Raw genomic sequence first — 72089 nt, 5'->3', positions numbered from 1 at the left:
CTAGAGGCCAAAATCTACAGGTAGTCACTTCGCAAAAAACACCTCTGTTTTCTTCCAAAATTTTGGTGGTGTCCACGTTGCGCTTTGGGGCGTTTCCTGTCGCGGGCGCTAGGCCTACCCACGCAAGTGAGGTATCATTTTTATCGGGAGACTTGGGGGAACGCTGGGTAGAAGGAAATTTGTGGCTCCTCCCAGATTCCAGAACTTTCTGCCACAGAAATGTGAGGAACATGTGTTTTTTTAGCCAATTTTTGAGCTTTGCAAAGGATTCTGGGTAACAGAACCTGGTCCGAGCCCCGCCAGTCACCCCTCCTTGGATTCCCCTAGGTCTCTAGTTTTCAGAAATGCACAGGTTTGGTAGGTTTCCCTAGGTGGCGGCTGACCTACAGGCCAAAATCTACAGGTAGGCACTTTGCTAAAAACAGGTCTGTTTTCTGTGATGTGTCCACGTTGCGCTTTGGGGCGTTTCCTGTCGCGGGCGCTAGGCCTACCCACACAAGTGAGGTATCATTTTTATCGGGAGACGTGGGGGAACGCTGGGTGGAAGGAAATTTGTGGCTCCTCTCAGATTCCAGAACTTTCTGCCACAGAAATGTGAGGAACATGTGTTTTTTTAGCCAATTTTTGAGCTTTGCAAAGGATTCTGGGTAACAGAACCTGGTCCGAGCCCCGCCAGTCACCCCTCCTTGGATTCCCCTAGGTCTCTAGTTTTCAGAAATGCACAGGTTTGGTAGGTTTCCCTAGGTGGCGGCTGAGCTAGAGGCCAAAATCTACAGGTAGGCACTTCGCTAAAAACAGGTCTGTTTTCTTCCAAAATTTTGGTTGTGTCCACGTTGCGCTTTGGGGCGTTTCCTGTCGCGGGCGCTAGGCCTACCCACACAAGTGAGGTATCATTTTTATCGGGAGACGTGGGGGAACGCTGGGTGGCAGGAAATTTGTGGCTCCTCTCAGATTCCAGAACTTTCTGCCAAAGAAATGTGAGGAACATGTGTTTTTTTAGCCAATTTTTGAGTTTTGCAAAGGATTCTGGGTAACAGAACCTGGTCCGAGCCCCGCCAGTCACCCCTCCTTGGATTCCCCTAGGTCTCTAGTTTTCAGAAATGTACAGGTTTGGTAGGTTTCCCTAGGTGCCGGCTGAGCTAGAGGCCAAAATCTACAGGTAGTCACTTCGCAAAAAACACCTCTGTTTTCTTCCAAAATTTTGGTGGTGTCCACGTTGCGCTTTGGGGCGTTTCCTGTCGCGGGCGCTAGGCCTACCCACGCAAGTGAGGTATCATTTTTATCGGGATACTTGGGGGAACGCTGGGTAGAAGGAAATTTGTGGCTCCTCCCAGATTCCAGAACTTTCTGCCACAGAAATGTGAGGAACATGTGTTTTTTTAGCCAATTTTTGAGCTTTGCAAAGGATTCTGGGTAACAGAACCTGGTCCGAGCCCCGCCAGTCACCCCTCCTTGGATTCCCCTAGGTCTCTAGTTTTCAGAAATGCACAGGTTTGGTAGGTTTCCCTAGGTGGCGGCTGAGCTACAGGCCAAAATCTACAGGTAGGCACTTCGCTAAAAACAGGTCTGTTTTCTTCCAAAATTTTGGTGGTGTCCACGTTGCGCTTTGGGGCGTTTCCTGTCGCGGGCGCTAGGCCTACCCACACAAGTGAGGTATCATTTTTATCGGGAGACGTGGGGGAACGCTGGGTGGAAGGAAATTTGTGGCTCCTCTCAGATTCCAGAACTTTCTGCCAAAGAAATGTGAGGAACATGTGTTTTTTTAGCCAATTTTATTTTTGAGCTTTGCAAAGGATTCTGGGTAACAGAACCTGGTCCGAGCCCCGCCAGTCACCCCTCCTTGGATTCCCCTAGGTCTCTAGTTTTCAGAAATGTACAGGTTTGGTAGGTTTCCCTAGGTGCCGGCTGAGCTAGAGGCCAAAATCTACAGGTAGTCACTTCGCAAAAAACACCTCTGTTTTCTTCCAAAATTTTGGTGGTGTCCACGTTGCGCTTTGGGGCGTTTCCTGTCGCGGGCGCTAGGCCTACCCATGCAAGTGAGGTATCATTTTTATCGGGAGACTTGGGGGAACGCTGGGTAGAAGGAAATTTGTGGCTCCTCCCAGATTCCAGAACTTTCTGCCACAGAAATGTGAGGAACATGTGTTTTTTTAGCCAATTTTTGAGCTTTGCAAAGGATTCTGGGTAACAGAACCTGGTCCGAGCCACGCCAGTCACCCCTCCTTGGATTCCCCTAGGTCTCTAGTTTTCAGAAATGCACAGGTTTAGTAGGTTTCCCTAGGTGGCGGCTGAGCTACAGGCCAAAATCTACAGGTAGGCACTTTGCTAAAAACAGGTCTGTTTTCTGTGATGTGTCCACGTTGCGCTTTGGGGCGTTTCCTGTCGCGGGCGCTAGGCCTACCCACACAAGTGAGGTATCATTTTTATCGGGAGACGTGGGGGAACGCTGGGTGGAAGGAAATTTGTGGCTCCTCTCAGATTCCAGAACTTTCTGCCACAGAAATGTGAGGAACATGTGTTTTTTTAGCCAATTTTTGAGCTTTGCAAAGGATTCTGGGTAACAGAACCTGGTCCGAGCCCCGCCAGTCACCCCTCCTTGGATTCCCCTAGGTCTCTAGTTTTCAGAAATGCACAGGTTTGGTAGGTTTCCCTAGGTGGCGGCTGAGCTACAGGCCAAAATCTTCAGGTAGGCACTTCGCTAAAAACAGGTCTGTTTTCTTCCAAAATTTTGGTGGTGTCCACGTTGCGCTTTGGGGCGTTTCCTGTCGCGGGCGCTAGGCCTACCCACGCAAGTGAGGTATCATTTTTATCGGGAGACTTGGGGGAACGCTGGGTGGAAGGAAATTTGTGGCTCCTCCCAGATTCCAGAACTTTCTGCCACAGAAATGTGAGGAACATGTGTTTTTTTAGCCAATTTTTGAGCTTTGCAAAGGATTCTGGGTAACAGAACCTGGTCCGAGCCCCGCCAGTCACCCCTCCTTGGATTCCCCTAGGTCTCTAGTTTTCAGAAATGCACAGGTTTGGTAGGTTTCCCTAGGTGGCGGCTGAGCTACAGGCCAAAATCTACAGGTAGGCACTTCGCTAAAAACAGGTCTGTTTTCTTCCAAAATTTTGGTGGTGTCCACGTTGCGCTTTGGGGCGTTTCCTGTCGCGGGCGCTAGGCCTACCCACGCAAGTGAGGTATCATTTTTATCGGGAGACTTGGGGGAACGCTGGGTGGAAGGAAATTTGTGGCTCCTCCCAGATTCCAGAACTTTCTGCCAAAGAAATGTGAGGAACATGTGTTTTTTTAGCCAATTTTTGAGCTTTGCAAAGGATTCTGGGTAACAGAACCTGGTCCGAGCCCCGCCAGTCACCCCTCCTTGGATTCCCCTAGGTCTCTAGTTTTCAGAAATGCACAGGTTTGGTAGGTTTCCCTAGGTGGCGGCTGAGCTAGAGGCCAAAATCTACAGGTAGGCACTTTGCTAAAAACAGGTCTGTTTTCTGTGATGTGTCCACGTTGCGCTTTGGGGCGTTTCCTGTCGCGGGCGCTAGGCCTACCCACGCAAGTGAGGTATCATTTTTATCGGGAGACTTGGGGGAACGCTGGGTGGAAGGAAATTTGTGGCTCCTCTCAGATTCCAGAACTTTCTGTCACTCAAATGTGAGGAAAATGCGTTTTTTTAGCCAAAATATGAGGTTTGCAAAGGATTCTGGGTAACAGAACCTGGTCCGAGCCCCGCCAGTCACCCCTCCTTGGATTCCCCTAGGTCTCTAGTTTTCAGAAATGCACAGGTTTGGTAGGTTTCCCTAGGTGGCGGCTAAGCTAGAGGCCAAAATCTACAGGTAGGCACTTTGCTAAAAACAGGTCTTTTTTCTGTGATGTGTCCACGTTGCGCTTTGGGGCGTTTCCTGTCGCGGGCGCTAGGCCTACCCACACAAGTGAGGTATCATTTTTATCGGGAGACGTGGGGGAACGCTGGGTGGAAGGAAATTTGTGGCTCCTCTCGGATTCCAGAACTTTCTGCCACAGAAATGTGAGGAACATGTGTTTTTTTAGCCAATTTTTGAGCTTTGCAAAGGATTCTGGGTAACAGAACCTGGTCCGAGCCCCGCCAGTCACCCCTCCTTGGATTCCCCTAGGTCTCTAGTTTTCAGAAATGTACAGGTTTGGTAGGTTTCCCTAGGTGCCGGCTGAGCTAGAGGCCAAAATCTACAGGTAGTCACTTCGCAAAAAACACCTCTGTTTTCTTCCAAAATTTTGGTGGTGTCCACGTTGCGCTTTGGGGCGTTTCCTGTCGCGGGCGCTAGGCCTACCCACGCAAGTGAGGTATCATTTTTATCGGGAGACTTGGGGGAACGCTGGGTGGAAGGAAATTTGTGGCTCCTCCCAGATTCCAGAACTTTCTGCCACAGAAATGTGAGGAACATGTGTTTTTTTAGCCAATTTTTGAGCTTTGCAAAGGATTCTGGGTAACAGAACCTGGTCCGAGCCCCGCCAGTCACCCCTCCTTGGATTCCCCTAGGTCTCTAGTTTTCAGAAATGTACAGGTTTGGTAGGTTTCCCTAGGTGGCGGCTGAGCTAGAGGCCAAAATCTACAGGTAGTCACTTCGCAAAAAACACCTCTGTTTTCTTCCAAAATTTTGGTGGTGTCCACGTTGCGATTTGGGGCGTTTCCTGTCGCGGGCGCTAGGCCTACCCACACAAGTGAGGTATCATTTTTATCGGGAGACGTGGGGGAACGCTGGGTGGAAGGAAATTTGAGGCTCCTCTCAGATTCCAGAACTTTCTGCCACAGAAATGTGAGGAACATGTGTTTTTTTAGCCAAATTTTGAGGTTTGCAAAGGATTCTGGGTAACAGAACCTGGTCCGAGCCACACAAATCACCCCATCTTGGATTCCCCTAGGTCTCTAGTTTTCAGAAATGCACAGGTTTGGTAGGTTTCCCTAGGTGGCGGCTGAGCTAGAGGCCAAAATCTACAGGTAGGCACTTTGCTAAAAACAGGTCTGTTTTCTGTGATGTGTCCACATTGCGCTTTGGGGTGTTTCCTGTCGCGGGCGCTAGGCCTACCCACACAAGTGAGGTATCATTTTTATCGGGAGACGTGGGGGAACGCTGGGTGGAAGGAAATTTGTGGCTCCTCTCAGATTCCAGAACTTTCTGCCACAGAAATGTGAGGAACATGTGTTTTTTTAGCCAAATTTTGAGGTTTGCAAAGGATTCTGGGTAACAGAACCTGGTCCGATCCACACAAATCACCCCATCTTGGATTCCCCTAGGTCTCTAGTTTTCAGAAATGCACAGGTTTGGTAGGTTTCCCTAGGTGGCGGCTGAGCTAGAGGCCAAAATCTACAGGTAGGCACTTTGCTAAAAACAGGTCTGTTTTCTGTGATGTGTCCACGTTGCGCTTTGGTGCGTTTCCTGTCGCGGGCGCTAGGCCTACCCACACAAGTGAGGTATCATTTTTATCGGGAGACTTGGGGGAACATAGAATAGCAAAACAAGTGTTATTGCCCCTTGTCTTTCTCTACATTTTTCCCTTCCAAATGTAAGACAGTGTGTAAAAAAGACTTCTATTTGAGAAATGCCCTGTAATTCACATGCTAGTATGGGCACCCCGGAATTCAGAGATGTGCAAATAACCACTGCTTCTCAACACCTTATCTTGTGCCCATTTTGGAAATACAAAGGTTTTCTTGATAGCTATTTTTTACTCTTTATATTTCAGCAAATGAATTGCTGTATACCCGGCATAGAATGAAAACCCACTGCAGGGTGCAGGTCATTTATTGGCTCTGGGTACCTAGAGTTCTTGATGAACCTACAAGCCCTATATATCCCCGCAACCAGAAGAGTCCAGCAGACGTAACGGTATATTGCTTTCGAAAATCTGACATTGCAGGAAAAAGTTACAGAGTAAAACTTAGAGAAAAATTGATGTTTTTTTCACCTCAATTTCAATATTTTTCGTTTTCAGTTGCTATTTTCTGTAGGAAACCCTTGTAGGATCTACACAAATTACCCCTTGCTGAATTCAGAATTTTGTCTACTTTTCAGAAATGTTGCGGTTTATGGGATCCAGCGTTGGTTTCATGCCCATTTCTGTCACTGACTGGAAGGAGGCTGAAAGCACAAAAAATCGTAAAAATGGGGTATGTCCCAGTAAAATGCCAAAATTGGGTTGAAAAATTGGGTTTTCTGATTCAAGTCTGCCTGTTCCTGAAAGCTGGGAAGCTGGTGATTTTATCACCGCAAACCCTTTGTTGATGCCCTTTTCAGGGAAAAAACCACAAGCCTTCTTCTGCAGCCCATTTTTCCATTTTTTTTTAAAAAAATGAAATTTTCACTGTTTTTTGGCTAATTTCTTGGCCTCCTTCTGGGGAACCCACAAAGTCTGGGTACCTCTAGAATCCCTAGGATGTTGGAAAAAAAGGACGCAAATTTGGCATGGGTAGCTTATGTGAACAAAAAGTTATGAGGGCCTAAGCGCGAACTGCTCCAAATAGCCAAAAAAAGGCTCGGCACAGGAGGGGGAAAAGGCCTGGCAGCGAAGGGGTTAACAGATCTGACAGCATCTGATTTCATACCATATCTAGACTTATTCCTGCACATCCTCAATTTTAACCTTTTGGTGACATCATGACTAGTCCCAGTGGTGTCTCCCGCTCCAGAACCTCCCTTTCCTGTCTAGTGGACCTGGAGTGGGACCCACCTGCTTCCCCTCCAAGGGTATGCTTGTGCAGGGAGCCCACCTGCCTGCCAGGATACCTTCCTTGGGAACCCCTACACCCATCATTATGCCCCGAAGGGCCAGTGCTAGCTTTGCAGACATTGTGCCTGTGCGGGTGGTTGGCCAGAATGACCATATGCCAGTGATCACTCTTAACCCGCTGTGCCCCTGCATCCTCCTGTCGACTCCCTACTAGTAAAGAAAATGTATGCCTTATATGGACCTGACTGTCCCACCAATCATTACCTTACCCGTCACAGGGGAGCATAGTTTATCTACTATCTGGACTCCCCTGATCAATCACACTACTGCAGTCAGTGAATAAACCAGTCCAGTAGGTTCTCTAAGAACATTTTGTTACCTATCTTTGAGAAATGAACTCCATCCTGCATGGACAATAACCTGGCTGGCCTGACCATCTTACCAACCTTATTATTTATTCATTTCACTGAAGCATTTAGAACTCTGACCGAGTTACCACCCCTCCAGTGCAGCCTTGTGTTGATGTTAGACCTTTTAAGCACAGTCTTAGAAAATGTCTTTTGCCACCCAACCAATCTCAGAGATCAACAGCTCAAAGAGACCCCTCCTGCCAATGTGTACCAAATCGTTGCCACTGAGATGCATTATATTGACCCCAGGTTGTGTGTACCCGCTAGGTAACATTGTGTTCAGCAAAGTTCTCAATTGGGAGATAGAAATCGACTCATGGTCTCACAGCCTCTTTTGTGGGTGGGACCTTACGCTCATCAAGGACACAAGACCCAGAGGCACTTTAAGTGCTTCTGGTGCTGTGACCTCACCAGCATCTAAATGCTGCCTGCCTTACTGCAGTGTGGCAGCACATCACGCCGCTCACCCTTAGCTCTGGGCCTTGCAAGAACCACCATAGGTACAGCTACCCTGAGTTGGGGGAGCCTTTGCCATTTGTGATAATATTTATTCAAGATTAGAGATTAAAGGTTATAGGGTAAACCATAAAGGAGGGTCAGAATTAAAGCTTGTCTTGCAAAGATAGATTAACTTGGGTGATTCACCATGAAAGAATGTAAAAGAACCTCTTTGCTTAAGTCTTTCTAGATATAGTAATGAGTAATATGTGTTTTTTGTTTCAAGTGTCTTTTCAGAGACCAGTGAGTATCCACATAGTGTACCAACATTTGTAACGTAAACCTACCCAAAAGAGAAAACAGGAACCATGTATTTAGAAAATTATTTAGGGTGAAACAGAACATGGATTGCTATATACTTACCTCCAGCAATGTTTGTGACTTAATTAATCAAAAGTTCTTATTTCAGGCTAAAATCACTTTAAAACAAATTAACAATAATTTACAAGGGGGAGGAGCCAAGATGGCGACCCGGATGGACGGCTAGAGCGAGCGCTCCATCCCGGACCTGCTACAAACATCCTGCAGGACGCCCCCGTGGTGACGAGAGCGGCCTCTGGTTGACTGCCGAGTCTTGGCAGAGCCTGGAGCCGCCGAGGTGGGAACCACCAACCCGTGCCCTCCCTTCAGAATGGGAGCTGGAGAGCGGGGCGCCCGCCATCTTGGGGCCAAGGAAGCTGTAAACGTCGCCAGGGGCTCCGGGGCGCGGGTGCTTGGCCCGCGGGCCGGAGAGTCGCCGCGGGGCTTCCCGAGCCCGAGAAGTATCGAAGAGCACGACGCGCCGGAGCCGAGGGGTGCTCCCCCACCAGGAGCCTTCGTGGTGGTGGGAACCACCAATCCGTGCCCTCCTTCCGGATTGGGGATTGGAGCGCGGGGCGCCCACCATTTCGGGGCCAAGGAAGCTGCAGATGGCGCCCGGAGCTCTGGGGCGCGGGAGGCCGTCCTGTAGGCCGGGAAACACTGAAGAACGCGACGCTCCGTAATCGGGGGGTGCTCCCCATCCGGGGCCCCGCCGGGCGGCCGCCAGAGAAGACGCGGCCGGCGTGGGTGCCTGGGTGAAACGGGGGTGGTCGCCCAGAGACCCGCTCCCCTCCATGCTGCTGGATCGCACCGCGTAGCGGCGGAAGGAGGGAGCACGGAAAGTCTGTTGTGGCCCACCAACCACGGAGAAAATAGCGGGGTCGGGCCCGCGCTTCCCCTGTCCCTCCTCCTCCCCCCGCTCCCGCACTCAGCCGTCGGAGCACCCCCCCTGGCGCCGGCCTCGCCCCGGACAGGGGCTTGAACTGAGGGCCCAAAGGGATCGGACCTGGACACAGGAGGAACAAAGGCCAGCATAGTTAGCCCCCAGCCAGACTGTACCAGACACTTTTCTCCAGCATCGGGGACCGCTGGGCTCAGGTGGCCCCTCAACACCCCGAAAGCAAGCAGGGGTAAGGCGAAGGACACCAGGTTCGCGAACCAGGACCAACTAAAATTCGCCCCCTGGCGCGGGACGGGGCGACAGGGGACCTTAAACTGAGTCAGTGAAGAGGGACAAAAAAAAAAAAAAAAAGGGGGGAACCCGCCACAATACAACACTCAGGAGTGCCTCATTGCAACCCACAAGATCCCCCACTGAATGAATACAATGGCGGGCAGGCTGAAATCAGCTAAGAATCAAGACCGAACCACGCATGGCCCGGCATCCACCGACCAACAGACAAACCCGACCTTACAAACACTGGAGAGTACACTTGCGTCACAATCCGCGCAACTGGCGAAGGTACTACAAGCGATAATGGACACTAAAACCTCCCTGGAAAATAGAATAGACGAAGGTATCGCAAGACTTGAACCTACTCCGTGTGGATCATCGCAAGCTATCGGAAAGAGTCAAAACGGTGGAGGAGGGGCTGACCGGGTTATCCCCCACGGCCCAGGATAACCAAAAACAGATCCAATGCATAGAATTCCGGGCAGGCCTCCGCTCCCTGGACAACCACCCAGACCATTGATTGCCAGATTCCTAAACTTCTGGGATCTAGATGCAATCCTACAACAGTTGCGCAACAAAGGCCCATTCAACTATGAGGAATCAATCATTAACGCATACCCAGACTTCACTCAAGAGGTGCAAAGAAAACGTAACTCATATGTTAGGGTCAAACAACACCTGTGTGAACTCAACATTAAATACGCACTACTTTTTCCCGCCAAGCTGAGAGTGATATCAGAAGATCGTACTCACATATTTAACTCCCCGGAAGACTTCTGGACATGGTTACACGCCAAAGGCCTTGCGCGCATGTCCGATGAAGCGGAAGGAGGAGAAGAGTGGTCGACCTCGGCATTAAGGAAACGCTCCAGAAGGCGCACTAAGGTCCAGCCGTCTGCTCAACAGGTAGCTGAAGAAAGAGCAAAAGTGCTGAAAGAAACCCCCCTGCTAACACAAAACAACTTCGATGTAATCAGGGAGCTACCAGAGATTAACTCGGACTCGGACATGACCAGCTCCGTCTCTACTATAATGGACGAAGCAAAAGGCCCGAGGGTCTCCCCCAGAGCAGCGGATGATCTCTGACCACGACCAACAACACTATTTCCGTTCTGTTGCTCAGGGGAGAAATGGCGGGACGTCCCGGAGGTCCCTGGAGCGACGTGGGTCCCTGGAGAATGAGCATCCTTCAAAATGTGTATCTTTTGCATAAAGTCGTCCTTAACTGGCGGGGCAGTGACGTGGGTGCTGGCGGGCGTGGGGGGGTGCCGGGGGGTGCACACACTCCGGGGGCGTCCACTAGCATTTGCAGACGTAGTCTGCGGTCTGATGTGAGCCCCACAAATGAGCCACATTAGACCGTCATGATAACACCACCATGGATATCCAGAAGGATACAGGTTTCTTTACATATATACGAGTTAAGTAGTTTTACATTAGTAGATATGAGTGAGAGGGGATTAGTTGGGGGGAGGGCAGTAGTAAATTAATAAAAACACACACTATAGATCCATCACAAATATGCAATCACTGCTGGGACAGGCAAATACATTTAATAGCATTATCAGAGGGGCAGCACATCAGAAGACCAGTGAGCAAGATTGAGGCATACGAACAGGCCCACCCCATACTCTCCCATGGCACCACAAACTAAACGCAATAGTAATCAATACGACATAATGACATGGAATGTGAGGGGTATGGGCACAATAAATAAAAGATCTCGTATTCACGCATGCCTCAAGCGACTGGGAACACACATACCTATCCTCCAAGAGACACACTTATTGGAACCAGATCTGCAGGAATTATGCGCAAAGTGGGGCGGACAACTGGTAGGCACAACATACTCTGCGTTCGCACGGGGGTATTGATATGGATTGCAGGAGGAGGCTGGGGCAGGAGCCGACAGGAGATTCCAACTTGGCGTTTACAAGTGGACATGCTTCAGGACCCGGCATTTGTGGACACGTTAAACACCACATTACGACAGTACTGGGAAATAAATGATCTAACTGCAAATTCACGTGCTGTGGAATGGGACGCCCATAAAGCGGTGGTCAGAGGGCAATGCATCACTACAAGCTGGGGAGTAAGGTGCACACTACATACAGAAATCGTTAAAATGGAAAAGGAACTAAGATCAGCGGAAACAGCAATCGCACGGGGGGAAACCCCTTACACAACACTAAAAGCAGCCCGCATAAAATATACTGAAGCAGACAGTAGACTTCGGTGCCACGACTATAACTATTACTTAACGCGTTTGCAAACGGAGGGCGACAGGTCGGGTAAAATGCTGGCCTAGTTACTGCGAGAGGACAGACAGCACTCTCCCATTGGTGCCATCCGGGTTGATGCTCACACCACGGTCACCACACAGGTAGAGATAAATGAAAAGTTCAGAGTCTATTATAAGAATTTATACACCAAGAGCACCTCGTGCACCGCTACACAATTTGAGTCTTTCATAGGGGGCTCCCCCTTACCGCAATTATCCCAAGTAGACAGGGACATACTAGAAGCCCCTCTCACGGCAGGGGAAATAGACTTAGCATTAACACAGATGCCCAGGAATAAATGCCCAGGAATAGACGGCCTCCCAATAGAGTATTACTCTGCATTCTCGCCCCGCTTGAAACCCCATCTACTGAAGGTGTTCGAGGAAGCCTGGGCCACTGAATTGTTGCCCTCATCCCAGACAGAGACCATGATAGTGGTACTCCCCAAACCGGGTCGCGACCCCACGGACGTCAAATCTTATAGACCACTCTCACTCTCGAATTTAGACTGTCAGATATTGGGTAAAATATTGGCCAACAGACTCGCTCCCATCATTCATACCCTAATTCACGAAGACCAAAATGGCTTCATCCCGAAAGAGAAACACTTTTTTAAATATCCGAAATGGTGCTGTCACTAGATATCGAAAAGGCGTTTGACACGCTGGAGTGGGATTTCCTTTTGACTACAATGAGGCAGATGGGAATAGGTCCTAACTATGGGGGTCATTCTAACTTCGGCGGGCGGCGGAGTTCCCCCGCCAGAATACCGCTGCGCGGTCAAATGACCGCCTTGGTAATTCTGGCTTTCCCATTGGGCGGGCGGGTGACCGCCAAAAGGCCGCCCCCCCGCCCAGCGGGAAAGCACCAGTAACGAGGATGCCGGCTCCGAATGGAGCCGGCGGAGTTGCTGGTGTGCGACGGGTGCAGTTGCACCCGTCGCGATTTTCAGTGTCTGCCACGCAGACACTGAAAATCAATGTGTGGCCCTGTTAGGGGGCCCCTGCAGTGCCCATGCCCCCAGGGGCCCCACGACACCCGCTCCCGCCAGCCAGGTTCTGGCGGTGAAAACCGCCAGAACCAGGCTGCCGGGAAGGGGGTCGGAATCCCCATGGCGACGCTGCTTGCAGCGCCGCCGTGGAGGATTCCCTGGGGCAGCGGGAAGCCGGCGGGAAACCGCCGGCTTCCCTTTTCTGACCGCGGTTTTACCGCCGCGGTCAGAATGCCCCCGGAAGCACCCCCAGCCTGTTGGCGGTGCTTCCGTTGCCCTCCACCCTGGCCGTCATAGACCGCCAGGGTCGGAATGAGGGCCTATGTGCGTTGGGTCCGTACACTATACTCAAAACCACAAGCCAGAGTGAAAACGGGTATAGTGATCTCTGACAGTTTCCCAGTATCAAGGGGTACGAGACAGGGCTGTCCCCTCTCCCCACTATTGTTTGCGATTGCAATGGAGCCACTAGCAACTAAAGTGCGCTCCAAGGCAGACAAATGGGGAATAATCAGGAACGGAGCACATCAGGTAATCTCGCTATATGCAGATGATGCTCTTATATACACTCGGAAAGGCACGGAGTCGTTACCCTCCATAATGACACTCCTAGCGGAGTTCGGTAGGATATCTGGCCTAGCAGTAAATTGGGACAAATCGTGTGTGTTTCCATGGACTAGATGGCCACCAGGAAGGCAGGAGGCGGCACCACGCGGGCGTCTGAAATGGTGCTTTGAAACATTTAAATATTTGGGGGTTCACATATACCACAGCACAGAAGACCTCAGAGACGGTAATCTGGGGAGAGCACTAGCCTCCATGAAAGGTTCTTTACGCTTCTGGAACAAACTACCACTCTCCCCACCGGGCAGGTTAGCGATCGCAAATATGCTGATTTTGCCCAGGCTACTATATTATTTCGCGGCTCTGCCAATTATCCTCCCACGTAGCTTTTTTAGTAATCTGAACACAATGCTGCTACAGCTCATATGGGGGGCTGGCAGAGCACGGGTGGCACTATCCACACTACAGCGACCGGTGGACTCGGGTGGACTGGGAGCCCCCAACTTCGAGCTTTATTATGCAGCGGCACAATTACAGTGGCTGCAGCTTTGGTTCCACAGACCGATGTCAGCTGAGTCTGTATGGATGCAGACTCAGATAAAAAGGAGCCCACCTGTTAACATGGCTGTCAAACAAATACCCCAAAAGTGAATCTATCAACCCATTACTAGATGTGCCACATGCATGTTGGGGGAGGTATGTCCAGAAGAGACACGGAACAGTCCCATACACCCCGTATGTTCCGCTGGAGTGTCTCCTTGAGCAGCAGAGGATTGCGCCGCACTCGTCTCTAGTGTGGTCAGAGGCGGGAATACGGCTGGTGGGTGACTGTTTTGAAGATGGCAAACTAATGCCATTTGAGGCCATCCAGGCCCTCACAGATGTGAACCCTGGTCAATTCTTATCGTATCACGCCATATGCCACATAATTAAGAAAGCATGGGGAATGGGAGCCCTAAAACCACAGACGTCCCCCATAACACACCACATATTACAGGACGACGCCCAAACTAAAGCAATCTCTAGCCTATACAAAATACTTAGTAAACCTTCAGAACCCTACTTAGAAAGAGCTAGGGAGAGGTGGAACACCGTCCTCCCCGTCCCGATCCCCCAAGAAGACTGGCCAAAAGTATTGTCACACGCCCGGGGGGTATCAAGGAACCCCAGATTCCGCTACACCCAGTTCAACTTTATACACCAAAAGTATCTGTAACCGGCTAGGCTGAAACGTATGTTCCCCGACACAGTACCAACATGCCCTAGATGCACGGAATCAGCTGCCCACTTCTATCATATGGTCTGGGAATGCCCCCGGGTGCAAATAGAATGGAAGAGGGTGGTGAAGGAGCCATCAGATTGGACGGGACCCCAGATCATGTTTATTGGGAGTGAGGACAAGGGCAAAAAAACACAGACATTTCCTCAAATTTGTAGACCTAGTTTACGTGATGTATAAAAGGCTGATAGCAATGCACTGGAAAGCACCCAATGCCCCGGACCAGAAATCCTGTCACGCCCTCACACTGCGGTGGGCCCGCACAGAGCATCAGGTGCTTATAAAAAAATTGACACGAGAAGGTCAGACACACACAGGGTGCAACACCTGGGAAACAGTGGTATCCAAACTCGAAGCAAAAAACGATGACAAACCTCCATGAAGTGGACTATATACCACTTAAACTGCATCCACCAGAAACCTAGCCAGTCACAACAGCATAGGTTATGACCAAGACAAGAAAACCGCTGAAGGGGCGCATACCCCCACACCCCTCAAAAGGGGCCAACCAGTGGGAGCACATTGTCGCAGGAGCATTAGTAAAGATATCGTGCAAATTAGGTATACCCACTACCTACTTTTAACAAATGCAAGAATGTATACCTTAAGTCCCCACTGGTGTGCGATCATAAATAGTAGGTGACCCATAGCAACTACAAGGGAAGCCTCTCTGATATCCAGCATAAGCGCAACAATATGAGTAACGCAGCAGGAAAAAAACAATACTGTATGTAATAACTGGCTAGTTAAGTGTGTAAACGGGGGGGTTCGTTTGGTTAAATGAAACATTAACCAGATAAATGTGATCCTGTAGTATTTCTGACCAACGCTTGTATTGTGTATCTGCTATATAAAACCAATAAAAATAAATAAATAAAAAAATAAAATAATTTACAAAATTTGTCACAAAAATTAATTACAAGGAATACAATACAAATATTCTTAACTAAAGAAAAGATAAATAACCAGTATTATAAAATACATTTCAGACAATCCAACAACAGTTGTTAGCAATTAAAACCCATCTGTTCCTTATAAACCATGCATGGAATAAATACTTTGATGGAGCAAAAATGATCATCTCAAATATTTGTCACAGGTTTTAGTTTATGAAAAGTATCATAATAAAATCTAAACCCTAAATACCAAGATTGTGGGATAATCAATTTTTCCTTTAAAAAATGCAACTCTTAAAAACAATTCAGAGAACGTTCTTCAGTTTCAGCTGGCAACAAACATACAAGGTGCAGAATGGACCAAGGTGATATTGGTGCCCCTTTTGATGTAAGGTCATTAGTGAGGGAAATGTTCAGTGAGAATTTAATGTAAAGGTTTTAGGCAGAGGCTGGTAGTATGTTATTCATGTGACCTCGAAAGTAGGGATCAATTTATAAAGTAAAAATAAACATATGAATCTATTTGATCTAACAACTATCCCTCACAAACTACCAGAATATATCTGTAGGCTCTCTAACAGACCTTGTACAATGTTCTCCGGGAAGACCTCCATTCTATTCAAGTTCAGTTTGCAATCCTTCACAAACCACTAGAATATACCTGTAGACTCTCTCACAAATATTGTACAATATTTTCTAGTAAGACCTCCATGCTATTCAAGTTCAGTTTTCACAGGCAAGATTTTAGGAATACTAACCATGGTATGTTACAGGATGTATCCAATATATTCAGGTACTTTAAACAATTCCTGTAGGGCTCAAGTTCAGGCATCGACTCAGTTCATGCCCAGAACAGTAAATGGTCTCATAATGATGGCATCCATCTTATTCATGACTTAATCCGAGAAAATAGGGAGCAAAAGAGCACCAGAAGGTAGACTAAAACAACAGTGAAATAAATATTTTCAGCAACAGAGAGTGTCAAACCATTCGAATGACCACACATCTCTGCTCCATAAGATGTTGACTCTAGACATTGAGCCCTGTAGTTTTGAAATGAGGATGACATATATTTTTTCCTGTGGACTTAAATATTTTTAAAGGGATAACGTTCTGTGCATTAGAGCCAACTTATTTTTACAGATGTGAAGGGCCTAACTGAGAGAATCAGACAACTTTATTCCTAGGAAACCAAATTCTTTCACTTTCTCTAGAACCACTCTAGAATCATATATTTATTGTTTAGAAAGATTGTTTCTAGCTAGGCCACAGAGATAATAATACTCAAAAAAAGTAATTTTGACTTGTCTAATAAGTCCTTTTGGAAAGACATTGTAGGAAAGTGTCCCTTTATGTATGTTCACCTCCCACTTTTATACCCAGTGCTGATGTGTATAACTGTGTTAGGACACTGGAAGTCTGCTTACCAGGCCCAGTGCTCATGCTCCCTCCCAAAATGGATTTGCTGACTTGGTAATTTCCTGATTGGCATGGACTTCACCCCTTATAAGCCCCTAGTAAATGATATTGAGGGTACCCAGTGAGCATACGTGGTAAAGGTCCCCCAGGGCTGAAACATGAGTATATGCTACCCTTAGAGTCCCACACAAATTGCTGATAACAGGTCTGCCATTGCAGAGTGCCAGAGCAGTGCAAACTGCTCAATTTCAACTGTGCCCTCACCATGAGAAGCACAGCCCCATGCACTACCTTGCATATATGTCCTGTCAAGGTAGTGTGAACACTCCCAGGAATCAGAGACAAAGGCTGAGGTTGTAAGGTGGTCACATCTCTTGCCCCCCAGCCGAGCTAGTAAATATACACATCAGAGCAGTGAGCTTCAAAGGCTTCACCACCCCTGATCCCCATCTGTGCTGTCCCCCAGTGGAGAAAACAGCCTTCCACCTACCCCAGGCACATTTGCTCATGGTCAGGTGAGAAATAAGATATGCAGGACAGTGCACACCCCCAGCAGGCTGCCCATACCTACAGGGTGAGTAGCCTGGTCTGTGCACTACATGTTGATTTCTGCCATCTTTGAGTGGCAGACTAGAGGGTTCTGGGTAGCAAAAGGTAACCTACCCCACCAGATGGGTTCACCTGAGCGGTAGATAAGCTGTGGAGAGATATCTGCCCATTGGCCACTAGTCTCCATATACCTTACTCTGCTAAATCAATGATTTAATGGACATTCCTGACACCAGAACCTCAGATCTGATTGACTAACTGCAAAGAAGGACTAAGAGGAGCCCTGCATCCCTGACAACTGGACTTTGCCCACTGTAACAAAGCACAAGAAAGACATTCCGATGCTGAGGCCACAGGATGGGAATTGCATGAAATTCTTTTCCTTGGCTGAAACTCAACACTCCTGACCAGAGGGACCCCTGTGGAAGCCAGAAGCACTCTCAGTCTCCCTTGGACTTGTGCCACTAGTCCCCTGCAAACTTCAGGTAAAACGCTTGCACAATCCAAAGATTCAGCTGCCATCGGCCCTGCCATGTGATCCAGTCACTTCTGTGATTTATAATCCTGCCTGCCCCGGGGTTTCTGGCCACTATGTCACTCCCTAAGACCCTGTAAAGTTCTCAAAGCTTCTCTGCACCTTTACCTTTGCCAAGGCTTTTTGGTTGCCATTCCGGTAACTAACCCCCACACTCAACACTGCAACAACAGGGCCCATTGTGACAGCCCCTGCTGAGATTTTGCATACCTTTGTCAGCATCGTCATTTAAGCGGTAACACCAGTGCCACTGCAAGTCCCAGTTAGCACCATGGACTGCCAGGAGAATTGTGTGCCCTGGCACCATGTGCCAGGTAAAACTGAACTGACTGCTGTGATCTGGTCCTAGGGACTTCACAATATTAACCTGCAAGAGTTGCACATAATTTGTCCTTTAAGTACTGTTTTGCAGCAAGTGATATTTCACCATAGACTTTGTTGAAATTTTTAAATGACATTTTTGCTGTTATTTAATTGTGCTTCTCAAATTCGCAAGTCCAATTACACTTATGCAATTCAGTTTGTTTTGGTGTCTACATTAAGATAAAAATAAGCTCTATTTTTATAAATTGGTGTTGGATTTCTTTCAAGTTGTGTCAATTACTTATCATCCTTCTTGATGTTCTGAAATGCTTAACACATGTTCCTCAAAGTAAAGCCTGACTGATCTTAGCCACACTACCAGGACCAAGCTAAGGATTTAGTAGTGTGAATCGAAGAACCATCTTTGGGGTCTTGTGAGTGTATTACATGGTGAGGACTAATCCCCATACCACATGATACTCTACTTTCCTACAATAGACTATAAATTAATAAACATTAGTTAACAAAATGACACAAAAGCAACTATAATCCAATAAGGGAAACTAGAGATATGTACTTGTAAATATTTATTTGAAAATAGTGGCAAAAAGCAAAAAGTGCCAATGGTGGCAGTAGACCGGGGGTTAGGCATGATTTGAGTCTGATCGTGATAGAGCATAGATTGGATACACTGAGTATATTGGCCCAGCTGGGGCCTAGAAGTAGGGAAGTTCAAAAAAAGTTTCTAAGTCTCAATCGGTGGAAAAAATATTCTCCATAAGGCGCAACCCTGAAATTCAATCCAACTCTGTGTAATTGCCAGTCAGATACTTCATCGTCACTCCGCTTGAAACTCTGAGTCTCTAGAGCAAATATTTGGAAAAAAGTTCCCAAAAGACTTTTAGTGCCCAATTGACCACAGGAGTACAGTTTCAAGGCCCCTAGGATCTCATGTGACGTGCTTAGAGACTCTCAGAAAATCCAGTCCTTGTCCATGTGCAACTCTTCATCTGGTATTTCTCAAAACTGCTTTTTTGTGCTCCTGGAAATACCTAGGGGATCAACCTTATGATCCTTGGAGATCTTTTTGTCCATGAATTTTAAGTGGAAGGAGGGTGAGGTCCACCCTCCTCAGGTCCTTCCCACTAGTAACAGATGTTAAGTATAGCAGGTTTAGTCCACCTGGTATCCTTTCACAAGTTCAGCACTATTCTGAGAAAGGCTGGGTGAGAGTCTAGCTTAGTAGAACATCCAAACCTGTCAGTGGGGGACACCTTCAGACACTTCCAGTACCCCCCTAACAAATGGTGTAAAGGATCCCTGGTACTGATCTACCTGCTTTTGCAATAGTTCCTGTTTCCGTTATTGCAAACCCAAGATTGCAAATGTCTTCTACCACACCAAAGTCTGTGATTAATGATGTGGGTGTGAAGTGTACTATGGTAATCAAACACTAAAATCCAGTTTGATGCAAGTATTGTACCCACAACAAACCCTGAAGTAGACATCTGGTAGGACAAAAGCAAGGTCCTTCATCCAAAAGGCAAAGGATATGGAAGAACTGTCCCAGCATCATGTTCTCTCAATGTCAAGTGTGCCCTAGGTTTTCGATATGGCTCAACAAACCTCTCAAGCAGGATGTGATAGTGTGGTGTCACAAGATGCCCACAGCCCCAACTTTGAATATTTCTTGGGGTTTAGAAGAGTCATCTCTGCCCATTCAGGTTAGCCTATTGTTTGCTCCTGGGAGGCATTTCAGACATAATTCACACCTATTCCCTGGCTATGTACAGGATGGGAATCGCTGAAGAGTTATTGCAAATCAGCCTCAAGGAAATTCCAGTAGGGAAAATGTTACTTTCTACAAGTTACCTTTCCTTAATATGTATTAACAATCTGATGTCATCATTGAATTGAATATTTAACAACGATTAAATGTACTGATCTAATTATTTTTATAGTTGGTTTCTTTCCAGAGGTTACAGTATTAGTATTAGTATTTTAATCTGTATTCTGGCTTTCTATATAGGACAGTTAGGCCTGCAAAATTTTAAGTAGCCTTTTGGGCATTGTTACTGTAGGGGGTATCATAATCTTAATTTTCTACATGTCTCATTTTTAAATACTACATGCAATACCTTGTGCACTACAAGGCTGCATAGGGGTGACTTACTCAAATTTAAAAGGAAGATTTCTAAATATCATAAAGGTTTATTTTAATAAGTTGCACTGCAGGTATACACTGCAGCACTTAGGCTGCATGTAATGGTAGGTCTTAAGCAATGTTTTCTTTTGTCATACTAGTGGATAGCACTATAAATGATGGAGTCCACCATTGATGTATTTCTGCACCATATACTATGGACTTATAAAAAAGCTAAACAAATAATTACACAGTTTAACCATGTTTTAAGCACCAGAGCACATGCACTGGACACTTAACAATAGTGCCCAGTGTGCAGATTCTAAAACCAGCAGTAAAATAGGGTTCGACAAAAGGTGAAAAACCAGGGATGACAAGGCAGAAAATGTGTATTTTTGTGCAATGTGTATAACCTGAAATATGTGCAAATGTTTTATATAGTACTAATGTACCTTTCATGGGACATTACTCTACATTAATGGTGGTGTATGTTATGTTATGAATTTCATAATTACTAGCCTGATCCTCACCTTCAATCTTTCATATCAACAAACATTTTAAAATCCTGTTACCCTTGCCTCACAACTGTAGAGTTGGTAGTGGTTCTCCCCCTGTCCCACGTGGTGTTGGAATAAGGGAGTTCTGATCCTCTGTTTAGCTGCATCCCACCTCTTTATAAAGTCCTTGCCATCCCTGACAACAGGAACCATCACATTTCTTCAGCAACATCCATCCCTCAGTTGCATTCATGCTTGTGGTGAGGTATTGTGCAAGCGGTTTCTGAATAATCAATCCTATTCCTTGAAGATCTTCTCTACTAGGCTCTCCAATTCATTCTCTATCAATGTTTTGTTTCAATGTTTCATTGATGTAGGTACAATAGGTTCTGCCATTTTTCATGGGTTAAGAGGGGTTATTTCTCTGGCTTTCATGTATCCATCTAAGAAAACTTGATATGGGCTTACAATGGTACACATAAGTTATGTCTACCCAAAATCAATATTTTGGGACTGGTTGTGACTTCCTGTGGGATCAACAAACACACTAAAGTAAATGTGCAGAATTTCCTGGACATGACACCAAGATCTTTTAGACACACACCCAGTACATTCTGCAACCATATACTGAGTTGTACATGCTCACATCTTCAGATGTATTAGTTCTTTTAATACTGTTTCTTGCATAAAACTGGGAGAAATCACTAACCTTGTATTGTTTTTCTGTATAGTATGTTGCAGAAGGAAGTGGTGCTTGTACATCAGAATATAGTCAATTTAAATACTGTTCTACTAAAATATCATAGCCAGAATATTGAATGCTACAATGTTGTGAATGTGAGTTCACATAGGCGAATTATGATTTACATTTCTTAACTCAGCATGTGCGAACCTTCAAGGCACCAATGTTATCAAGGTAAATATATATGATGATAAGTATACTACATCTACCTGTTTCTTGAAAATATTACAGTGGTCATTATTTTAGCGAAACCAAAACAAATGGTGGACAGAGTGTTTAAACTTTTCAAACACTCACTTCCATGGGAACAGTCCAGCCCAAACTGCCAAGCCAGGTCCTCCCTGTACCGGAAACACGTATCCTGGGAATGGATTTGGGGTATCATCCCTCATCAGCCAGGCTAGCTTGAATCCAGTGGCACAGAGAACATTTTTTTGGCTACAATATTTTGTAGCAAGATATTTAAAAGTGATATTACTGGACTAACTACTGTTTGTTGGAAAAGGCAAAGTGTGATAAATCCAGGCCTTAGTTTGTAAAGTGTACATCCCTTAATTCAGCATAATCCCCATGAATACAGAATGACTATGTATACACACAAGACTTTCTTATTGGATGAATTCGGACTCAATGGCACTGCAAAAATGTTGTTTAATACAAAATCATAGGAATTACTGTCATCCACAACAACGGGTTTCAGCTGTAGCCTTGTTCACGGTAAAAAGTGAAAATGCCACATGCACATCCTCATAGAAACAACAAACACAAATGACGGATGTTAGAAATGGGGTCTTTGGTTGACAGTCAAGTTACCCCCTGTTCAAGCAAGGACCCTCACTTTAGTCAGGGTAAAAGAGAATCACCCTCAGCTAACCCCTGCTTACCCCCTTGGTAGCTTGGCAGAGCAGTAGGCTTAACCTCAGAGTGCTAGGTGTAAAGAATTTGTAACAACACACACAGTAACGTAATGAGAACACTACAAAATGACACAACACCAGTTTAGAAAAATAGGAAATATTTATCTAAACAAAACAAGACCAAAACGACAAATATCCGACATACACAGGTCAAGTTATGAATTTTTAGAGATTAAACAAAAAAATTGCGCTTAGATACAAAAATGCTTCGATGAGATGTTAACACGGCGTCGTGACGGAGTCGTTCCCAACAAGCCGACACCAGCGGCGCTGGACACGGAGTCATGTAGACCCCCAAGTACAGTACCTTTGGTGAAGAGTGAAAACAAGCCGATGCGCAAAGTCGGGGATCGCGGCGTCTGTGCGAAACGTTGAATCCGTGTACTTCGAGCGGTGTCGGTCACGACGTGGTGCAGCGACTTCCACGGAGTCGCGGACTTCAGCGGGGCTGCTACGGCATCGGGCCTGCGAAGAGCGTCGCGTTCCAGCGAAGGTCACAGCGTTGGGTGCAGGCGGCGTTACCGGATTCAGCAGTGGCGTCGGTCCGAAGTCGTCCGAAATTGATTTCCTTGGATTCCACCAGTTTTCCTTTCAAGGGCCCAGGGACTGGATAGGGCACCACTTGTCGGGGCAGGAGTCTCTCCAGAGACTCCAGGTGCTGGCAGAGAGAAGTCTTTGCTGTCCCTGAGACTTCAAACAACAAGAGGCAAGCTCTAACTCAAGCCCTTGGAAATTTCTTCACAAGATGGAAGGCACACAAAGTCCAGTCTTTGCCCTCTTACTCTGGCAGAATCAGCACTGCAGGAAAGCTCCACAAAGCACAGTCACAGGCAGGGCAGCACTTCTTCCTCAGCTATCAGCTCTTCTCCAGGCAGAGGTTCCTCTTGGTACCAGAAGTGTTTCTAAAGTCTGTAGATTTGGGTGCCCTTCTTATACCCATTTTAGTCTTTGAAGTCACCTTTCTTCAAAGGGGACTCACACCTACTTGTGAAATCCTGCCTTGCCCAGACAAGGCCTCAGACACATGCCAGGGGGTTGGAGCCGGCATTGTCAGAGGCAGGCACAGTCCTTTCAGATGAGAGTGACCACTCCACCCCTCCCTCCTAGCAGAGATGGCTAATCAGGAAATGCAGGTTACACCCCAGCCCCCTTTGTGTCACTGTCTAGTGCGAGGTGAAAAACAACCCAACTGTCAAACTGACCCAGACAGGGAATCCACAAACAAGGCAGATTCACAGAATGGTTTAAGCAAGAAAATGCTCACTTTCTAAAAGTGGCATTTTCAAACGCACAATCTTAAAATCAACTTTACTAAAAGATGTATTTTTTAATTGTGAGTTCAGGGACCCCAAACTCCACATGTCCATCTACTCTCTAGGGGAATCTACACTTAAATCATATTTAAAGGTAGCCCCCATATTATCCTATGAGAGAGACAGGCCTTGCAACAGTGAAAAACGAAATTGGCAGTATTTCACTGTCAGGATATATAAACCACATTACTATATGTCCTACCTTATCCATACACTGCACCCTGCCCTTGGGGCTACCTAGGGCCTACCTTAGGGGTGCCTTACATGTAAGAAAAGGGAAGGTTTAGGCCTGGCAAGTGGGTATACTTGCCAAGTCGAATTTACAGTGTAAAAATACACTTACAGACACTGCAGTGGCAGGTCTGAGACATGATTACAGGGTTACTTGTGTGGGTGGCACAACCAGTGCTGCAGGACCACTAGTAACATTTGATTTACAGGCCCTGGGCACCTCTAGTGCACTTTACTAGGGACTTAACAGTAAAACAAATATGCCAATCATGGAGAACCAATCACGTACAAATTTTAAACAGGAGCACTTGCACTTTAGTACTGGTTAGCAGTGGTAAAGTGCCCAGAGTAACAAAAACAGTAAAATCAGAGTCCAGCACACATCAACAACCTGGGGAACAGAGGCAAAAAGTTAAGGGAGACCACACCAAGTATGAGAAGTCTAACACGTGTCCCCCCAGCTAAAAGTGGGGAGCAACTACCCAACCTCATGGGAGTTCTTATCACTAAGGCGGAAGAACCTGGACAGACCATCAGCATTGGCGTGCTCTGTACCAGGACGATGTTCCACCGTAAAGTCCATCCCCTGTAGGGAAATGGACCACCTCAACAGTTTTGGATTCTCACCCCTCATCTGCATTAACCATCTGAGGGGCCTGTGGTCGGTCTGAACTCGGAAGTGAGTCCCAAACAAGTAGGGTCTTAGATTCTTCAGTTGCCAGACCACAGCAAACGCCTCGCATTCTATGGCACTCCACCTACGTTCCCTGGGTAGTAACCTCCTGCTAATGAAGGCGACGGGTTGATCTAGGCCCTCTTCATTAAGCTGTGAGAGTACTGCTCCAATACCATGCTCTGAGGCGTCTGTTTGCACAATAAACTCCTTGGAGTAGTCAGGTGCCTGCAGCACAGGTGCTGTGCACATGGCAGCCTTCAGGGCATCAAAAGCGTTCTGGCAAGCCTCTGTCCAGATCACTTTCTTGGGTTGCTTCTTAGAAGTCAACTCAGTTAAATGGGGTAACAATGGTACCATATCCCTTAACAAACCTCCGGTAATATCCTGTGAGACCACAAAAGGCTCTCACTTCAGTCTGGGTCTTGGGAGGCTTCCAAGCCAGAATCGTGTCAATCTTAGGCTGCAGGGGTGCCACCTGGCCACTCCCCACCTGGTGTCCTAAGTACACCACAGAACCCTGCCCTATTTGGCACTTGCTCGCCTTAATAGTGAGGCCTGCCTTCTGCAGGGCCTCTTACACTCTCCAGAGGTGTTGCAGGTGTTCCTCCCATGTGGAACTAAACACAGCAATGTCATCCAGGTAGGCGGCACTGAACTCATCCAGTCCTGCCGACACCTGGTTGACCAACCTCTGAAAGGTGGCAGGGGCGTTCTTCATCCCAAAGGGCATCACATTGAAGTGGAAGTGCCCATCTGGGGTAGAGAATGCTGACCTCTCCTTTGCCCCCTCAGTTAAGGCAATCTGCCAGTACCCAGATGTTAAATCAAACGTACTGAGGTACTTGGCAGCTCCTAACCGATCAATGAGCTCATCAGCTCGGGGGATGGGGTGTGCATCAGTCTTGCTGACCGCATTGAGACCCCGGTAGTCCACACAGAACCTAAGTTGTGGAGTGGCACCAGGAGCAGCAGCCTTTGGGACCAAGACCACTGGGCTGGCCCAAGGACTGCTGGAGTGCTCAATAACCCCTAGGGTTAACGTTTTGGAGACTTCCTCCTTAATGCAAGCCCTGACCCTGTCAGTCACCCTGTAAACCTTATGTTTAACAGGTGTACTGTCCCCAGTGTCCACATCATGTGTGCACAGGTGTGTGACTCCTGGGATCAGGGAAAACAGCGAGGCGAACTGTCCCAGCACGTGGCGACAGTCCCTCTGCTGTTCCTCAGTCAGGGAGGGGGAGAGGATCACTCCCTCCAAAGACCCATCTTTCTCTCCTGCAGACAGGAGGTCAGGAAGAGGCTCACTCTCTTTCTCCACCCCGTCATCTGTCGCTAGGAGCATGGATAGCTCAGTTCGCTCAAAGTGTGGTTTGAGGCGGTTGACATGTAGGACCCTCAAAGGGTTCCTGGGGGATTGCAAGTCTACCAGATAGGTGACCTCACTCTTTCTTTCCACCACCTCAAAAGGCCCAGTCCACTTATCTTGGAGAGCCCTAGGTTCCACTGGTGCCATGACCCACACTTTTTGTCCAGGCTGAAACTCAACCAGCGTGGCATTCTGGTCGTACCACCGTTTCATATCCTCCTGGCTTGCTTCCAGGTTCTCCTGAGCGAGACTCCTGAAGTGGGCAGTCTGGTTTCTTAGTGCCAGCATGAAGCTAAATACATCCTGGGGTGGTTTACTAGGAGCTTTCTCCAAAGCCTCCTTCACCAGACTGAGCTGTCCCCTCACAGGGTGGCCATAGATGAGCTCAAAGGGGCTAAAGCCAAGTCCCTTTTGAGGCACCTCCCTGTAAGCGAACAGAAGGCATGGCAAGACGACGTCCAACTTACGCCTCAAGGGCTCTGACAGGCCCTGAATCATGCCTTTCAAGGTGCGGTTGAATCTCTCAACCAGACCATTACTTTGGGGGTGGTAAGTTGTGGTGAACTTGTAGGTTACCCCACACACCTCCCACAGAGACTTCATATAAGTGGATATGAAGTTTGTACCTCTATCAGATACCACCTCCTTGGGGGAAAACTCCCATCAAGGCACGTCCCACCACGGGGGCAGTGACCGTCCTTAGAGGAATGGCCTCTGGGTACCGTGTGGCATGGTCCACCAAGACCAGGATGAACCTGTTGCCCATGGCTGTCTTGGGATCCAGAGGCCCCACAATGTCAATTCCTATCCTTTCAAAGGGAGTACTGACTACAGGTAAAGGTTGGAGGGGAGCTTTGCATTTCCCCCCACTCTTGCCACTTGCCTGACAAGTCTGACAAGACCTACAATAAGCAGCTGACTGCTTGTGCATCAAAGGCCAGTAAAAGTGGGAGACAAGCCCCTTTTAGGTCTTGTCCTGCCCTAGATGTCCTGCCAACGGCACATCATGAACCAAATCCAGTAGGAAGGCCCTGAAGCACTGGGGTACCACCAGCATACGAGCTGACCCAGGCTCAGGAACCTTAGGCTCACTATACAGGAGGCCATCCTCCCAATAAATCAGGTGAGTACCTGGCACCTCGCCAGCCGCCTGGGCTGCAGCCGGCTGCCGTAGCCCCTCAAGAGTAGGGCACTCCTTCTGCGCTGTGCAGAATGCTTCCCTGGTGGGTCCCCCTTCCTGCTGCCACTGCGACAGCTCAGGGACCTCCCCCAGTTCAGCCACCTGTTCCCCTGTAGGCTCCGGGGCATCACCCTCAGGCTCTGCCTCCTCCCGGACCGTGGGAACTTCTGGGGCCGGTTTCCCACGCCCCCTGCCCTTCCTCTTCTTGGCGGTCCCCTGGGCCTCTGTTTCAGGCTCCAGGGGCTCTTGACTACTCTGATTGGCTGCCATAGACCGGGTGGATACGCATACCCACCCAGGCAGACCCAACATCTCCAAGTGACACCTGTGTTCCACCTCCTTCCAAGGGGAATCCTCCAGGTCGTTACCTAGCAAACAATCAACAGGCATGGTTGGAGTCACAGCTACTTTCCAGGAACCTGAGACCCCCCCATTCAAAGGGAACCTGCGCCACTCTGCAGAGGCGCTCAGAGTTGTCTACCGCAACTACTTGGTGAAGTACCCGGGGATCAATCTGCTCTTCAGACACCAGGTGACTCCTCACTGTAGTCACACTGGCTCCTGTGTCTCTCAGAGCCTCCACCCTCTGTCCATTGATGGTCACCCATTGCCTGTATTTCTTAGTGTTATCAGGCACTAGGTTTCTCTGGACCATCTCACTGTCCCCTAGTGAGACAAGGGTCATTTCTGCTGGTTCCCACCCACCTGAAACCAATTCCTCCCCAACCGCTACACTGGCCAAACCCTGGGACGGTGCACCAGTGGGTGCCGGTGTACTTTTGGGGCATTTGGGGTCCCCCTCACATGACCCACCTGGTCACATGCATAGCACTTACGTGGGGGACCACCTGCCACTGGCTTCCCTTTGGACAACCATGGCTTCTTTTCACTGGGGGGTTGGGAATCCTTACCCTGGGAATCAGTTTGGGGCCCTTTAGAGAACTCCCCCTGTTTGTCCTTACCCCCCCCTTTCTTCTGAGAGGGACCCTGCCCACACTTGGCGTGGTCTCCCCCATACCTCTTTTGGACCCTGGTGCTCTCCCAGCGGTCTGCTTCCTGCGCAAGCTTCCTGGGGTCAGTCAGCTTGCTGTCAATGAGGTGCTGGCGCAGCTCTGGAAAACATAAACTGTACAAGTGCTCCCAAGCAATTAAATTGTAAAGCCCCTCATACTTGTTTACCTTACTGCCCTTCACCCAACCATCCAGTGACCTGCAAAAAGAATCAACACATTCCAACCATGTTTGGGATTCCTTTCTCTTGTAGGATCTAAACTTCTCCTTCTACTGCTCAGGGGTGAGACCATACCTGGTGAGTAAGGCCTCCTTCATGACAGGGTAGGTGAGACTCTGAGCATCCCCTAAGGCCGTCAGTGTGTCCCTCCCCTCTGCCTCAAAATGCTTCCACAGAGCTGCCCCCCAATGAGCTTCAGGGACCAGGTTCATGTGGAGAGCTGACTCATAACCCTTGAACCACAAGTAGATATCATCCTCCCTCTTATAATCCCTCACAAGGTCTTTTGGGATGTGTACCCTTCTCTCCGGCTGCACTGTAGGATTGCTGCCACCATCCCTACTGGACTGGCTCCTCTGATCTAACTCCTTTAAGTTAAGCTCATGAGCCAGCTGCATCTTCCTTTCCTCAAGGACTGCTCTTCTCTCATCTCTTTCTTTCTCCAGATTGAGCTTCTGCAGCTCCAATTGGTATGCCCTCTCTGCCTGTCTGTCCTGCAACTCCTCAGGTGTCAGACCCTTGGATGAGACACTGCTACCTGCCCTGGAGACCTTCTCCCTGAACATAACAGGCCCACCCACAATACCATTGTGTACTGAACACTCTTCCTCATCCTCCTCATCTTCCTCATCCTCTGTGTGCCCTTCAGTGCTCTTGGCTGTCACCCAGGCCCTCAGCGCCTTTTGCAGCTCCTCCTTCCTGGATGAGCTCTTAATGGGACAGTCAAAACTTTTACAGAACTGCTTCAACTGAGCTTTGGTATAACTCTCCAATTTCTCAAGGTCAAAGTCAGCTCCAACTGATGCATCTCCAAGTAGAGACATGATGAAAGGTAAAAAGAGTGCAAAGTTCCAAATGCGGAAACAAGTTCCCAAATGAAGTTCAAAATCAATCAAGGATCAGCGAAAAAAAAAAAATGGACGTAGGGAAAAATCCACAAAAAGAGAAAAAGCTAAAATCTCAAGACAAGCAGTATGTGGTCACGTAGTGGTCTGAACTCAAACAGTGGTGTACACTTAATTAGTGTATGTCAAGTACAAATACAAGTACAAATCCCAACCGCTGATCACCAAAGTTAGAAATGGAGACTTTGGTTGACAGTCAGGTTACCCCCTGTTCAAGCAAGGACCCTCACTCTAGTCAGGGTAAAAGAGAATCACCCTCAGCTAACCCCTGCTTACCCCCTTGGTAGCTTGGCAGAGCAGTAGGCTTAACCTCAGAGTGCTAGGTGTAAAGTATTTGTACCAACACACACAGTAACTTAATGAGAACACTACAAAATGACACAACACCAGTTTAGAAAAATAGGAAATATTTATCTAAACAAAACAAGACCAAAACGACAAAAATCCAACATACACAAGTCAAGTTATGAATTTTTAGAGATTAAACTCAAATATAGCGCTTCGAAACAAAAATGCTTCGATGAGATGTTAACACGGAGTCGTGACAGAGTCGTTCCCAACAAGCCGACACCAGCGGCGCCAGACACGGAGTCGTGTAGACCCCCAAGTACAGTACCTTTGGTGAAGAGTGAAAACAAGCCGATGCGCGAAGTCGGGGATCGCGGCGTCTGTGCGAAACGTTGAATCCGTGCACTTCGAGCTTCGTCGGTCACGACTTGGTGCGGCGACTTCCACGGAGTCGCAGACTTCAGCGGGGCTGCTACGGCGTCGGGCCTGCGAAGAGCGTCGCATTCCAGCGAAGGTCACGGCGTCGGGTGCAGGCGGCGTTACCGGATTCAGCAGCGGCATCGGTCTGAAGTCATCCGAAGTCGTCCAAAGTCGATTTCCTTGGATTCCACCAGCTTTCCTTTCAAGGGCCCAGGGATTGGATAGGGCACCACTTGTCCGGCAGGAGTCTCTCCAGAGACTCCGGGTGCTGGCAGAGAGAAGTCTTTGCTGTCCCTGAGACTTCAAACAACAGGAGGCAAGCTCTTACTCAAGCCCTTGGAGATTTCTTCACAAGATGGAAGGCACAAAAAGTCCAGTCTTTGCCCTCTTACTCTGGCAGAAGCAACACTGCAGGAAAGCTCCACAAAGCACAGTCCAGGCAGGGCAGCACTTCTTCCTCAGCTATCAGCTCTTCTCCAGGCAGAGGTTCCTCTTGGTTCCAGAAGTGTTTCTAAAGTCTGTAGATTTGGGTGCCCTTCTTATACCCATTTTAGTCTTTGAAGTCACCTTTCTTCAAAGGGGACTCACACCTACTTGTGAAATCCTGCCTTGCCCAGGCAAGGCCTCAGACACACACCAGGGGGTTGGAGCCGGCATTGTCAGAGGCAGGCACAGTCCTTTCAGATGAGAGTGACCACTCCACTCCTCCCTCCTAGCAGCGATGGCTAATCAGGAAATGCAGGTTACACCCCAGCCCCCTTTGTGTCACTATCTAGTGCGAGGTGAAAAACTACCCAACTGTCAAACTGACCCAGACAGGGAATCCACAAACAAGGCAGAGTCACAGAATGGTTTAAGGAAGAAAATGCTCACTTTCTAAAAGTGGCATTTTCAAACGCACAATCTTAAAATCAACTTTACTAAAAGATGTATTTTTTAATTGTGAGTTCAGGGACCCCAAACTCCACATGTCCATCTACTCTCTAGGGGAATCTACACTTTAATCATATTTAAAGATAGCCCCCATATTATCCTATGAGAGAGACAGGCCTTGCAACAGTGAAAAACGAAATTGGCAGTATTTCACTGTCAGGACATATAAACCACATAACTATATGTCCTACCTTATCCATACACTGCACCCTACCATTGGGGCTACCTAGGGCCTACCTTAGGGGTGCCTTACATGTAAGAAAAGGGAAGGTTTAGGCCTGACAAGTGGGTACACTTGCCAAGTCGAATTTACAGTGTAAAAATACACTTACAGACACTGCAGTGGCAGGTCTGAGACATGATTACAGGGTTACTTGTGTGAATGCCACAACCAGTGCTGCAGGCCCACTAGTAACATTTGATTTACAGGCCCTAGGCACCTCTAGTATACTTTACTAGGGACTTAACAGTAAAACAAATATGCCAATCATGGAGAACCAATTACGTACAAATTTTAAACAGGAGCACTTGCACTTTAGCACTGGTTAGCAGTGGTAAAGTGCCCAGAGTAACAAAAACAGTAAAATCAGAGTCCAGCACACATCAACAACCTGGGGAACAGAGGCAAAAAGTTAAGGGAGACCACGCCAAGGATGAAAAGTCTAACAACAGACAAATACCTTAACCAGTGTTCAATGGATGGCTAATATGGCAGCCATTTTGGAATGTGGTTGGTACCTCAGATTCTCAAATTCATTAATAGTAATAACCATAGGATAGCCCCCTACATCTACACTCATTTCATACTGCACCTCACCCAATCCATGAAATATTGTGTTTACACTATTGTTTTTGATTCAAGAGTACCACATCACTCCAATGGGCAATCCATGAGCTGTACTTCTTGTGTAACTCCCATATCACATCAATCTCGCCCAAGAGGGTGAATGTCTAACGAGTAATAGAGGGGATAAGTAGAGACTATTTAGAAAATATCCCAAATTATCAATCTGTTAATGGTGGTATCCATTTCCTATATAAATAAACAACAATTGGTTTCATCATATACATGATAAGAATGAATACTGCCCTAGTGGGCATTCAATGGACCACAGTTCACATATGACTCAAATACTCCGTCATTCATATGGCTTATGAGTACAGAAGCAGATATGTAGAGGCTATGGTAACCTCAAAAGGTGCATGTTATAAGCTCACCATTTCTTTCACCTGTGTAAAAATTGAAAAACAAAAACACAAAGCAAAATATTACTTAACACACAACCATTAAAAAAATGCTAAACACTTAGGGGCAGATTTGTAGAAAGTGGTGCTGCCCTGGGTGCAGCACCACTTTCCCTGTGCCCCTTAGCAACCCCCTACCGCCACCACTTGTGCACTATATTTAAAATACGGCACACCATGGCTCAGGGTAGGGGGCAATAGTGTCATCTTACTTGACGCTGTTGATGTACTCTGCAGGAGTAGTGCCAACATATTGCAGAGTGCATAGGGCCCCATTCTAGAGAATGGAAGGCCCCTTTTAATGCCTGCTCTTGAGCAGGCGTTAGGAGTGCCGGAACAAATGGTGTAAGGAAATCTCATAGATTTCCTTATGCCATTTTTCTGGCTCCCCTATGAGGGGAATGCCCCCTTTGCATATATTATACCTGATGCAGGCATAATGTAGTGCAAATGGTTACAGGGTGGTGCGATGCATGTGTTGCGCCACCCTGTAAATACAGCGCAGGGATTTTGGGCTCATTGGGCCACATTAACGTCAGAATAAATGACATTAATGTGGCACACTGTGGCGCTGGGGCCTATAAATATGCCCCTTACAATCAATGAAATACCCTAGAAGTCTGAAGATTTCTTCAGGGTAAGATAACCCACACCCCCCATGATTCTCGCACTAGATGTACGGGTAATTCTTCACTGGAGTTAAGGCCTCGCGTGATGAGAGTCGCAAAATCAATGATATATCTAGATTCTAGTCTATCCCCCCACGAATGTCTGTTTTCACCGGATCTATAACCACAAATTTCAGTAACTGTTCATCTCCCCCCATACACTTCATAAAAGTGTCTGGCAACAGGATAGTTCTAATCATTGTGGTGAATGGCTCTCCTATGTTCCAGAATTATTATTTTTTGGCTCGGTGGATGGTACTACCAATGTACAACTTGTCACCGGTACATATTAGACAATATATACAAAAATCTGTATTACAATTAAAGATACCTCTATTGTGACACAACCTATTGTCTGGCCCAGTCTGCAAACTCCTACAGTTACTACTGTTGGAACAAGCCCTACATTGAAGGCAGCAAAAGAAACTCAGACTTGTTGTATCCTGAGGGGCTATTTGTTGAGATACCATATTGTGACTGAGATCATCACAAAGAGATATTGGGGGTCATTACGACCTCGGCGGTCTTTTCGCAAGACCGCTGAGGTACCGCCATGCTGAAGACCGCCAGTGGTGGCAGTCTTCCGCGCTGTGTATTATGACCGCTGGCAGGCCGCCGTCCTTTTTCGTATGGAAAGCCGCCAGCAGCCATTCTGGCGGATGGCGGGAAAGTCGAGGTTGCTCAACCTTCACCGCCACGTCAACAGAACACCGCCCACTGAATCACGTCCCATGATTTGGTGTGGCGGTGTTCTGGTGTCAGTGTTCTGGTGGCGGAAATGCCCCCATGGATCCCATCCCCTCCTGGAGGATCAACGGACAAGGTAAGTTGATCATCCGTTAGGGAAGGGGGTGGAGGGTGTTGTGTGTTGTGTGCGTGCATGGGGGTGTGCGTGTGAGAGTGTAGAGGGGGTGAGTGAGTGAGTGTATGCGTGTGGAGGGGTGCTGTGTGTATGGGAAATGTGTGCGGGTCGGACGGTGTGCATGTCTGTTTGTGTGTGTGTGGGTATGTGTTGTCGGGGGTATGTGTGCGTGTAGGGGTGTGTATATGTGCATGTTCGGAGTGTGTGCATGTAGGGGTGTGTATATGTGCATGTTCGGGGTCGGGGTGGGAAGGGGGTTGTTCCACCTTTGGGGGGTGGGGGGGAGGTGGGGATGTGGGGGAGGATTCGTGGGGGGTATTGGGGGGTGGGGAAGACCCCTATCAGTTCCAGGGAAGGAATTCCCTAGCACTGATAGTGCCTACCACCATGGATCTCATGGTGGTTCCCAACCACCCGAGATCCATGGCGGTATGCAGGGTCCTGATACCGTCGGCGGTCTTGTGATGACCACCGGGCTGGAGACTGCAATCTCCAGCCCAGCAGTCTTCACCGCCATGGTGGTCGGAATGGTGAAGTGTCGGATGACCGCAGCGGTAACCGCTGCGGTCATAATTCCATTATTTTTGCCGCTGGCCTGTTTGCGGTCTTACCGCTGCTTTACCACCGACCGCCAGGGTAGTAATGGCCCCCTTACTTTTCTTAAAAGTAATCTGGGGTGTGGAATGTAAACATTTAGCCAACACAGGACCTATTTGCAGAATATGCCAACTCTTATTGAGTATATTGTGAATATTATATGATTGATTGAAAAAAGTTGTAATGAACCTTACTGTTTGAACTTCATCTATCTCATATTTGGCAGCAGTACATAATAAACTATCCTGTTAGATACATTTGACTTTCTCTACTGCCTGGAATATCATCTGCTTGCTGTAACCTCTTTCTCTGAACTTTTCGCACATAATCATGCATTCCTGCTTCTAGTCTTCCATAGTACTACATATCCTATAGGTGGAGAAAGTCAGCACTAGTCAGGCCACATCTAGCACATTTGTAATCTGGCTAAATTCCAAACCTCTTTAGACTGGCAGGAGTGTAGTATGCTCTGTGCAGGTACTTGTAATGAATAATATGGAGTGTTGTATTGGACACTATTTGCCTGGTTTACACATAGAAGAATTGCCTTTGGTCCTCGGTGAGGGTTTTCCTAAGTTCTGATTCCCACAGTCCCTGTGCCGGCTGCCTATAGCCAGGAGACTCCACCTGGGCAGAGGGATACAATAAGGAGACCAGCTCACGAGAACTAGCACCCTGGCACAAAGCGTGTAAGAAAATCAGGCAGAGGTGTCCTGGTATCACATTTCACACAAAGATAGGTCAAAATCTACAAGGGTGAGACAGCTGCATCTCTCATATTGTCAGCCTGGGCAAAAAGAGGGCATTCTGATATAAATCATTCCCATCTTCATCTAAAGCCACTTGAGCTGGAGCTGACAGAGGGATTTATGCTTAACCAGAAGTAGAGGATGTTATGGAAGTGTGACCAATGGAGAGTACTGTTGCGCTGCGACCTGCCGTGGCACGCTCAGAAGCTCTGAGTCGGGTCGCGGCAGCCGTAGTTCAGCTCCTGGGCCGCCGGTCACGCCGCACTCCTTTCTTTTGTGCATTTCCTCGCACGAGGCCCTGGGGTTTTCTCAGGCCTCGGCGAGCTCGGAGTGCGGCACAGCCTGGGAGCTAGTGACAGGCCCTTCCCCACACATTGGCACTTAGCTGTTTTTTTGTTTTCTTCTGTTCTTTTCTCTTCTGTTTTTGCTCTTCCTTTTATTCTCTGTCTCTTGTTGGGTGGAGCCATGTTTTTTGCTCTTTTTTCCCAGCATATCTTTATCTTCCCTGCATGCATCAGGATCCCTATCTAACATGGTGACTTCATCTATATTCCTATGGTAGTTTTTTCCCAAACTAACATGGCGTCCTTTCCCTTCCTGAAGGTCACTTCCTGTTCTTGGTTATATAAGGTCTAAGACACTTGGGTCCTCATTACAACCCTGCGGTCGGTGTTAAAGGGCGGTAATACCGCAAACAGGCAGGCGGAAAAATAAATGGAATCATGACCATGGTGGAAACAGCCAACATAGACAGCCACTTTAACACTCCGACCGCCATAGCGGTACAAACAGCGTGGTGGTAACCGCCAACAGACAGGCGGAAAACAATGTACCGCCCACCCTATCACAAGATGCCTGTCCGCCACCTTTTCCGGGGCGGAACCAACGTGAAAACAAAGCGGGAAAAATACACAGAAGGGAAAACACACACCCCTCTAGGAACCAGGACGCCATGGAGCCTGAATTGCAGATACTGCCAATTCTGGTCTTCCTTCTCTTCTATCAGGAGCGATGGCGGCGACGAACACGGTGAGTACTGCACCTACAACACAGGGGAGGGGGGAGGGAAAAGAGAGTGACACACACATGCAACATGCAACACCCCACCCCGACCCACAACACCATACACACAAATACATTCAGCAACAGTACACTTATACCCCCCTACCCCCTGGAAGAACACAAGGACAATAGGAATTGATTTGAATGAATGTAATTATGTGAAATCTCATCATCAAAGTTCAAAATCCAGTAAACACAATTATGTACACCAACTACACAAGTCCGGATAGTGCACCAATCATTGTCCGTGGACCACTGGGCCCCAAATGCACATGATACCTGATTGGAAATGGAGAGAACACTGGAGGGGCATCAGATTGGAATGAAACAGGCACCTCAGGGGGAGGGGGGCACCTCAGCCAGATGAACGCACGACACCACTTCTGCACGAGTGAGCTCCATGCCCATTGATGTATCCTGGAGAGTGCAAAGCCACAGTCTCTCAAGTCTCTCCAGTGGGTGGTTTGACCACTGCTTTATCCTGGGGAGTGCAAAGCCACAGTCTCTCAAGTCTCTCCAGTGGGTGGTTTGCTCACTGCTTTATCCTGGGGAGTGCAAAGCCACAGTCTCTCAAGTGGATGTCTCTCCACTGGTTCTGGATGGGGGCTGGTGCCCAGTGTGCTTAATCCTGCCAAGGACTGAGATAGTTGTTGTGAATCTCCACTGGTTCTGGAGGGGGCTTTGTGCCCAGAGTGCTTCATCCTGCCAAGGACTGAGGTAGTGGATGTTTCTCTCCACTGGTTCTGGAGGGGGCCTGATGCCCAGTGTGCTTCATCCTGCCAAGGACTGAGGTAGTGGATGTTTCTCTCCATTGGTTCTGGAGGGGGCTTTGTGCCCAGAGTGCTTCATCCTGCCAAGGACTGAGGTAGTGGATGTCAATCTCCACAGGTTCTGGAGGGGGCTTTGTGTCCAGAGTGCTTCAGCCTGCCGAGTACTGAGGTAGTGGATGTATCTCTCCACTGGTTCTGGAGGGGGCCTGGTACCCAGTGTGCTTCGTCCTACCAAGGACTGAGGTAGTGAATGTCAATCTCCACTGGTTCTGGAGGGGGCTTTGTGCCCAGAGTTCTTCATCCTGCCAAGGACTGAGGTAGTGGATGTATCTCTCCACTGGTTCTGGAGGGGGCCTGATGCCCAGTGTGCTTCATCCTGCCAAGGACTGAGGTAGTGGATGTCAATCTCCATTGGTTCTGGAGGGGGCCTGGTACCCAGAGGGCTTCATCCTGCCAAGGACTGAGGTAGTGGATGTCAATCTCCACTGGTTCTGGAGGTGGCCTGGTGCCAATGTGTTTCATCCTGCCAAGGACTGAGGTAGTGGATGTCAATCTCCACTGGTTCTGGAGGGGGCCTGGTGCCTTGAGTGCTCCGCGAGCAGTGTGGCCGGTACAATTCCCTCACCTGGGTGTGTGTGCCACAAGATTGCCAAGGTACAGGTAGCACGATACGCCATGGAGGCAGCGACATACCTCACACTGCTGCGGCTTCGCATTCCATCTCCAGGTGACAACAGTGATGACAGTAATGCTTCATGGAAGCTGCCCAGGGTTCTGGAACTCACCACCAGCCTCGGACGACTGACCACTGGGGATAGTAGGCATGTCAGCGGTGGTGCCACTGTCCGAGGACGTTGCAAGGCCGCTGCCGGCGCTTTCGGCGGTGTCTGTCGTGGCGGTGCTGGTGGCGGTGTCTGTCGTGGTGGTGCTGGCGGTGTGGTCTGTGGCGGCGGTTCTGGCTGCAGACTCTGTGGCAGCGGTGCTGGCTGTGGGGTCTGTGGCGGCAGTGCAGGCGGCGGGGTCTGTGGCGGCAGTGCTGGCAGAGGGGTCTATTGCTGGCTGCGTGGTCTCTGGCGGCGGTGCAGGCGGCAGGGTCTGTGGTGGCGGGGCATGTGTCAGCACGTGCTGAGGGAGAAAGCAGTATGCCTCCTGCAGCCTTGGACGGCTGCCCACCGGGGAAGAGGCTGGGGACTGTTGCAGCGGCTGTAGACGTGCTGGAGGCAGTGCGGGTGGTGGTGCAGGTGGCGGTGGTCGCCGCCGTACAGGTTAGCGTGGACAGAAGGTGTGACACTGGTCCCTCAGTCTGTGCCACCATGCACTCTCTTGACCTGCCATTCTGTTTTTGGCCCTTCTCCACCTTTGATGGTGGTGCAGGTGTCTTTCCACTATCCCCTTTCGTTTTCGCTGACCCCTTGAAGGCTGATATTTTCGGCTTCTCCCTCCGGGCTGTGGGCACTTTTTTCACCATGGCAGGTGGCAGAATGTCCTTGCCCTCGCTATGTGGCACACTGGCAGCCCTGATGGTTGGTGCACTCCTTGACCCCACAGTTGCTGGCACCACTGTGCCTGGGGATGTGGTGGCTGAGGTGCTGGGACCTGGAAAGCCTGGCCCTAGGAGAAGGACGGGGGGGAGGTAAAGGGAAGAGGTCAAGGTTTGCCAGGAAAGGTTTGTTAGACACACTGGGACAAGTAGATGGAGGGGGTTTGGGAGTGGAGGAATAGGTAGGGTTTGTAGGAGGTGTACGTCTGCTGAATTTGGGTGAAGGTGCATGGGCTGGAGGCTGTTGTGAGGTGGATGGCTGTTGGGTGGGTGTGTGCCAGCGTTTGTGTACTTTGGGAGGAGGTCTCACAGACACACTGGTAGAGGACACTGGGGACGTGTGAATGGTAGTGGGGTGGTGATTGCACGTGAGCGGTGTGTGGTGATGGGCTTGCTGGTGATGGAGGTAGTGGTTGAGGATGTAGTGCATGCAGGTGTGAGGGGAGACGAGACTGGGAGGGAGGAGGGAGAGGTGTAGGAAGGGGACACAGTGGAGGAAGTGGATGATGGTATGTGTTCATGGGTATGGTGCTTGTGTGAGTGCCTGTGGGATGTGTGGTGCTTATGTTTGCCATTACCACTCTTGTGTGTTGATGTGTGTGCATGCTGGTCTGATGGTGTGCTTGGGATAGGCTCAGGTACAGGGGATTGGGTCTGGGTGGAGGAGGTTGGAGGGGGAGGCTGAACACAGGGACGATGGCTGCCATCAGTGCTGAGGCCAGAGCCTGAAATGCTCTCTGTTGGGCTGCCTGCCAAAATGAATGCCCTCCAGGTATGCGTTTGTTTGTTGCAAATGCCTCTCAACACCCCGGATGGCATTCAGAATGGTAGACTGCCCAACAGTGAGGGATCTCAGGAGGTCAATAGCCTCCTCATTGAGGGCAGCAGGGCTGACTGGGGCAGGGCCTGAGGTGCCTGGGGCGAAGGAAGTGCCCACCCTCTTGGGTGAGTGGGCACGGGACAGACGCTGAGGGGCTGCTGGGAGGGAGGTGCTGGTAGGGGGGGTGGCGACTGTACCTGTTGAGGCGGTGGGCACTGATGGGCCCGCCATTGCAAGGGAGCTCCCATCAGAGGAGGAGTCGCTGTCGCTGGTCTCTGCTTCTGTCCCTGCCGTGGAGCTCCCCTTGCCCTCGGTCCCACTGGTACCTTCACACTCTGTTGATTCACCCTCCAGGGCCAAGTGGGATGCAGCTCCCTCCTGCTCCGGTGCCAATGCTCCTCTGCCTGATGATGCTATTGCACACAAGAACAGGGAGACCACAAAAAGGGGGGGGGGGAGACAGAAGAAAGACATGTTAAGTGCATGCAACACCACTACCGTTGGCTGGCACAACAGACAGTGAGCAGCCCTCTGCAATACACCATGCACTTATAGTTCCTAGATTTATCACATGCCCATGGGGTACGAGGTCTAAGCCCAATTGCTGCACACTTGGAAGTCACAGGAGCCTGACTAGGTGTAGATGACTCTAGCCACTAGTGGGGTCGGGGTTCCACATAGCCTGCCTCACAAGGGACCTTGCCTACCAAGATCACCCTGGCCTAGGGGAACCCACTGCCCACCTCCCCCGCCCAGACATCTCATAATGCATGCAAAGTCAGCTGAATGAGAGTGTACTCACCCCCTTGTGGCTGCTGTGATGCCCTCAATTGCCCATCCAACTCCAGATAGGCCACCGCCAGGATCCGGAACATCAGGGGGGTCATGGTGCGACGGGCACCCCTCCCACGTTGGGAGGCCATCCTCAGCTGGGCCTCTGCCGTCTTCTTGCTCCAGCGGCGCAGGTCTTCCCATCTTTTACGGCAGTGGGTGCTCCGTCTGTGGTAGACCCCCAGGGTCTGGATGTCATTGGCGATGGAACGCCAAATAGCCTTCTTCTGGTGGGCACTAACCTAGAGGAATAGTACAGGGGGATAGGGACATTACTCACCCGTCCGGACCGTCATACTCATAGCCCACCAGTTCCCACCAATGCCAGGACGCACACAAACTCCCCATTTGCACATGTAGGCCTCAGCCCCCCCCCCCATGTATCTTCCAGCTACACCACTCAAAGCAGGCATTGCCCATTCAGCATGCTTACAGTGTACTCACCTGTTTGTCTGGAGGATCGTACAGTTGCATGTACTGGGGAGGACCCCATCCACTAGTTTCCCCAACTCCTCCGAAGTGAAGGCAGGGGCCCTTTCCCCAGACACATGAGCCATCGTCACTTCCAGACACAGGTCACAGCAGCACTTGCAGTGTAGGTCCTCTCCTGTTGAAGGTCAGGTATCAAGTGAGTGAACACACAGAAAATGGTGGTCACATCCGCGACGGTGCGTACCGTCACCGCCGGTGTACATCGTCATTGACTCCTCGGACCCATAGGGCCCAATGTTAACCAATGCAGAATTGCACCACGGTCTTCGACTGCCCACCGCGACGGTGTACAACACCAGCGCAGTTGCCTCATATCCCCTTGTCCCACCTTACAGGTCAGGCAGCTGCCATTTCAGGGGGCCACATGGCATTAATAATAACTGTGTCACACCTATGCAGGCCTGGAATACACACCGTTACAGACACATTGCGGATTAATAAATGTGTGCAAATGACATTTTGGGATACCTCAGTGTTGGCTTTTCTCTGCTCGCTGTTCTCCTTCATAGGGCACATCTGCTGGGGCAGGTAATGAGATGGCGGCATCCTCTGGTGTACAGACCGCTGGTGGACCTGTCGACAATGAAAGAGAGACACATAATAGTCACATACAGACTTGATCGTGCAAAATCCAGGAACTGTGTGCCCAGTTGGAGCCAGACCTGAGGTCAGCTATCCGCCATCTCACAGGGATACCCCCTCTAGTGCAGGTCATGTCAGTACTTCATTTCCTGGCAAGTGGTTCCTTTCAAACAACAGTGACCATTGCATCAGGGATGTCCCAGCCAATGTTCTCTAACGTGTTGTCCAGAGTGTTGTCTGCTCTGCTGAAACACATGCGCAGCTACATCGTGTTCCCTCAGGTGGAGGATTTGCCCACAGTGAAAGGTGACTTCTATGCCCTGGGACATATCCCCAACATCATTGGTGCCATTGATGGGACACATGTGGCATTAGTAACCCCCCACAGGAGTGAACAGGTGTACAGAAATAGAAAAAGCTATCATTTGATAAATGTGCAGATGGTATGTTTGGCAGACCAGTACATCTCCCATGTGAATGCCAAGTTTCTAGGCTCAGTGCATGATGCTTACATTTTTAGGAATAGCAGCATCCCTTATGTGATGGGGCAACTCCAGAGGCACTGTGGGGCTAATAGGTGAGGCCAAGGACCCAATACAGTGTGAATAGGTGTCTGGGTATGGGGTTGTCCCTAAGGGTTAGTGTGTGTCTAACAGTTGTCCCTCGATATTTGCAGGTGACTCTGGTTACGCCAACCTGTCATGGCTACTTACTCCAGTGAGGAATCCCAGGACAAGGGCAGAGGAACGCTACAATGAGGCAAATGGGTGAACTAGGAGGGTGATCAAACGCACCTTCGGTCTCCTGAAGGCCAGATTCCAGTGCCTCTATATGACAGGTAGTTCCCTCTACTACTCACCAAAGAAGGTGTGCCAGATAATCGTGGCCTGCTGTATGCTGCACAACCTGGCTTTGTGACACCAGGGGCCTTATTTATACTTTTTGGTGCAAAACTGCACTAACTGAGTTTTGCACCAAAAAGTTTTGCACCGGCTTGCACCATTTTTTAGCACCAGCTGGGCACCATATTTATGGAATGGTGCAAGCCGGTGCAAAGGGTAGGCTAGCTTAAAAAAAAATGACATTAGGCAGGTTTGAGTCAAAATAAATGAATCTGACCAGATTAGCATCATTTTTTGACGCTAAGGGGCATATTTATACTCTGTTTGCACTGAATTAGCGTCATTTTAAAAAAAACTCTAATTCAGTGCAAAACTAACTCCATATTTATACTTTGGTGCTAGACCCGTTTAGTGCCAAATTTATGGAGTTAAAGTCATTTTTTGGAAGTGGAAACCTACCTTGCCTTAATGAGATGCAAGGTAGGCGTTCCCGTGCAAAAAATGACCCTATGGCCCTAACGCCATATTTATACTCCCATGCAAAAAGGGTGCAAGGGAGGGAGGAGGGGTCAAAAAATGGGGCACAGCTTGCTTTGCCCCATTTTTTAAGACCTGGGTCAGGGCAGGCGTTAGGGGACTTGGGGGCCTATTTCCATAGTGGAACACCATGGAATAAGCCCAGAGGTGCCCTCCCTAGGCCCCAGGGGCACCCTCACCCACACTAGAGGGACTGCAAGGATGGGGGACCCCATCCCAGGTAAGTACAAGTAAGTGCTTTTTATTTTTGAAAGTGCCATGGGCGGCCGTGAAATGGGCCCCCATACATGGCACAGGGTGCAATGGCCATGCCCAGGGGACCCCTGTCCTCTGTGCTGGCCACTGGGGTGGTGGGCATGACTCCTGCCTTTTGTAAGGCAGGAATCATGTGGCATGGTAGGTTTAGCACCATAAAATGACGCTAATCTGGTTAGTCATTTTTTTACTCTAACCTGCCTAAAGCCATTTTTTGGTGCTAAACCCTCTTCTTCTATACTGCCAGCCCCACCCGACTAAAGTAATTTTTTAAAACGCTAGCCTACCCTTTGCACCGGCTTGCACCATTCCATAAATATGGTGCCTGGCTGGTGCACTGAAATGGTGCAAGCCGGTGCTAAACTTTTTGGTGCAAAACTGAGTTAGTGCAGTTTTGAGGCAAAAATTATAAATAAGGGCCAATATTTGCGCCACTTTTTGACGTTAATGCAGTGCAAAAAAAGTATAAATCAGGGCCTTGGTGCTAGATAGGTCTAGCACCAAAGTATAAATATGGAGTTAGATTTGCACCGAATTAGAGTAAAAAAAATGACGCTAATTCGGTGCAAACAGAGTATAAATATGCCCCTAAATATGGCGTTAAGGCCATAGAGTCATTTTTTGCACGGGAACGCCTACCTTGCATCTCATTAAGGCAAGGTAGGTCTCCACTTTCAAAAAATGACTTTAACTCCATAAAATTTGGTGCTAGAGGGGTCTAGCACCAAAGTATAAATATGGAGTTAGTTTTGCACCGAATTAGAGTTAAAAAAAAATGACACTAATTCGGTGCAAACAGAGTATAAATATGCCCCCAGGTGCCTTTTCTGCAGGAGGATGGGCCAGCTGGTGGTCTTGTGGCAGCTATGGAGCCTGTGGACAGTGAAGAAGAGGAGGCAGAAGAAGAGGATATAGACAACTGAAAGAACATAAGAATGCGATACTTCCAGTGAGACACAGGTAAGAACATGTCACTGCCCCTCACATCTCATACAATTTTTGGAGCTAGCATAAGTCTGTCATTTTTACTCAGTGTATGACCCTGACTTGTCTCTTTGACTTTCCATTTCACAGATGTGGGTCCCACTTTGTGCCCTCTGCTATATTTCCTCCAGGCCTACAGCTGTGTTACATTGGTATGTGCACAAGTAAATTGACATTGCTATCTTCCATGGTTATTGCAATTACACATTTGTGAAAGCACAGACTGACTCCAGATGGTTTTGTGATTGAAGTGTGTTTATTTGTGTTCTAATAAGTGGAGGGGGTTGTAAAATGGGCTAGGGGGCTGGTAGAGGAATGTCCATAGCAGAGTCCAGTCTATTTGTTTCACAGGTGCATTGTCCAAAGGGGCATAGGAAGTGGAGCAATGGCAGTTGAAGAATGGACAGGGTGACAAAGTGGGACAGAAGGGTGACATTCAGGGGGGTCTCATTTTCTGGCGGGGTCTTGGCAATGTTCTCTGTCTTGTTCCTGGATCTCAGGGTCTGTTTACGGGGTGGTTCTCCATCTGCAGGGGGTGGGGTGCAGGTGTCGTGTTCCTGTGGCGGTGCCTCCTCTCCACTAGTGCCGGTGGAGGTGGAGGTGGAGGGCTGCTCATCGTCCAGGCTAGTGTCAGGGGCCCCTTGTTGTGCCACAGTGTCCCTCCTGGTGTTGACAAGGTCTTGCAGCTCCCCCGCAATGGTGACCAGGCTGTTGTTAATGGACTTCAAGTCCTCCCTGATCCCAAGGAAGTGTTCCTCCTGCAGCCGCTGGGTCTCCTGAAACTTGGCCAGTACCGTTGCCATTGTCACCTGGGAATGATGGTAAGCTTCCATGATGTTAGAGGGTGCCTCGTGGAGAGTGGGTTCCCTGAGCCTGTCCTCCCCCTGTCTCACAGCAGTCCTCCCAGCTTCCCTGTTGTCCTGTGCCTCTGTCCCCCGAACCGTGTGCCCACTGCCATTGCCCCCAGGTCCATGATTGTCCTGTGTTAGTGGGGTTGCCTGGGTTCCCTGTAGTAGTGGGCACACTGTTGATTGATGTGTCCTGTGGACAGAGGGATGGACCCGCTGGGCGGGTGCTGTGCTGGTGTTTCCTGAGGGAGGAGGCTCTGTAGTGGCTTGTGACAGTGTCAGGGGAACCAACTGTCCCGAGGTCCCTGATGGGCCGGGCTGGTCATCTTGATCCAGTTGTGCAGAGGTGCTGTCATCACTGAGGGTCTCTTCTGTGGGGGGACTGGATATGTCTAGCACCTCCTGTCCGGTGATGTTAGGTAGGGGTCCTGTAGGGGTGTAAAGGCATGATTATTGCATCTGTGTGTGCCATTGTGTGCAATGGGTGAGTGAACCCTGTACTCCAGTGCTTGCATTCTTGGCTTGGTCCCTATGTGATAGTTGGTTTGGGGTCTGTGTGGGTATCTGTAGTGGACATGCTTTGGTGATGGGTGTCCATGCAGTGGTGTTACATGCAGGGCTTGTTTTTGGGATGTGTGGGTTGTGTTGGTGGGGTATCTGTGGGTTGTTGGGGTGATGGGTGTGAGGGTAAGAGTGGGGAATAAAGTAGTAAAGATTTGCCTTACCAGAGTCCAGTCCTCCTGCTACTCCTGCGAGGCCCTCAGGATGCAGCATTGCCAAGACTTGCTCCTCCCATGTTGTTAGTTGTGGGGGAGGAAGTGAGGGTCCACCGCCAGTCCTCTGTACAGCAATCTGGCTTCTGGAGACCACAGAACGCACCTTCCCCCGTAGGTCGTTCTTCCTCTTCCTGATGTCATCCCGTGTTCTTGGATGCTGTCCCACTGCGTTGACCCTGTCGACAATTCTGCACCATAGCTCCATCTTCCTTGCAATGGAGGTCTGCTGCACCTGTGATCTGAATAGCTGTGGCTCTACCCGGACAATTTCCTCCACCATGACCCTGAGCTCCTCCTCAGAGAACCTGGGGTGTCATTGAGGTGCCATGATCTGGTGTGGTCCCTATGTGATAGTTGGTTTGGGGTCTGTGTGGGTATCTGTAGTGGACATGCTTTGGTGATGGGTGTCCATGCAGTGGTGTTACATGCAGGGCTTGTTTTTGGGATGTGTGGGTTGTGTTGGTGGGGTATCTGTGGGTTGTTGGGGTGATGGGTGTGAGGGTAAGAGTGGGGAATAAAGTAGTAAAGATTTGCCTTACCAGAGTCCAGTCCTCCTGCTACTCCTGCGAGGCCCTCAAGATGCAGCATTGCCAAGACTTGCTCCTCCCATGTTGTTAGCTGTGGGGGAGGAAGTGAGGGTCCACCGCCAGTCCTCTGTACAGAAATCTGGCTTCTGGAGACCACAGAACGCACCTTCCCCCGTAGGTCGTTCTACCTCTTCCTGATGTCATCCCGTGTTCTTGGATGCTGTCCCACTACGTTGACCCTGTCGACAATTCTGCACCATAGCTCCATCTTCCTTGCAATGGAGGTCTGCTGCACCTGTGATCTGAATAGCTGTGGCTCTACCCGGACAATTTCCTCCACCATGACCCTGAGCTCCTCCTCAGAGAACCTGGGGTGTCATTGAGGTGCCATGATCTGGTGTGGGTGATATGTAAGGTGGTGTGTGAGGGGATGTGTTGTGTATTGTTTGAGGTGCGTGGATGTTGTGTAAGCGATGGTGTTGTGTGTCTGTGGATGCTGGTGTTGTTTTAGGTAGTGTCTCTCTGACCTGCTTTCAAATTTCTGGAAGTAAGGGTTTGTGGGTGATGTGGGTGTGTGCTTTATATAGGATTGGGTGTGTGGGTGTGATGAGTGTATGTGTATCAGGTGTGTGTGTATTTCGATTTGTCCAATGTGGTTGTGTTTTGTATATGTGTGTGTATTACGATTTGTGGGTTGTGATATTGTGGGCGTATCCTTGATGGCGTGACGGTGTCGGTTTGTTATCGCCATTTTATCACTGACCTTTGGTGTGGCGGACTTGTGTGGGTGGCCTTATTGTGGCGGATTCCAAGCTGTGGGTTGTAATACCTGTTGCGGAATTCTGCGGCTGCAGCGGTTTGTTGGCGTCTTCTGCACAGCGGTAAGTGGGATTTATCACCAGGGTTGTAATGAGGGCCTTGATCTCCCTGCACTGCAACACTTCCTTTGGTGGTGATCATGCTCCGTGTTTTTCCAGCTTTTTTTGCCCTTTTTTCTGGCCCTTCCAGTTATATTTTTGTTATTGAAAACTTACCTTGCCTGTGCCTTTTTGTTGTTTTAGAGAGTTCCAGCCTTGAGGTTTTTTCCTTCGGGTTTTTCCTCAGGGTGCTCCTTTTGGAAGGCACACACTGCCCTGACGTTCCCTTGTCAGCAGCACCGTGGCTACCAGAAAGGGTCGCCCATACCTCGGCCAAGGCAGGACCTACAAGCGGCAAGACCATCCTGCAGATAAATCTGGTAAGGGACGAATCAACCGTGACAAGTACAGAACATTTGATCCACCCTATGGCACAGCCCCTGCCAGGAAGTCGAGGTACAAGCCACCGTGGAGAAGGCAGCAGAGGGAGTGCACGGCAGAGTACCAAGAAAAATATAGAAAAGATTCAGAGCCATATAACCCTGCTTAACTGCCAAATGAGAGAGGAATGAGGTGGGACAATACCAATAGACAGCATGGTGAACCTAAACACACAGATAGTATAGCTCCATATCCACGGCCTCAAAGCGGCTCTCTGAAAAGAAGGAGGTGATGGTGCCCCACAGAGTGCAAAGGTTGCCCTCCTGTATGCTAATTGCGTCATCTGCATTTTTAGTGTATAGTAGAAAGGATAGTTGGGAGGGACTGGAATATTCAAAAAAAGGTTTAAAAGTTTAGTCAGGAGCACTATTTTCATCAAGACAATGTGACGTGCTAAGGACAGAGGAAGGGAGATCCACCAGCTAACACTGTCTGTCAGGGCAGAAAAAACAATGTGAACTACTTCCTCAAAATCACTCAGCATCACTAACTCATGTATTTAAATTCCATCTGACAACACTGAAGGGGGAAGTCAGAAGTAAACAGAAGGGTGGCCTATGTAAGGGGAAAGAGCTGTGATTTTTCCCTATTGAACTGAATTCTCAACGCGATGCCAATCTGAACAATCTCTCCAAAAATGCCATTCAGTCTGACATGTGGATCACAAAGGAAGAGGGTAATGTTGTCATCCTAGAAAGAAACTAGGAGATGTCTACTGGGGTAACATACAGATAGTCCAGCTTGGCATCTGAAGGCTCAACTGCTAAAGAAAAAAGTAAGGGTGATAACGGGCAGCCCTGAAGTGTACTATCCATGATCACAAACAGAAAAGCTAGTGCACCGTTAGTATGCACCGTAGCCACTGGATACGAGTAAAGCAGGGCAACTCAGGATAGAAAGGTGTAAGGAAATCCCTTCCAAACATGATGGCCTGAAGAAAATCCCTCTCCAGAAACTCAAAAGCCACGGTGGAGTCTAAAAATTCCACCACAGTGGATAAGGTTGACTGAAGTTGTTGGGTGGGCTGTGGATCCACCTCAGCAGCCTGCTGAGCCTTTCACTGCTTGAGGGCCCTCTCTAAATGTGATAAGTGATCTCTAAGGGAGTGCAGCCCTCCTCCACTCTTAGCAAAACATAACTCCTGAACTGTGGCCTTCATAGTCTCACATATCTTGTGTTGCAAGCAGAGCGAGACACCACTTAATCCCTAATGGGATGGCAGAAGGAATGGATATTCCAAGAAAGACAGGAGAGTGATCTAAAAAGCTTCCTGTCAAGTGTGCGGCCTGCCCAACTTTCAGGGGACATCCAGAGAGACAGCAGGGATCAACCTCGTCGAGCCGAGGTTGTCAGTGGAAACCAAGAAAGGCCTCACCAATCAGAGCAAATATAGCAAGTAAGGATACTGGTAACTTCTGGAAGCTGACTATACAAACACGGGAAGAAGCAAGGGGGGCCATATGGAGATGGCAGCAATAGAATTGGTCCAGGACAAAGTCATGGGTCAAGTCAGCAACACATAAGGAAGTACGAGAAGGAGCCTCAGAAGCAGCAGATCCAGACCCATGGCTGGGATGGTTACACAAAAATTCCTTAATTTGTTGAGAGTTGGCGAAAACATGGTCCTTGCCCCATTTGGAGATGCTGAGTCAGGCAGGGTAAAGCATAACATACAGGTTGGTGGATTGGCAAAATTTCTGCTTTACAGAAAAGGAACTTGTGATGTAACTCCTCGATCACTGCAGCAAAGTCAAATAACAAAGTGATTACATTGCAATAGAAGTTCAGAGTATGTGTCTGCTTAGCCAACTGCAGTTTCATGGTCTTGATAATTAAAGAGCTGGGCAACAACAGGATAGGCCAGGGCTCCCAGGTAGGATAAGCAGTCAAGGTGTGCTGCTTGAGGTCTACAATAAGTACTGCTCAAAAAGAGTCTGTGCCACATAAAGCAACCAACAACTTCTCAACATAGTCCTCTAGTCTACCTGTAGAATGGCTATTTATATTAAAATACACCTGCAAAAGACTTGCTAAAGTGTTGTATTTTTGGGGTTAGAAAATCTATGAGGATTCTATGAGTGAACTCTTTAACTTCACTCAACAAAAACATGTCACTGTATGTTAGAACTGTCTTACGAGCCTGCCAGCATCTTCCTCATTATGTTAGGGATATTTTTGTTTGGTTTAATAGCAACATCACTTACGGAGAGATTCCTTTTGAACAAGGATGCAAACAGGGCCTGGGAGGCGAAGAGGGAACCGGGGCTTGTGCGCCAAATTATGGTGCTACATTGTTTAGAGGCAAAAAAATTGCCTCTAAGCAGTGTAGCGCCATTTCTGGCGTACAAGCCCCATGGACATGGCTCCTGTCTTAGTAAAGACAGGAGCCATTCCCACCACCCCAATGGCCATGCCCAGGTGATGAATGTCCCCCTGGGATTGGCCTTTGGGGCCAGCACGGACATGTCTAGCTCCAAAATAGAAATATGGAGTTAAGTTTGCGCTGGATTTGCGTAAAAATAAATTACGCAAATCTGGCGCAAACAGAGTATACAAAATGGGCCTATGTTCCTATAACTGCTCTACCAGTAAGGAAATAAACCCTAAATGGGAGTCTAGCTTGTGTCAATGTATTACATTTGCTTCTCTTTAAAGAGACGTTTACTATTTTATCTGGCAGCATTGGTCTACCAGCTGATCACATAACATCCAACATTAACTTTTAGCAATGGCAAGTTGATGCCCTTCCCCCAAAATATTGGCCCTCATTCCGACCCTGGCGGTTTGAAACCGCCAGGGTGGAGGGCAACGGAAGCACCGCCAACAGGCTGGCGGTGCTTCCAGGGCTATTCTGACCGCGGCGGTAAAGCCGCGGTCAGAAAAGGGGAACCGGCGGTTTCCCGCCGGTTTTCCCCTGGCCCAGGGAATCCTCATGGGGATTCCGACCCCCTTCCCGCCAGCCTGTTCCTGGCGGTAAAACCCGCCAGGAACAGGATGGCGGGAACGGGTGTCGTGGGGCCCCTGGGGGCCCTTGCACTGCCCATGCCATTGGCATGGGCAGTGCAGGGGCCCCCTAACAGGGCCCCACCATGATTTTCACTGTCTGCTATGCAGACAGTGAAAATCGCAACGGGTGCTGCTGCACCCGTCGCACCCCTGCAACTCCGCCGGCTCCATTCGGAGCCGGCTTCCTCGTTGCAGGGGCTTTCCCGCTGGGCCGGCGGGCGATCTTCTGGAGATCGCCCGCCGGCCCAGCGGGAAAGTCAAAATGACCCCGCGGTCATTTGACCGCGGTGCGGTCTTTGGGCGGTTTCCGCCGGGCGGGCGGCATTCGCCGCCCGATGCCCGCCGGGCTCGGAATGAGCCCCATTGTGTTGAGGGGCCCTTGCGTGTCCTGTAATTTGGGTGGAATGAGGTGCCTGAAGAGAGGTGTCCCCCTGCTCTTCAGGAGCTGCAAGTGTCCACGTTAGGCCCTTGACTGGATGGAACAGCCTTCTCAAGTGTGACCTTAGCGAACTAGAAAGTGGTTGCTGGTCTCCACATGGGAAAACATAATTCTCATTTATTTCTGTGATATGTGATTCAGGTTTTTTCAGTATTATATTTTACTGGCCACATGTTTACAGCTTGATAATCCTTCCTGTGTTACTAAAACAGTGCCCTGGGCTAAAACACTAGTTAGCAAAATGCTTTTACCTATTAGACATGTTACATTTAATTATGTTCCAATATCTTTACTATCTATTGTATTCACTTTCATTCAATCCATCAGGTATTTATAAAGTACAACTTATCACCCAGAGGGTTTTAAGTGCACTGGGGGAAGGATGCTGATCAGTCAAAAAGTCAGTTCTTGAGATCATTCCTGTACTGTATCAGCTAGGGGGATTGCCTGAGGTGGAGAGGCAGCGTGATTTCAGTCTGCGCAGTGTGCTAGGAGAAAGATCTTCCTCCAGCCAAGTTCTTATGGATCCATGGGGCAGAGGGGAGGGCCAGATAGGTGGAGCAGAGCTGTCTGGTGGGAGTATAGAAGGAGAGGCGGTGGTTGAGGTAGGCAGGCCCGATGTTATATAGGGCCTTTTATGCATGTGTGAGGAGCTTGAAGGTGATTCCTTTATTGACCTGTGGTCAGTGGAGGTCTCTCAGTTGTGCAGTGATGTTGCTGTGGAGGAGGATGCCCAGGATGAGTCTAGCAGTGGTGTTCTGCATTCCCTGGAGTCTTGTTTGGAGTTTCTTTATGATGCCTGCATTAGAGCGCACTGCCGTAGTCAAGCTTGCTGCTGATGAGTGCCTGGGTGACTCATCTTCTTGCCACAATTAGTATCAATTTGAAGATCTTTCGAAGCAGGCAAAGCATGTGTAAACTTGATGATGAGACACTATTGACATGCTGGGCCATTGAGAGCGAGGAGTTGAGGATGATGCTGAGGTTGCGTGCGTGGCCAGTGGGTGAGGGGAGGCTCGAGAGCTGAGGGCCACCAGGAGTCATCCCATGACTCATCCCAGGCAGAGGGGGAGGAGCCCAAGATGAGGACCTCAGTCCTGTCAGAGTTGAGCTTGGGACAGTTGTCTTTCATTCAGGTGGCGACTGCCTTCATTCCGTTGTGGAAGTTGTACTTGTCTGTTTATGGTATATCAGTCAGGGATAGAATCAGCTAGGTGTTGTCGTCATAGGAAACAATGTTGAGACCATGGTGTCAGGTGATGTTAGCGAGCAAGTGCATGTAGATATTCGAGAGGGTGGGACACAGGGAGGAGACACCACAGCTAGTCTCCATTGGTTTTGAGTTGAATGGTGGAAACCTGACTTTCTGGGTTCGGTGAGGAAGGAGCGCATCCACTCAACGGCTTTAACTTGGATACTGGTGGCATGTATTCTGGTGCAGAGGGTGGTGAGGGAGACAATGTCGAAGGTGGCGGAGAGGTCCAGGAGGATGAGGGCTGCTGTTTTGCCACTGTCGAGGAGGATGAGGATGTCACCCATCGCTGCGAGGATTTTCTATTGCTACAGAAAGCTGCTGATCAGGCACTGAAAAGATAATGGCCCTCATTGGGACCCTGGCGGTGGGCGATAAAGTGGCGGTAATACCGCCAACAGGCAGGCGGTAAGTACCGCTAAATTATGACCGTGGTGGTGATATTTCTGATAGACAGCCAATGTACCACACCAACCGCCAGGGCGGAAACATCAGCCACCACAGCAGTAGCGGCTAATAGCCAGGCGGAAGTCAAAGTTCCAACCACCATATTTTGACCCTGCAACATGCCCATTGCTTTGTCCTGGGGAGTGCACGGCCACAATCTCTCAAGTGGGAGTCTTGCCCACTGGTTTTGGAGGGGGCAACATGCCCATTGCTCTTTGTCTTGGGGAGTGCACAGCCACAGTCTCTGGATTGGGTGTCTTGCCCACTGGTTCTGAAGGAGGCAACATGCCCACTGCTTTGTCCTGGGGAGTGCAAGGCCACAGTCTCTCCAGTGGGTGTGTATCCCACTGCTTCTGGAGGGGACACCATGCCCATTGCTTTGTCCTGGGGAGTACAAGAACACAGTCTCTGGAGTGGGTGTCTTGCCCACTGGTTCTGGAGGGGGCAACATGTCCATTGCTCTTTGTCTTGGAGAGTGCAAGGTCACAGTCTCTCGAGTAGTTGTCTTGCCCACTGACACGGACAACTGGCTGAGAGGCTACTGGGAGGGCGGTGCTGGTACGGGGGTGGAAACTGTACCTGCAGCTGGGTGGTCACTGAGGTGTCCGCCACCACCAGGGAGCTCCCCTCGGAGGAGGTATCTGAGTCTGTGTTTCCCCTCCAATCTCCACTGTGGTTCTCCCCTCGCCCTCCGTCCCACTGGTTCCCTCAGAGTTGGTGGACTCTGCCTCCAGGGTCCTGTTGGATGCAGCTCCCTCTGTCACCGGTGCCTCTGCTTCTCCACCGGATGATGCTAATGCACATAAGAACAGGATGTCAAAACAAGAAATGGGGGAAGAGAGACAAAGGATACACTGGGACAATGACTACACCAACACCACTGTTGGCATACACAGCACCCTCACACACAGGGAACAGGCCTACGCACTATGCATTGCACGACTAGTGAAATGGCTAGTCACCAAGGCATGAGGAGGGACACACACTGCCAACTGCAGCACACCTGGGACCCACGCAGCCCTGCCTAGAAGTGAATACTAACAAGCTAGGTAACCAGTATTTTCCATTCAACCCTTTGCCTCTAGAGGACCTACGCTGCTATGTCTGGCCTGGCCTTAGTGCTACTCACTAACACACAACCACCACCCGGATACCACCCATAAGTTGTAATGATAGCCACTGTACTCACCCCCTTGTGGGTGCCTTGATGCCCTCATGCACCCATCCAGCTCAGCATAGGCCACTGCCAGTATGCGGTCCATCAGGGGGGTCAGGGTCTGACGGTCACCCCTTCCTCATTGGGAGGCCATCCCCAGCTGGGTCTCCACGGTCTTCCAAGCCCAGTGTCTCAGGTCCTCCCACCGTTTTCGACAGTGGGTGCTCTGCCTGCCATAGACCACCAGGGTCCGCACATCCTTGGTGATGGTAAGCCATATTCCTTTCTTTTGATGGGGTCTGACCTGCAGAGAAAAAACAGACAGGAGAACACTATTAGACAAACAGTCCAGTCTGTCACAGAAATGGCCCACCACACCTGTTTCCATCTCCACTGGCACACACATAGGCCAGAGCACAACATGCACACCGCCAAGAGGAAATCCACCCCCTTTACACAATGCCTTCACACACTACTCCATGCATTCATGTGACATGCATCGTGCCCTCAGTGTACTCACCTGTTGGTCTAGAAGCCCATACAGCTGTCCGTACTGGGGTAGGACCCCATCCACCAGTCACTCCAACTCCTCCAAAGTGAAGGCTGGGGCCCTTTCCAAGGTCACACGGGCCATGATAGGTTTCAGACACAGCTCACAGCAGCATACGCAGTGTAGATCCTCTCCTATGGAAGGTCAGAAAAAATGTGAAATAAAATGGCGATTGAGTCCGCGGCAGTACATTCCTTCACCTCCAACGTAGATCCCCATTGGCCACTGTACCCCATTGGGCCCAATATAAATCAATGAGGAATAGCCTGGCTGTTCATGACCACCTACCACCACGGCAAATAACATCAGCGGCATTACCTCACTTTCACCTGTCCCAACACACAGGACAGGCGGTCGCCATTTCAGGGGAGGTGAACAGGCCTATTGATAATTTCTGAGTCACAGGATATATAGGCACATACTTTTAAATTACACTGTCACAAAACATGATTGCACGATGTAGACTACTATTGTGGTATACTTCAATTTGCGAGGGTCCCCTCTTTTTAGTGAATACTTCACAACACAAATTTTTTCATTTATAATGCATCAGTTCCAAAAGAAATCACAATGGTCCTGGAGTCAACTAGTTGGGTTGATTGATGAATCCACAGTCTTTTTATTCCAAATCTGATTCACATTACATAGTCTGTAATCCACAGGTTATGATCCTTCCAGCCAACACGTGTTTCGTCATTGGGAAATAATATGTCCCCTACGACTTCTTCAGGGCTAGAAATCATAAAGTAAATGTAACATAATGAGTTGAGACCAAAATGCTCAAACATCCACTGCAAAGTGTGTAAACACTCCAAAAACCCAAAGGAGGTGAAATTTAAATCTAAACACCAGGAACAAATGATAAAGCAAGTGAGATCAAATCTAAAGTCAAACTGACTAAAGTGATATCTACTTAACACCAAACCAACCATAGCACCCAATGAATCTCTCAAAGTGAAGACACCCACATCATTACCAATCTCACGCCGAGCTGGAGAGCCCCCTAAAGTGCACAAAATTACCCAAATCCAAAAAATGCAATGAAAAAATATACCTTCTTAATTGAGGCACTATTCCTCAATAATCAAAATCGTTAATGTTTCACTCCAAATTGTAATCCATTGCTCCGATCATATTTCAATGACTGCCATAACAAAGAGAATTCATTAATTACTAATATGTAAATGATAAATGCATCGTTGCTAGTCATTATATACAATTCAAGTACGTTAAACCAGTAAAAATATGCCCGGGGTCAAGCTCCATCACAGCCAATACTCACCCTATTATTCCGCAAAGTCTTATTGAAGGGCTACAGCGTCTCACAGTAAAAGACGCTTCGCGAGTGCGCTGCTCGCGCGCAGCCGAACCCGGAAATAAATACGTTTCTGGGTTCGCGCTCCTGAACCCGAGTTATCGTCATAGAAAACGGACTATTGATGCGAGTATGGATGGAATGAGTAATCGGAGCGCGCTCAAAACAACCCAGAAAATGCCCAAATAAATATTCCTACTAGTACGTCATCAAAGGTGTTCATTACTACCAAAACAACACACAAACCAGGTGAAATAAATAACTTAATTCAGTCCACAGTGTTCCCACCGGAAAAACTTTTAGAAATATCTTATTGCAAATAAGCACACCACTCAGGTAAGTAGTGTTGAAGAATAATTACAAGTTAGCAGTATCTTTAAGAAAATAAACTGCACTATATTAATAACTCAGCCACCACCTTACTCCAATTTCCTTCAATAAGGTAAAACTCAAAATCTAAAGAATAATACTAGCGGGGAAATATACCAATGGAGTACCCATATAAATGCTTCAAAGTTATGACGTTTGAGAATTTTGGTTTAATCACTCATGAAAACAAAGACTTTTTTATGACATCATATCTCATACAATGTTCCTATAGGAAACAACGTTAATATATAAACAGACAATGTGTGACACGATGATATCAGAGGCTTATCAGAGTCCAGATATTATCATATAATTTATCAATCACCCAGAAAGAATTCCAATTCTCTGTCGGAATTTAACCCTGTCTCTACAGCTCTTAATTTCATGATCCACATGGCTTCTTGTCTGCGCAGACAAAGTTCCCTATTACCCCCCCTAGAATCCCGGGGGATGTAGTCAAATCCAAAGAATTCAAAACTCTTCTGAGTTGGTTGTCTAGCACAAGACACAATGGCCCTCATTCGGACCTTGGCGGGCGGCGGAGGCCGCCCGCCAAAGTCCCGCCGTCAAAATACCGTACCGCGGTCGCAAGACCGCAGCGGGTATTTTGACTTTTCCCCTGGGCTGGCGGGCGGCCGCCGAAAGGCCGCCCGCCAGCCCAGGGGAAAACGACCTTCCCACCATGAAGCCGGCTCGTAATCGAGCCGGCGGAGTGGGAAGGTGCGACGGGTGCTACTGCACCCGTCGCGTATTTCACTGTCTGCTATGCAGACAGTGAACTACTAGCGGGGCCCTCTTACGGGGGCCCCGCAACACCCCCTACCGCCATCCTGTTCCTGGCGGGCGAACCGCCAGGAACAGGATGGCGGTAGGGGGTGTCAGAATCCCCCATGGCGGCGTAGCGAGCTGCGCCTCCATGGGGGATTCAAATGGGCAACGGAAAACTGGCGGGAGACCGCCGGTTTTCCATTTCTGACCGCGGCCAAAGCGCCACGGTCAGAATGCCCAAGGGAGCACCGCCGGCCTGTCGGCGGTGCTCCCGCCCCCGTTGGCCCTGGCGGTGCAACACCGCCAGGGTCATAATGAGGGCCAATATGTGCCACCACGGGATATCTAATATCAAGATTCTTCAATGCCCGTGCATGTTCACCTATTCTGATTCTGAGTGGTCGTATGGTACTGCCCACATAGATCTTAGAGCAGCTACAGCGTATAATATACACTACATAATTGGAATTACAATTCATAGTGAAACGAATTGTAAATGTCTTGCCATCATGAGAAAATTCTTGCAACTTATGACAAGCCAAACGGCAAACCCCACAGCACCCACATTTGTAGAAACCCGCTTTTTTTCTTTGTGATAACCAAGTTTCTTTAGAGGAGATAGTGGTAAAACTATGACTTAAAATGCTCTTGAGAGTTCTGCCTTTGCGAAATGTTGTCACCAAGCCCCCAGTAATTACATTTTTTAATGATTCATCTTGCGTTAGGATATTCCAGTGTTTATTCATATATTTTTTCAAGATCAATGAAGCCTCATTGAAATCCGTTATAAACCTTACCAAGTTGGACGCTTCCTTAATATCATTTCGTACTTTAAGTTTCAAAGTATCCTTTCTGTCTATGTGTTTGACTCTATGCCTGGCTTTTTTAATAATTTTGTGGGAATACCCACGTGCCAAAAATCTCCTTTCCATGTCATTTATTTGAGAAATAAACTCATCATCAATACTACAATTTCGTCGCGCCCTCATGAATTCTCCAAAGGGAATTGATGCCACCTGATGTCTCGGGTAAGAACTTTGCGCATGTAATTAGAATTGCATGCAGTTGCCTTACGAAACAGTCTACTATGAATTTTGTCATTGGAAATAAAAAGTTCCACATCCAAGAATTCAATGAACAAGTTGGCATATGATGGAGAAAATTGGGACCATACTTTGATGCTATTGGATATGATTGATATAATTACAACTAACAACTTTTTCTTATTCAATAACATGTGGTTTCGACAGAAACAAGGGGTGGCAATGGGCTCCAAATTTTCTCCATCATATGCCAACTTGTTCATGGGTTGGTTCGAACACACTTGCATTTGGGGCCCAGATGCCGCTGCGTGGCACACATTTATTTTGTTCTGGGGTCGTTACATAGATGACTGTATAATGATTTGGACAGGAGGTGAGGAGAAACTCATTGAATTTTGCCATTTCATCAATTCAAATAATTTAAACATTAGATTTACTTTTCAATTTAGTGCTGTTAAAATTGAATTCTTGGATGTGGAACTTTTTATTTCCAATGACAAAATTCATAGTATTGATGATGAGTTTATTTCTCAAATAAATGACATGGAAAGGAGATTTTTGGCACGTGGGTATTCCCACAAAATTATAAAAAAAGCCAGGCATAGAGTCAAACACATAGACAGAAAGGATACTTTGAAACTTAAAGTACGAAATGATATTAAGGAAGCGTCCAACTTGGTAAGGTTTATAACGGATTTCAATGAGGCTTCATTGATCTTGAAAAAATATATGAATAAACACTGGAATATCCTAACGCAAGATGAATCATTAAAAAATGTAATTACTGGGGGCTTGGTGACAACATTTCGCAAAGGCAGAACTCTCAAGAGCATTTTAAGTCCTAGTTTTACCACTATCTCCTCTAAAGAAACTTGGTTATCACAAAGAAAAAAAGCGGGTTTCTACAAATGTGGGTGCTGTGGGGTTTGCCGTTTGGCTTGTCATAAGTTGCAAGAATTTTCTCATGATGGCAAGACATTTACAATTTGTTTCACTATGAATTGTAATTCCAATTATGTAGTGTATATTATACGCTGTAGCTGCTCTAAGATCTATGTGGGCAGTACCATACGACCACTCAGAATCAGAATAGGTGAACATGCACGGGCATTGAAGAATCTTGATATTAGATATCCCGTGGTGGCACATATTGGCCATCATTCTGACCCTGGCGGTCGGCGGAGAGACGGCGGTCGGACCGCGAACAGACCGGCGGTATTAAAAATGGCATTCTGACCGCGGCGGTCCCCGCCGCGACCGACCGCTACTTCTCCACTCCGACCGCCGCGGCGGTCATGACCGCGGGGCTGGAGTTTGCGCACTTCGGCCCGGCGGTCGTCCCAAGACCGCCAAGGGTATTATGACCCTGCCTACCGCCGCGGTTTCTTGCGGGCGGGAACCGCCGTGCGAACCATGGCGGTAAGCACTATCGGGGCCAGGGAATTCCTTCCCTGGCACTGATAGGGGTCTCCCCCACCCCCCACTACCCACCCGAGTCCTCCCCCCACACCCTCCACCCCCCTGCCACCCCCCAGAGGTGGTACGAACCCCCTCCCCACCCCCACCCCGACATGCACATACATGTACCCCGACATGCACACACCCCCAACATGCACATATACACACCCCCTACACACACATACACAACGGGGACACATACCCGCACACATACATGCCGACATGCGCACCTGCCGAACAGCACACATTACCCATAGACACAGCAGCACCCCCCGCCCGCATACACGCACTCACACACCCCCTCTACACACTCACACGCACACCCCCATGCACGCCCACATCACACAACACCCCCCCACCCCCTCCCCTCACGGACGATCAACTTACCTTGTGCGTTGGTCCTCCGGGAGGCGACGGGAGCCATAGGGACGTGACCGCCAACAGAAGACCGCCAACAGAAGACCGCCACACAGAAATGTGGGTCGTAATTCTGTGGGCGGTGTTCTGCTGGCGTGGCGGTGGAGGTTGACCAGTCTCCACTTTCCCGCCGACCGCCAGTGTGACTGCTGGCGGTTTTCCGGCGGAACGCTCCCAGCGGTCAGAATGCGCACAGCGGCACACCGCCGCGGTCGGCGGTCTTCACCGCGGCGGTAACTCAGCGGTCTTGCGAAAAGACCGCCAAGGTCAGAATGAGGGCCATTGTGTCTTGTGCTAGACAACCAACTCAGAAGAGTTTTGAATTCTTTGGATTTGACTACATCCCCCGGGATTCTAGGGGGGGTAATAGGGAACTTTGTCTGCGCAGACAAGAAGCCATGTGGATCATGAAATTAAGAGCTGTAGAGACAGGGTTAAATTCCGACAGAGAATTGGAATTCTTTCTGGGTGATTGATAAATTATATGATAATATCTGGACTCTGATAAGCCTCTGATATCATCGTGTCACACATTGTCTGTTTATATATTAACGTTGTTTCCTATAGGAACATTAACTGAGATATGATGTCATAAAAAAGTCTTTGTTTTCATGAGTGATTAAACCAAAATTCTCAAACGTCATAACTTTGAAGCATTTATATGGGTACTCCATTGGTATATTTCCCCGCTAGTATTATTCTTTAGATTTTGAGTTTTACCTTATTGAAGGAAATTGGAGTAAGGTGGTGGCTGAGTTATTAATATAGTGCAGTTTATTTTCTTAAAGATACTGCTAACTTGTAATTATTCTTCAACACTACTTACCTGAGTGGTGTGCTTATTTGCAATAAGATATTTCTAACTGTTTTTCCGGTGGGAACACTGTGGACTGAATTAAGTTATTTATTTCACCTGGTTTGTGTGTTGTTTTGGTAGTAATGAACACCTTTGATGACGTACTAGTAGGAATATTTATTTGGGCATTTTCTGGGTTGTTTTGAGCGCGCTCCGATTACTCATTCCATCCATACTCGCATCAATAGTCCGTTTTCTATGACACTAACTCGGGTTCAGGAGCGCGAACCCAGAAACGTATTTATTTCTGGGTTCGGCTGCGTGCGAGCAGCGCACTCGCGAAGCGTCTTTTACTGTGAGACGCTGTAGCCCTTCAATAAGACTTTGCGGAATAATAGGGTGAGTATTGGCTGTGATGGAGCTTGACCCCGGGCATATTTTTACTGGTTTAACGTACTTGAATTGTATATAATGACTAGCAACGATGCATTTATCATTTACATATTAGTAATTAATTAATTCTCTTTGTTATGGCAGTCATTGAAATATGATCGGAGCAATGAATTACAATTTGGAGTGAAACATTAACGATTTTGATTATTGAGGAATAGTGCCTCAATTAAGAAGGTATATTTTTTCATTGCATTTTTTGGATTTGGGTAATTTTGTGCACTTTAGGGGGCTCTCCAGCTCGGCGTGAGATTGGTAATGATGTGGGTGTCTTCACTTTGAGAGATTCATTGGGTGCTATGGTTGGTTTGGTGTTAAGTAGATATCACTTTAGTCAGTTTGACTTTAGATTTGATCTCACTTGCTTTATCATTTGTTCCTGGTGTTTAGATTTAAATTTCACCTCCTTTGGGTTTTTGGAGTGTTTACACACTTTGCAGTGGATGTTTGAGCATTTTGGTCTCAACTCATTATGTTACATTTACTTTATGATTTCTAGCCCTGAAGAAGTCGTAGGGGACATAATATTTCACAATGACGAAACACGTGTTGGCTGGAAGGATCATAACCTGTGGATTACAGACTATGTAATGTGAATCAGATTTGGAATAAAAAGACTGTGGATTCATCAATCAACCCAACTAGTTGACTCGAGGACCATTGTGATTTCTTTTGGAACTGATGCATTATAATTGAAAACATTTGTGTTGTGAAGTATTCACTAAAAAGAGGGGACCCTCGCAAATTGAAGTTTGTAGTTGGAGTTGTTTTTCTCCTAGGGTAGGGTGTTTCCCTGAGGAAGTTCCCCGTTATCTATTGGGGGTAGATTTTCCCCCCTAGCGCCATTGATCCTTATTTACACACCCCACTTCGTTGCTTTATTACTATTGTGGTATAGTTGCTCAAACTGTGACAGCCTACTCACTCTTGTGTCCCTTAGATACCTGCTGCTGTGGATGAATAGGAGACGGAGACGTACCCTGTGTACAGACCCCTGTTTGACTTGGCTACATTGGAGGACAGGCACATAATACTCCCCTGTAGACTGGACAGTGCCACAACCACAGAGCTGTGTGCCCAGTTGGAACCTGACCTGATCTCAGCTCTCCGTTATCCAACTGGGATCCCCCCTCTTGTGCAAGTTCTAACAGTGCTCCATTTCCTGGCAACTGGTTCCTTCCAAGTGACAGTGGGATTGGCAGCAGGAATGCCACAGCCAATGTTTTCAATAGTGCTGCCAAGAGTGTTGTTCGCCCTGATAAAACACATGTGCAGCTACATTGCTTTCTCCCAGGTGGAGGATTTGGCCACTGTGAAGGCTGGGTTTTATGCAATGGGACATATCCCCAGTATAATTGAGGCAATAGACAGAACACATTGTGTTTGCCCCCCGGCAAAATGAACAGGTGTACAGGAATCATAAGAGTTTCCACTCTATGAATGTGCAGATGGTGTGCCTGGCGGACCAGTACATCTCCCACGTCAGTGCTAAGTATCTTGGGTCAGTGCATGATGCCTTTGGCCTAAGAAATAGCAGCATCCCAAAGTGATGTCTCAACTACGGAGACACAGGGGGTGTGGCTAATAGATGACCCTTAGTGCCACCCAGCGTATGTTGGTGTATGCCTATGCAGTTGGCCAAATAGGATAGTGTGTGACTAAATGTTGTCCCTCAGTATTTGCAGGTGACTCTGGTTACCCAAACTTATCGTGGCTGCTGACCCCTGCGAGGAATGCCAGGACAGGGGCAGAATGTTACAATGAGGCACATGGGTGAACCAGAAGTATAATTGAGAGGACCTTCGGCCTCCTGAAGGCCAGGTTCAGGTGCCTCCATCTAACAGGTGGATCCCTGTGCTACTCACCTAAGAAGGTCTGTCATATAGTAGTGGCATGCTGCATGTTGCACAACCTGGCCCTCAGACACCATGTACCTTTTCTGCAGGAGGAGGAGACTGGAGATGCCCCTGTGGCAGTAGTGGACCCTGAGGACAGTAAGGATGAGTAGGCAGAGGATAAGGATGTAGACAACAGAAAATTTGTGATCCGTCAGTACTTCCAATGACACACAGGTGAGACAGTGCCACCTCACATTTCTATGACTATTGGTGTATTCTGTGTGGCTTTGGCATGCTGGCATTATCCTTTTCTTTCTCCTACTTGCTGTTACCTATGGATATTCATTTTACAGATGGTGGTGATATGACAACAATGTCCTGATGTGATCACAATAGCCAGCAACAGGTCATTAATTCTATGGTCACACTATGTACAGTTTATTTGCAATGGTTGTAGCGGTTTCATTCAATGCAAATTTGAAATACATGAAATACTAGTAGTCGAGTTTTATCCAAGGGTGTTTAGTGTAGTGCTAATAAATTGAGGGGAAAGTGCAATGGAATGGGGTGTTGATGGATGAAAGTCCAGGGTATTGTTCCAGTCTGTTTGTAGCACAGGTGCAGTGTCCATGGGGACATAGGAAGAGGACCAATGGCAGTTCAAGGTGGACAAGGTGACTGAGTGGGACACAAGGGGTGCAATCAGGAAATTCTCATTTCCTGGCGGTGGTCTTGGCAAGTGTCTCTGGCTTCTGTCTGTGTCGCAGGGGTGGTTAACCTTCTGCAGGAGGAGGGATGCTGGTGGCCTGTGGGTCCTGTGGGGGGACCTCCTGGCCAATAGCGGCAGTGGAGGGCTGTTCAGATGACTGGCTAGTGGTAGGGGCCCAATGGTGTGCTGTTGCCTCCCTCATGATGTTGGCCATGTCTGCCAGCACCCCTGCTATGGAGATCAGGGTGGTGTTGATGGCCTGCATGTCCTCCCTGATGCCCTGATACTGTCTCTCCTGCAGCCGCCTGTTCTACTGCTTATTGTCTGGGATATGGCCCATCGTGTCCTGGGAATGTTGGTAGGCTCCCAGGATCTGGGTGAGTGCCTCCTGGAGAATCAGTTCCCTGGGCCTGTCCTCCTCCTGGCGCACAGCAGTCCTCCCAGTGTCCCCGTTTGGCCTGTGCCTTTGACCCCTGAACCGTGGGCCCACTGCCACTGACCCCAGGTCCCTGATTGTCATGTGGGGGAGGTGTGGCCTGGGATCCCTGTACAAGTGGGCACACTGCTGATTGATGTGTCCTGGGGACAGCGGTGTGGGTACGCTGGGTGGGTGCTGTGGTGTAGGTTCCTGATGGGGGACACTGTCGTGGTCAGTGAGTGGCCTTGGCTGACCGGCTGTCCAGTGGTCTCTGGTGGGCCACATAGGCCATCCAGATCCAGAAGTCAAGAGTTGCTGTCATCACTGGGAACCTCTTCTTTTGGGGGACTGGATTGTGGTGGCACCTCGTCTCCAGTGACATTGGCTGGGGTACCTGTGGGGATGTAAATGATGTATTTTGCTTCAAGTGTATGACGTTTGTACTTCCGTAGCTTCCCCTCTATGGTTGGTGTTACCCTGCCAGCTTTTGCTTGTGTATGTTGGTGTATCGTGGGATTGTTAGTTTCCCTATGCTGTGCATGCTCTAGTGATGAGTGTCTATGCAGGGCTGGGTGGGTTGTCCATGCATTGGTACAGCATGCAGGGCCTGGCATTGGGATTAGTGAGATGTGTTGGTGGAGTGTGTGGGATGTGGTGGAGTGACGGGAGTGAGGGTGAGGGTGTGTGATGGCATGCAGGTATGGGGTGATAATTGTTAAATGCTGACTTACCAGTGTCCAGTCCTCCAGCAACGTCAGCGAGTCCCTCAGGATGCAGTATTGACAGTATCTGCTCCTCCCATGCTGTGAGCTGTGGGGGAGGAGGTGGGGGTCCACTGCCAGTCCTTTGTATGGCAAGCTGGTGTCTTGCTGCTATGGAACGTACCTTCCCCCATAGGTCGTTCAACCTCTTCCTGATGTTGTCCCTTGTTCTTGGGTACTGTCCCACAGCATTGACCCTGTCCACGATTCTCCACCATAGCTCCATCTTCCTTGCTATAGACATCTGCTGTAGCTGTGCTCAAAGAGCTGTGGCTCTACCTTGACAATTTCCTCCACCACGACCCCCTAACTCCTCAGTGAAACGGTGTACCTTTGTGGTGCCATGGGTGTTGTGTGATGTGTGATGGTGAGGGAGTGTTGGGTAATGTTGTGGGGTGTGTGATGTGGAGTGTGTGAGGGGTGTATGGGTGTGAGTAGAGTGTATGTCTAGTTGTCTCTGTGCTCTTCTTCTCAGTCTCCTGGTGGCAAATGTTGTACATAAGGGGTTGTGGGTAATGTTGGTGTGTGTTTTATAGTGGTTTGGATGAGTGGGTGTAGTTTGTGTATGGGTTTCAGGTGTGTGTAAGTGGTAATGTCCAATGTAGTGCTGTTTTGTATGTGGGTGTCCATTGTGAGTGCAGCGGTATGTACCGCCAATGGTTGACCGCTGTTGAATGTCTGCCGTGGTGATTCATGGGTCATAATGTGATGGGCTTTGTTTTGTTCTCGTAACGATATGGGTTTTGGGACGACCACTTTTGCACTGACATTTGGGCTGGCAGATTTGTGTATGTGGCTGTATTCTGTCAGATTGGTGTGTGTGTGTCATAATATGGTAAACAGATATTCACCAGCGCGGCGGTAAATTGGCAGCCGTCAGCGTGGCGGTAAGCGGGATTTATTGCCAATGTCATAATGAGGGCCAAAGTGTCTACTTCAGTCCTTTTACAAAACCACCATTTATGCAATATGTCACCACTATTCAGTTTTAGCAACATAATATGATTTACACTTTGTTTCAAATAACTATTGTAAACAAAAATATTCATGAAATTGCACTGCAGTGAGCACAAAGCTTACCTCCATCATTTTAACAATTTTCCTGGAGATAGTTCTTATGCCATGTGAAATAGATGATAGTCCTTAGGCCATGTTAAATAGATTGAACCAGAGAAAAGTCAACTATTCACCAAAATTAGGTTCAATGAACTTGTTTAGATTTGTTCCCAATTCAGTAAGAAAACTAGACTCACTTTCAAATCAAAACTGTGTACCCTTTTCTAATGCAGTTATATCATAAACTACACAGGTTAACCTAATAGAAATCCAATGGATCTGGGTATAATTATATTACAAAACAACATAGATCCAATTGGAAAACCCCCACAATGTCTAATACAATTCAAACAACTCACACAACACAAACACAAAAACCACAAATACAAAAACATAACAGTTTATATTCATTACTCCATAAAACATTATTCAATAATTTATTGAATATGAAATACAGTTCCTACCATATCAAAAATCAGAAAGAAGGTCAAAGCATAGTGCAAAATTAAATAAAAAAGTGCTTGTGATTTAAAGATAAAAATCGACACCAATTCCCCACACATTAAATAACATATTAAATTTAAAAAGCCTGTTGGTTGACCATTCCTCCAGATTGATTCAATGTGTTTTCATATTGGGGTTCAAATCCCCATGTTTGTCCTCCACTCAATTTAAAAAACAATCCAGGCTGCAATATTATCGTAGACGTTTCGACCCAACAAGAGTTCTAGGGCCAATTCCAGGCTCCAAACACGGTCTTCCTCAGGACTGATAGGTAGTAAACTTCAAAATAAATACAAAAATCCAATCTCAATATTGTGCTGTGGTGTTACTTAAAAGTCCACGATGTAAGGAATTCATATAATTGCTTACCTAAAATCAATTACTCCTTCCAAATATTTTTTTCATAGTTATATCTCCGGATTTCTTAAGATCTAGGAAAATGTATAATAATAAACCCAATCAATTAAATACACTTCGATTAGGACATCACTTCCTAAATGGCCACTGAAAGGATCTCTTACCATCATGTACATAAATCCATTAACCAGATCCTCTTCCTCAACTGGCTATAGCAAAATATCCTTCCGCAATTAAATGTCCATGTGACTTGTTATATATTGGGCAGACGAGACAGAAAATAAAGGCACACATTTTGTAACATTGTAGCCGTCTGAGATGTAAGGTACAAGGGGCAACTTTGGTTGACCATTTTACAACATTGAATCATGTGGCAGACTCTATGATATGATTTGTGATTGAGAAAATCACTGTGATCCAACGTGGGGGTGATATAGGGGATATCTTGATTTTGCGTGAATGCAAAATGATTCATCTTTTGGACTCAGTATCACATGGTCTGAATGAATATGAGGAGATAGTTAGACAGACATCAGGCCTGATGAATGGTTAGGAGTCTCTTGCCGTTGTGGGTTTGAGGAACTATATGGAGATAGATAAGATGTCACTGCATTTTATTAGGTTTTAGGTCTCTTGCAAGAGGTAAAGAGAAATATGACAGGAGTTAGAGGATTTTAAGAGACCTGAATAAGAGGCCTGAACAAATTCAACACAGTGATATAGAGGCTGAATAAATATCCATGTGGATCATTTGATGTGATTAATTTGCTCGATGTTAGGTATAGAACAATCTGAAGAATTACATGGAGATTGATGGAATATCTATGTGAATTGACCTTATGTGAGCAATTTGGACTTTTTGATGCTGTCACTTTTGGATCTGCCAATAGCTATGCAGGGTGGGGGTTTATCCTCCGCAGCTACTGTGACGTGTTTCGATTACAATTGATGGCTAAAATAAGACGTGTAATTCAAGTATTTTGAGAAGTTGTGTAATGATAGTTGTGTGGCTACAATGGCGACTAATCAGATGTCATGGCAACATGGAGGAACTCTTATATGAGCTTTGGGCCCGCAGCAGTAGGACGCTTTGTGCATTCCCATTCCTTACATATTACAATTGATGGCTAAAATAAGATGCGCTATTTAAGTTTTTGTAGTGGTGGAATAATAGTTGTGGGACTATAGTTATGATTAATATGATGCCTTGACAACATGGAGGAACCCAGATGCGAACTCTGCAGGACACTTTGTACGTCCGAATTCCTTAAATTTTTTCAAGCGTCATGTACGTTAGACGCTGAAGCCCGTTATTTAAAGGCGGGTTCCCTTCCACACGTTTCTGAGCTTTGACAAATGGGAGCCGCGCGGCAGGGAAGTACCTAGATGTTTGTGAATACGAGGTACTGTGGCAGCTTAACTCTGTGTTTATTTCCGAATGAGGTTTGCTGTTATCTACAAGAGTTGTTATTATTGATGAGTTTCTCAGCAGGGTTAAAATGTTGCTCAATTGAGATGGCAGTAACCGAAATCGAGCCATTTGTTAATTAGTTGAGATGGCTGTTTAAGATAAGAGTGGTTATGAGTTTAATTATGGTTGGAAGACGGAGAAGGGCAAGTTTTCAGACATAAGGTGCCAGGCCTTTTTTTGGCTACTTGGAGCAGTTCACGCTTAGGTCCTCATAACTTTTGGTCCATATAAGCTTCCCATGCCAAATTTGCATCCTTTTTTCCCCATCCTAGGGATTTTAGAGATACCCAGAGGTTGTGGTTCCGCTGGAGAAGACCAATAAATTATCCAAAATACAGCTAAAGTTTTGTTTAAAAAAAAAAGAAAATGGGAAAAAAGGGATGTAGATGAAAGCTTGTGTTTTTTTCCCTAAAAATGGCTTTGCGGTGCTAAAATCACTATCAGCCCAGATTTTAGAAACAGTCAGACTTGAATCAGAAAACCAAATTTTTCAACACAATTTTGACATTTTACTGGGACATACCCCATTTTTACTCTTTTTGTGCTTTCAGCCTCCTTACGGTTAGTGCCAGAAATGTGTGTGAAACCAATGCTGGATTCTGGACAGCTAAACATTTCTGAAAAGTAGACAAACATCTGAATTAAGCAAGGGGTCATTTGTCTAGCTCCTTCAATCTTTTCCTACAGAAAGTAACAGCTAAAATAAAAAAATCATTGAAATTGAGGTGAAAAAAGAGCTATTTCAGTCAACGTTTTCTTCCATAACTTTTTCCATCTATAGCAGATTTTTTAAAGCTATATACCGTTAGGTCTGCTGGATTCTTTTGGTTGCGAGGATTTAAAGGGCTTGTAGGTTCAACAAGAACCCTAGGTACCCATGAGCCAATAAATGAGCTGCACTTTGCAATGGATTTTAATTGTATACCGGATATACAGCAATTCATTTGGTGAAATATAAAGAGTGAAACATAGGTATCAAGGAAACCTTTGAATTTCCAAAATGGGCAAAAGATAAAGGGGGTGATTCCGACCCCGGCGGTCCTTGACCGCCAGGGCCGGGGTCGGCGGGAGCACCGCCAACAGGCTGGCGGTGCTCCTAAGGGCATTCTGACCGCGGTGGTATGGCCGCGGTCAGAAACGGAAAACCGGCGGTGTCCCGCCGGTTTTCCGCTGCCCTGAGGAATCCCCCATGGCGGCGCAGCTTGCTGCGCCGCCATGGGGGATTCCGACCCCCTCACCGCCATCCTGTTCCTGGCGGTTCGACCGCCAGGAACAGGATGGCGGTGAGGGGTGTCGTGGGCCCCTGGGGGCCCCTGCAGTGCCCATGCCAATGGCATGGGCACTGCAGGGGCCCCCGTAAGAGGGCCCCACTTTGAATTTCAGTGTCTGCTTAGCAGACACTGAAATTCGCGACGGGTGCTACTGCACCCGTCGCACACCTTCCACTCCACCGGCTCCATTCGGAGCCGGCTTCCTCGTAGAAGGGTGTTTCCCACTGGGCTGGCGGGCGGCCTTTTGGCGGTCGCCCGCCAGCCCAGTGGGAAACCCAGAATGACCGCCGCGGTCTTTTGACCGCGGTACGGTCTTCTGGCGGTTCCCGCTTGGCAGGTGAGAAGCAGTAGTTATTGCACATCTTTGCATTCCGGAGTCCCCATACTAGCATGTGAATTACAGAGCATTTCTCAAATAGATGTATTTTTTACACAAAGTCTTACATTTGGAAGGCAAAAATGTAGAGAAAGACAAGGGGCAATAACACTTGTTCTTCTATTCTCTGTTCCCCCAAGCCTCCTGATAAAAATGGTACCTCACTTGCCTGGGTAGGCCTATTGCCCGCGACAGGGAATGCAACATGGACGCATCACATTTTTACATTGAAATCTGATGTGTTTTCTGCAAAGTGCCTAGCTGTGGATTTTGGCCTCTAGCTTAGGGAAACTTAGCAAACGTATATATTTTTAAAAACTAGACACCTAGGGAAATTCAGACTGGGGCGGTCACCAAGTTCTGTTAGCCAGACTCCTTTGAAAACCTCAAAATTGGCAAAACAAACACTTTTTCCTCACATTTTTGGTGATAGAAAGCTCTGGAATATGAGAGGAGCCACACATTTTCCTCCACCCAGCATTCCCCCAGGTCTGCAGATAAAAATGCAACCTCACTTGTATGCATACACCTAGTGCCTGTGACAGGAAATGCCCAAAAACACTACGTGGACACATCAAAATGATCAAATACAAAACTACCTGTTTTAACGGGGGACATGCGTTTTTGGTCTTGGGTTCAGCAGCCATCACTACCAAACCCAGACATTTCTGAAAACTAGCCACCCGAGGGAGTCAAGAGAGGTTTGACTTGCATGGATCCCTCAGTGTTTTCTTACCCATAATCCTTAGCAAACCTCAAATTTAGCTAAAAAATCATATTTTTCCCACATTTCTGTGTGGGATCACCGCACTGGCACAAATGTCCTGCACCCAATGTTCCCCTCAGTCTTCCCATAAAAATGACACCTCACTTTTGTAGGTGGGACAAGTGCCTGTGACAGGGAAGAGCCAAAAACATGTTGAAATTGAGGGGGAACCAAAGCGGGTCCAAAAGGGCAGTTTGGAAAAAAATGTTTTTAAGCCAAAAGGCGGGGCGGGGGCAGAATGTTTACCAGTATCAATGCGACAATGCTGGGTGGTAGTAATTTTGTGGATTCCTGCAGATTCTGGAAGGTTCCATCACAAAAATGAGGGGAAAATATGTGATTTCAAGCAAAGTTGGAGGTTTGCAGGGCATTGTGGGTATGGAAATGGTGCAGTGCCTGTGAAGCACACCACCCTGGACTCACCCAGATATTTAGTTTACCAATGTTTCTAGGTCTTGTAGATTTTTCTACATGGCAGCGTCCCAAAGTCCAAAAAGTGCAGCCCTCATATCGAAGTGGGACAACTTTGAGAGTTAGCCAAGCTCTCAAGGTCCAAACGTCAAACCAAAACCCAAAATAATCAAATGTCCTCTTGCTTGCCATTGGGATAAGATCTCTTAGTGTGTGGGGAGAGCTGAAAGACTGTTACCCTCTTCAGTTGGGGTGGGGGCATAACCATGCCCATACTGGTTGGTAGTCACCACCCCACTATTTTTATATTTTTTATTCCCTGGCTTCTAGTAGACTTTGTGTCCCCCCAGGGAGTGAATCTGGGGTAATTACCCCATCTTCTCACCGGTGGGCATAACTACTTTGTCCGCATTTATTGGGGGTGGGGATAGGGGTATGGCCATATCCCCACCCTCTTTTTTTTTTAAAGAAAATCTTCCCTGTTTTCCGGTGGGCTTTCTGCCCACCGGGGTGCAGATGAGCCTTACCAAAATAGTCAGAACAGTGGCCTAAAATAAATTTGCCCCCCAGGGAGTGACCCTTGCCTAAGGGGTCGCTCCCCGTGCATTACGCTGGCGCAAAAGAAACACTGGTGTCTAGTGGTTTCTGCGCCCCTTGGGGGCAGATCGGCCTAAGAAAATAAATGGCCTACAATAAATTAGCCCCCAGGGGAGCGACCCTTGCCTAAGGTGTTGCTCCCCATCTGTAAAAAAAAAAAAAAACAATCCCCGGTGCCTAGTGGTTTCTGCCACCCCTTGGGGGCAGATTGGCCCAATTAAAAAAGGCCAATCAATCCCCAAGGTGGACAGAAATTGCCTAAAATAAATTTGCCCCCCAGGGGAGCAACCCTTGCCTAAGGGGTCACTCTCTTTATCATTGTAAACAAAAAAGAAAATCCCTGGTGTCTAGTGGCTTCTGTCCCCCCCGCGGACAGATCGGTCTAACAAATATAGGCCGATCTGCCCCCGGGGGCAGAAAAGGCCTAATAAAAAAAAATATTCTGAGGGCGACCCTTGTCTAATGGGTCGCTCCCCTTATAAATGAAAAAAAAAAAATCCCTGGTGTCTAGTGGCATTCCTGCAGCACGATCATACAGGAATGCTCAGAAAGACGTGAAAAGGAAAGGAAAAGCCTTTCCTTTCCATGCCTCCCAGACCTCCCCTGCCCCCTTCCCGAGGGGAAACTAATCTGTTTCTCCTCTGTCTGCTCTCATGAGGTCGCACGCTGATGTCATCAGACATCACTGGGGAACAGATTAGGGGAGGTGATGGTGGATGGGGAAGCGATTCATCTTCCATCCCTGCCCTTAGGTCTGCTCCTCCTATGGGCCTGGTGAAGGACGTAACGGTTACGTCCTGGGCACCCGAGCAGTGCTGCCCAGGATGTAACGGTTACATCCCAGGCACTCAACAGGTTAAAGTGCAAACAGGATGGAAACAGTCTCCAACAATAGTTTACCCTACATAGCCTCCCCGAGGCTGCAGAAACTAAAATTTGAAAAAAACATCCATATCGCCTCACGTTATCTTACAGCCCATATCATTTTGGTATAGGCCCCTTCGAAAGCTTGGGTTCTTTTCATTTTCGTGAACCATTGGTGAAATGATAGGGCTGCTGATGTTTTA

Source organism: Pleurodeles waltl, chromosome 3_1 (genome assembly GCF_031143425.1).
Source record: "Pleurodeles waltl isolate 20211129_DDA chromosome 3_1, aPleWal1.hap1.20221129, whole genome shotgun sequence".
Classification (NCBI taxonomy): domain Eukaryota; kingdom Metazoa; phylum Chordata; class Amphibia; order Caudata; family Salamandridae; genus Pleurodeles; species Pleurodeles waltl.
The sequence above is the reverse complement of the archived record's forward strand: the minus strand, read 5'-3'. Positions refer to the sequence as shown.